Source organism: Egretta garzetta, unplaced genomic scaffold, assembly GCF_000687185.1.
Source record: "Egretta garzetta isolate BGI_Z169 unplaced genomic scaffold, ASM68718v1 scaffold258, whole genome shotgun sequence".
Lineage (NCBI taxonomy): Eukaryota > Metazoa > Chordata > Aves > Pelecaniformes > Ardeidae > Egretta > Egretta garzetta.
This window is the reverse complement of record NW_009260413.1, coordinates 331,627-403,715: the sequence shown is the minus strand read 5'-3', so window position 1 is coordinate 403,715 and position 72,089 is coordinate 331,627. Positions and strand designations below refer to the sequence as shown.

The 72,089-nt window shown below is 38.0% G+C and overlaps 1 protein-coding gene across 12 annotated transcripts; it reads right to left on the bottom strand.

Moving 5' to 3' along the window:
• Positions 1-26,151: 26,151 nt before the first annotated feature.
• IL15 (interleukin 15) lies at positions 26,152-57,959 on the bottom strand. Of its 12 annotated transcripts, none has more exons than XR_004842625.1 (9): positions 56,814-56,875; positions 52,343-52,470; positions 48,709-48,845; positions 37,250-37,359; positions 35,927-36,008; positions 35,395-35,436; positions 34,245-34,388; positions 30,596-33,655; positions 26,152-28,223 (listed from the first exon to the last, which is right to left on the bottom strand). XR_004842625.1 is itself a non-coding variant. In XM_035899153.1 (8 exons), the coding sequence occupies exons 3-8, from the start codon at positions 48,760-48,762 to the stop codon at positions 33,542-33,544; spliced, it is 546 nt and encodes a 181-aa protein (XP_035755046.1). In that variant the 5' UTR covers positions 48,763-48,845; positions 52,343-52,470; positions 57,784-57,959; the 3' UTR covers positions 29,406-33,541. The 12 variants fall into 12 exon arrangements, 10 of the variants coding, with proteins under 10 accessions (XP_035755046.1, XP_035755049.1, XP_035755045.1 ...); XR_004842626.1 differs by having other exon boundaries at positions 32,013-33,655; XM_035899153.1 differs by lacking the exons at positions 26,152-28,223; positions 56,814-56,875 and adding an exon at positions 57,784-57,959 and having other exon boundaries at positions 29,406-33,655.
• Positions 57,960-72,089: the final 14,130 nt, after the last annotated feature.

Below are 72,089 nucleotides of genomic sequence, written 5' to 3'. Positions count from 1 at the left end.
GTAACCATTACACATGATGGAGCCCTGCTTTCCAGGAGATGGCTGAACACCTGCCTGATGATGGAAAGTAGTGAATTAATTCCTTGTTTTGCTTTGTTTGCATGCAGGGCTTTTACTTAACCTGTTAAACTGTCTTAATCTCAACCATGAGTTTTCTCGCTTTTACTCTTCTGATTCTCCCCCCCATCCCAACAGGGGGAAGTGAGTGAGTGGCTGTGTGGTGTTTAGTTGCCCGCTGGGTTTAAACCATGACACACCACCAAATGCCAATACAAAGTACTCAACAACTTTTCCATTCCGTTTAGTTCAATACATTGTATTCTTGAAAGCGCACATCCTAGAAACAGACTGATTTCAGTGTAATGCATAGCAGAATGAAGTTCAGATTCCCCAGTCCAGTGGGACTTTGGCTCTGGTAAGTTCCAAAGGAATACCAGTTATGGTATTCCATAACTGAAGGTCAGATATTTTGGCTTGGAGGGGCACCCAGTGATAATGAATGGATTGATGCTGGCAGGCATGCTTTGTGCAGGTTTGAATCTTGCTTCAGCTTGTATTTGCTCATTGTGACTTTTATTGTTCTGAAGTCATGGACTTGGGAAGGGTTTCTCTAAACAAGAATGTGCTACATGAATTACTTGAATCAGCTTATAAACCTGCAGTGTTAAACTGTGCAAAAGGGTGTGTGGAAACACTTGGTTTGGGTTTTTTGGTTTTGCTTTGTTTTGTTCTTTAATACATTGTAGGTAATCACCTCAATATTTCTTTTCAGTGCAATGATCTGGGAAAACATCAGTTGCCATCCTGGAATGAACACACAAGAAATTTTTAGGTGCAATGGAAGTGCATTGCCTGTATGCACAGCATGCACTTGCTGCTAAAATACGGTGCTCAGTTCTGGTGTTTGTATCGAATGGGAATTAATAGAAAGGAGGGATCAAACAATGGGCTCCATAGATTAGGCAGAAGACAAGCTATGTGAATCTTATAGAATTCAAGCGCTTTATTTCTCAATAGGTATATCCATAAGGCTGGACAGAGTTTTATTATATGTAGGTATCTTTTATTATGGAGATACGAGATATGTTACAGTAGGGCAAGGGAGAAGGATGGGCTTTTTGATCTCAACAGGATCCTGGCAGTTTCCTGGGGCTCCAGAGTGACATAATGATCTTGCTGGCTATTGGAAGCTCTTAGATAAGTTTATTCCTCATCTTGGAAAGAGGATAAAATGGTTCTTCTTGCACTGGTATGTATGGAGAATCTGAGTAGCTATGCTCATTCCCCTCTTCACAGGTCCTGAACATGGATGAAGTTCTTCTGTCTCCACATTGAAATAATGACTGCAATTAATTGTCACGTGTGAGGACTTCAGTCAGGTGCCTGAAGCAATTCTTCTTCCTCTCATGCTTAACATGGTTTCTGGCATATTTGTTTTTCTTTCTCTGAAACATCCAAGATAACTTAGAGTCGTAGAGAGCATATTGAATAGGGCAAGCAAGCTGGGAGATGGTACAAAAGCCCCTCTCAAATGCCTTGACTATATGCTCTACTAATAGGTTCACAGGGATCTTGAAAGCCTACGCTAGGTTTTTTTCCACAGGTCAGACATCCAGGCACCTTTAAAAATGTTTTAATCCACTTTCTTAAGAAAACAATGTCTATGTAGTCATGTCTGGTTTTGGTGTCCAATAAGCTCAGAATTCTTTGGCTAAGTTTAGTGAACTGGCAGGAAAATCAGAGTGTCAGAGACATTAGGCTTCCATGGATTTTGGGCAACTGGGTTAATGCAGTGGCAGAAGTTGTGTTTGCCAGTGAGATCTTTCTCTGTGGCAAACATTGTGGCAGACACCAAGGAATCCATCCAAGACATACAGATCTTTCAAAATCTTTAGAGCCACGATCCATGGAGCTACTTATTTGCTCTTGGCTTTTTATATGGTGTTTTTTCTGGGATTATTTTGGTATATTTCAAGTAAATTCCTAATTTTGCAAGGCTTTCGGGTCTCATCTTTTTACCGTTCTCCGCCAACAGCATGGCCAGTCCTTCTTTTTAAGGTCTAACATTCTAGCTTTATTTAAAAGCTTTAGACAGGTTACAGGTCATTTCTGTGTTATGTAATTCACTGGCATGTGAAGGGGTCAGGTCTGATGGTCTGACATTGTCATCAGGCTTTATTTAATTTGAAGTAAAAGCTCCCCTACGCAGTTCACCCTGGCTCTGCACCATTGGTTATACAATGGAACTTTGTCATGTAGTTAACAAAGCCTGTTCTTAGAGTAATATCCAGTTTGTGATCCTGAAGTACAATAAACATAAAAATCTATTTTCCCAAGAAAAAAAAAAAAAAGAGGTCTGGATTTATCAGGATTATTTTTTTCAAATGGAAATTTCTCTATTATGTCTTAAATGTTGCAGCACTTAAAAGAAGAATGTGTTGTATTCTGGAAAGGTTTGGACCTATCAAGGCAAATTCCCTAATGGTAGCTAAAAACATTACTTAGTGCCATGTCTACAACTGAGGGGACAAAATACCTGTGATAGTCATACAAGGTGCTGCTTTTGATCATAAAATGAAAATTAATCAGCTGAGGAGCTATGATCTTTATGTGCAAAACCAAAGTAAAAAGAAGCAGCTTCATATAAAATCTTTGTCCTATTCACTGACTGTGAGTGTTTCACTAGCATTTAAATACAGTTTTCAAATTTATTCCCCGGCCCTATTTTATTTAAAACACATTAATTTTGCTCATTCATCTTTTTTTCTGCAGCAAACTCTATGATGGCAAATTTGGTTATTTGAATGACTATTTTAAAATAGATATATATAATATCAATTGGTCTGTGAAAGCTATCATTTCTCTTTCTGGATGAAATTAATCCATTTGGTTATTATAGCATACTAGGCTGATAACTTTTTAATCTCATGGCAAAATCATCTGTTTTCAGAAAACATGCTAAGCTGATACAGAACATCTAATTTTCACTGTTTAGAATATATTATTTTCTTTTCAGAAAAGCATATGGGTGAGAAAATGTCAGTAAATGTGTTCCAGAAAGTCATCACCTAACACGTTACATCAAATCTTCTCTGGATCCTAGTAAGACTAGTAAGTCATTCAACCTTGGTTTACTGACAAAACAAATCATTGTCCATTCATTTACACATTATCTTCAAAATCAGTGCAATGAAATGTCATACCAAACCTACCATATATATTCTCAGGAGAAAATTGATATAACACATGGGCTACAAAAGCTACAAATGTAATAGAAAAAGAGCATGTCATCCTAACCCTACAGAAATCTTGGTAACAATTTTTAGTGACAAATATCTGAAAAAAATTCTCCTTACTAATTAATAAGGACTCAAAGTGGAGTAACACTGAGGAAAAAAAAGTGTTTTCATCTTTTCTCTGCTTGCTAGCCCTGGGACTCTATTTTGATATTAACTCTGTGCAACCAAATCTGTGTGTTTCTCCAACACCCACTGATTTTAGAAAGGATTCCATGTAGACAGTGTAAAAATCCATCTTCATTTACCTATGGTAATACATAAAAGATTTTTATTTTATGGGTAGTCTCTTTTCCCTGCACAATTTCACCAAAGATTTTCAAGAGTACGTATGACTGGTCAGTGCACAAAAATTTCTGCTGGTGGCCCCTCAGTAAAATGAGAACTGTCTAAACTGGGTTAATAGATGAGTTTGGCAGTCAATAAAAGAATAACAAAGTAAAAATTTTCCTTTTAGTTTGTAATACATGTTTCAGGGTTTAGTGCGTGTGTTTGGGGTTTTCAGTTTCATGTAACATTTTCATATAGAAACTAGGATGGTAGAGAAGGGGAACATTTCAGTACAAACACCTTGTTAAAGGCACTGACAAATAGCTTGGGATTTTCCCCAAGTCCGATGAATATTCTAAAAAGAAATACACATTCTTGAAAAGCATTAAAGTAAAGAGGGCTGCCCATACCCCACACAAATGTACAGCCCATGCTTCCTCTATATATGGTACTGCCTCTGACACATGAGAAGTTGACAACCAGAAAAGGAGTGTCACCCAAATAACTTCATCAGAAAAGAATAGCCTGCACTAGCATTCCTTTCAAGTTGTGTGCCTGTCAAAAAGTGAAAAGAAAAGGTTCACTGAAGATTCATTTTAGGTTTTTGCAACTGTCAAGAGGTCTGCTCTTCCCTATCATCTTGAGCATACCTGATTCTGAAAAGGGATGGCTGAATGAGGTCTTACCCTATATTCTTTTTCTGTGTAGGTGCTAGCAGGTCATCAAGCAAGGATTTTCAGTTAAGGGAAGAAAAGGTGAATAATAATTCACCACAGAGATTGTTCCCAGATTCTGCATGATGTGTGCACCTCCGCTTCTGCAAAACACTAAGTCCATGTGAAGTGGTAACACCAAGAATTCCTTTACAAGAACTGACATAGGCATCTCAAAGCATTCAGCTGTGCCCTTGTGCTGGCTCTGCAGATTTTCTATGTAGGTCACCATGTAATGTTTTACTGGCTCCATGGACCACTTCATGTCAGAAAGTGACAATTACTGCTCCAGTTAGAATTTTAAATGGAGAGATTACAAGTTGAGACCACCCAAAAGAAAAGAGACTTCCCACAAATGATAGGAAAATGGTAGTAGGCTTTTAACCATGTGTTGGATGTAAAGTTTTTCATAGAACTGTCCGACAGGATGGGACAGGATGTTGTCAGATTGCAAGTTGCAGCTCTATTAGCATCTGCTTAATTTGTTAATAAAGAGAGCAGGAAAAAGCCCACAAAGCCTGGTCTTTTCCAGAAGCCTAACACAGCCAGCTGTAATATAAACTAATTAGCAGGTGATTCTTACTGAGGGTTTTTTGGTAACGAAAAAATAGTCACAGAGCCAATATCCCTTTTATATGATTGGGGCTTCTGATATATGACAGATTGTTTAACTTCCTTATTCTTAGATCCCTCTACAATCTAGGTAGCAAAGCAATCCTGCAGTGCTTCCAGCAGGGTCTTCAGGAGACTTGAATTACAGCTCGTAGCACTGTAATTAAGACTTGGAGTTGGGAGTTTGCCTTTTACTTGATTCTGCATCTAGTTGGCAGATTAAGCTGTTGTTTAATTTCTTTCCTAGGTTTCAGAGCTCAGAAGAGTTTTCTTCAAGTAAAATGAAGGCATCTCTGGTGCAGGCTCAGATTTATCCAGCATCTCACTCTTGGCCACACAACTCCTGAAACTATAAGAAATTTTGAAAAAAAATCTACCAAGTGGGGACAAGAGAGGAACAGATACCAGGTATCTTTTAGAAAGGCTGCTCCTTGCCTTTTGAAATTTCAAGGACTAAATGGAAATACTTTCTTCAGGGAGAACCTGAAGAGGTGTTCCCAGGTCCTCCTCCTGCATGGAATATGGGCAGCCATCTTTTCTTCAATGGTCTTCAGGAATGTGTGTCCCTTTTTAATATCTTCATCAGACCTGGGGCCTACTCCACAAAAGCAACATAAAGCAGATTGTTTGAATATGTTGTTGTGTGGTAACAATTGTATTTTATGTCAGATCAAGGAGGTCAAGATCAACAGACAGGTAAGAGTGGAATAATCCCAAGCTTGGGGACAGGTGGGGAAGCAGGGAGAGTAAGTACTTTTGAAATATTTTCCCTTTGCGTTCCCAGCTGAGTATTTTGTAGGTGGGGGGACTGATGTCATCTGGCTGTGTGAGTCACACTACTGAGACAACATCTAGCAGCTGAGCACAGGGACAAAACACATCTAGCCCAAGTTCTTATTGTTTCCTGTCTAGAATAGTCACTGGTCAGGATAGAAAAGCCATAAAAAAAGAAAGAAAGAAAAAAGCAGGATTCCTGTTAAGAGGTGTAACGTCTGTTCCTTCTAATGAGAGAAAAAAAATCTCAATAGAGATAAAAAAAAATTAATTAACACAATAATTATTCTTTTTGTCATGGCTTCACATAGGATATTTGTGAATTACATGTTAAATTCTAAAAGCAAAACAGCCCTGGATTATGTTTATAATACCTATATGGTTGTTATGTTAGGAAAGGATCTGGCTGGTGTAGGTTAAAACTGAGCTCCTTTAAAGAATGACTTGAAGCAGGGCTTATGCCATTCTGCTTGAGGGCTTCTGGGAGTGAAACTCCCAGAGTTTTTATGTCCTCAGGGTATCATGGTTTTTACTTTTCTGAAAAGTAAAGGAAAAGATAGTTTGGAAAGTATTAGATCAGGTTTCTGAAGGGCAGTTCTGGTACAGTATCTGTCTTGCTGAGACCTTTGTACTTGTTATCCTGGTTCTATTAATTAAGCTCTGCAAATATGCTTATCTATTTGAGGAAAATGCTGTGAAACAGAATTTTGTGGGGAAAAAAAAATGGGTTTTGTGGAAGATAAAACACAGCAGGACTCTGAAACTCACAGGAAGGAGTAATTCTGAGAAGAAGGAATGGAGAGGGAAGTGTAAGAATCTCAAGACCTCAGGATGGTAAAAACTAAGATTATTAAGATTATTCTGGAGCATAACACAATGCCCTTTTAAGCTTCCTTTTTAAAGATCCCCTTCACTTTCATGACAATAGTCTTTCTTCCACATGGCAACTTAAACTTTCATCATTAAATGACTTTTCTATAATATACTGCAGAAATATGGTTCAAAGCCAATAGTGTCAGAGAGCACTACATCTATGTGTAAAACAGAAATGAAGATAAACTGGTGTTATTTAAGAAACACTCCCTGTTTCCCTCAGCCATCATATTTGATGTGTATTAATTTTTAGAAGGCAGCCTCAGGAGAATTATTTTCTTAAAAATAAAATCAGTGCATAAACTTATGACCCTTGTCTTTACTACTGTCTAAAATCCTCTGAGGTTCTCACCAGATGGAACAGATACTTTGCTATTAGCAAGGACTCAGTTGAACAAAGAAGAAAAAAGAAAATCCATGCCCCAAGACCCATCTCTTCATAGGAAAATATATTAGGCAGTGAAATAACAAAGAAAAATATAGCTAATTTAGACTGACAGTGTTTTCCAACTAGGCAGAATGAAGTGAACTTTTTAGAGAAGATGTTGGGCTAGATCCTTAGAGGATGCAAATAAGCATAACCATTTTCTTCTTTATGAGATAAAGGCAATAATTTTATTTTTAAAGGCAGTTAGTAGAGGCAGGGCTTCAGATTCTCAGAAGCATAAAAGATCAATGTAAGCAGGATAGCGTGTCTGAGGCTGGATGGGTCACTCCTACTATCTTTATCTTGGAAAGCTGCAAAGGCTAAAACTGTCCTCCAGATAATTCAGATCACCTTGATCTAAAGCATCTGGTTTCTATGAGGGGTTTTGTCATTCATTCAGGGACTACAAAAGTATGTTATTTCTTCTACTTAAAAGGTAGCACAGAATCAGTACAGTCATCATTAAAAGTGGTATTTACAGAGTTGTTTTATGACCTGTAACAGTCTGTTGTACCTCAAACTTCTCTGTAATGTGATATGCTTTCCAACCTCTAGACAAGGAAGAGCCAAAGGATTCACTGAGTTTGAGAACCTTAACCTAGAACACATCGTGATCTTGAGGACAGAGCATAAAGAACAGCGGTTTCTGGAAGCAAAATTGAGAGAGTCCTCTAGACCCTGTATTTTACTTTCTCCTTACCCAGAGAGATCAGGCATTTCAATGAATATAGTAGGAGTAAGATGTTTGGGTGACTATTAGCCATATGCCTGAAGACTGATTTCCTGCCCTGAGGGTAAGAAAGCAAGAGACTGATTTGCTGGAAACCTTCTTGATCCTCTCTGGTACAGAGTTCATGTAGCTGGCAACAGGCTTCAAAGGATTGCCTTTCTTCATGTGATTTAATGTACTCCATGTAAATTGCTTTCTCTGAATACAGACTTGACTGAACTGACTGTACTTTGTCCATATAGTATATTTATGAAAACATGTCACCATTGAAAACATGGCTAAGGCAGCACACATTTACGGAGAGCAGGAACATAGAGCGGTAATACTGTTCACAGAGTATCACTTGCCAAGATGTCTGAGCTTGTATCAGTACAATATTGTGTGTGTGAACTTCCATCTCTAGCATCAATCTGGCAGTGCTCAGGTGCAAGATGATATGGACCTGAAGTGTAGTTACAGGTTCATCAAAAGAACTTGCAGCATTCACATGCATACTCCACCTGGCCCTTTCACGTGCCCGTGTGAAGGTCCCCTCTGGATAATTTGCAGCTGGCAGATGTTAGAAAGCTGTTTCCTACCACTTATCAGCTACTAGGCAATGCTTCCTGACAGAGATTTGGTGTCTGAAGGTCTTCGTAGTGTAAGAGGATAGTATTATTCATGTTCTTTGATTTTGCCCTAAAAGGGGCTATGTCATCCTTGTCCATTATGTTAGAAGGGTAGTCTAACTGCCCCTCAAGTGAGAGTTTCTGCTTCTCCTCTGAGATTTGATATCTGACTAAAAACAGGACTGGAGTTACCATTCACTAACCTCTCAGATGTGGGTGCAAAACCTACATTTTATCAGGCATCCAGTGAACGAACCTAATCAAGGTCTCAGTCAAGAGGCATGTAGACTCAAAGTCTGTGGTAACTTCAGAGATCAGATAGCCAGTCTGTTTCCAGCAGCATTTGGCAATAGCTCAGAGAAGCAATTACTGTATCATAAAAGAATGCAAGATAAATAAATATGGGTTTTTTACTAATGTATATGTTCTTTGCCATTTCCTTAGGGATAGAAAGCTGCTTCTTGTTTCACTTCAATAAAAATAAGAGGAAGTACACGATTAATGTAGTTTACAGCTCACTTTTTCAGACTACAGATATCCTGATATATACTTGCAGCCAGGTAAGTACCATTATCACAAGTTCAGGGATAATGAGAGCTAATTCAGTGCCCTCCTGCCCAGGAGGGGATGGGACATGGGGGATGGGTTGTGGTTTTTTTTAAACAGGACATCAGTGAAAGTCAGATTTTTTCTAGAAGCAGAAGAATTTGAATAATACTAAACTGTTAGGAAAAAAAAACCTTGAAATTTTTGCTATAAAAAATCTGGGTTGTCTCCATAGTATATAAATGCTATGCAAAAACTTCTATTATGATTTTATAAATATCAATAAGAATCAGTCAATTAATGTGTAATTGTGCCTACAAAGACTCTACTTATAAATTGTATGCTTTATAAGACTCATACAATGTATAAAGAACGCAATTAGGACTTCTATTCAGTCAAGGAATGATTGAAAGTAGGCTATGCTTTGAGTTGTCCATGGCAGAAAATTAACCTTTCTTTCTATTTCAAAAAGAAGAAATTCTATTTTTTATGTTTGAGCAACTGAAACATCTCATAATTCTACAGTATATGAGATCTGGGGGAAGACTCGTTGGAGTAGATTGGAGCAGATCCACTACTTCCCGCAAGTCTTGAAGCAAACTCTGTCACGCTAAAGAATTGAGCAACCAAAAAAATTGTTTTGAATGCAGTTAGATGACAAAACACTAAATACCAATCTTGATTTCATTTAAAAATTCCAGTGATGTATGGTCCTGACATATGTGTGTTTTCAGGTTTTCACTTAAAGTATTTGAAGTTCAGTTGCATAATGTGATTTCATACATTGAAAGACTGTAAATTAGTTGAAAAAACAACCTACAAAATAATTTTTTCTGAAAGATTTTTTTGGTGAAAAATATCAGTGTTAAATGTATTTTTGACAAAATAAGTTGTGTTTGACAATTTGAACCAGATCTAAAGTTTTAAATGTCAGCTTAAAAATTTCTAAACTGGTCTCAGTCTGTGATTTGTTCTTGCTCAGTTTATGAAAAAAATGCTAAAAGAAACCAAGGGATACCAACATGCTTTTACATGTACTTCATGCCTGGTCATGTTTTTAATGTGCTAAATGATGAGTGGTGTCTACAACCTATCTGGTATTTCTGTTACAAATAATTGCAGTAGCTTCTGCTCTGAATCGTATTCTGGGCATTGAAGAAAGAAGGAAACAGCAGCTGTGCTGGAAGCAAAGACTTCGTCTGCTTTCTCCCATCAGCTTGAGATTCTAAGCGTTTGGAGGACAGGCCAAAGCTACCTTTTGGACATATGCCTTCTGCTGTAGCTGGGTTCTTTGGGTTCTCTCCTTAGAGAAGTTGGAAGTGATTTAAATCACTTCCTGCTCACTTCATCTCCGCTTTTGCACTTGCTTACTTGATTGACCAATGACTCAATTTTTAATCATAAGCTTTTTTTGCCATGATAAAATCTAATGGCAAATTCCCAAGAAGGTACTCTGGTGGTCCTTCAACTTTATTCAACAGACTGCTTTTCCCCTTAAAATATTTGGCCTCTTTCCCCAACAGACAGGGCATGGGATAAAAGGGTCTTGACTTACACGCTAAGTAAAAAATATCCATTTACCTCCAATATGAGCTTTCACATTTTCATAATTAGGTCCATGCCACATGAATATCTTTTGCTCCTGTTTTATACCTCCCTTTTAGGGGTAGGACTCCAAGAAAAGCAAAGATAAATTTATAGTCCAGAAGAAGCTGCCAGGCTAAATTCAGAGCTGACTTGACATAGGCTATCTAGTTAGGTGTGGATGGGTTTTTGATAAGGTTAAGGGTGCTATTACGTTTGAGATTAGTGCTGATGCTACTAGCTACTGGTAAAATTGACTGCAGAGAAAGGCTGGAAGAATCAACAGGTTCTGCCTAAACCTGGTGGTGTTATGATACACTTTTCCAAGACTGAAAAGACCCTCTGGACAGACAGGGTTATGATTAAAGTTACACCCAGCAAGGGTCAGTGAGCTAAATTTATGGTAATTAGAAATATTTTTTGTTAGATTACATGGGTTAAAGGTTAGAATAGCTCTTTCACATTGGCTCGGTGACTTAAGGTTTCTAAGAATAATAGCAGACTGCTAACTATTCTTTCTTTGAGCACACCGTTAATATTTGTAATTCTGTTTTTTGGTATTTTTAGATATGTTCTTAGAACTTTGTGAGGTTTTTGGGAACATTCAAAGATATAGGAATCATAATGCATTAAGTAATCTATTTTCTATGTGTTCTTTCTATGCGACCCATATGCAGGCCTTTCTGCATATTTTAGACTTTTGTCTGTGCTTTTAGAAGAACATTCAGGCTTAGTGCCCAATACTTTAAAACATTGCACTGATTAACATGTTTTACTGTCTATCTATTCATGCTATTACATATGCATTATATCTGTAGACTACTACATATTACAGTGTGCATGTTTTTATGCACATTATAATATGTATGTAGTAAAACGCAGACACACACAATCAATGTACACTATAGACAACTCTTTAAAACTGCATTCTTTACAAAGTACTTACAAAAACCCAAACCATGGCATAGGAATTAATTTATCTTAAAACATACATTTGCTTCTTTTTGGATTACAGAAGAGTATTTATTAACTAAGTACAGTCATTCAAAGATACAAGACAGTACACTTTAATTAATTGATTTAAGTTGTTAGTGACAGAAAAAATAACACTTCTGCTTCAACAACAAACACACACCAAAAAACTGCTACACTGTTCAACACTGTTTCATAGGATTTCCAGATAATAACAATTTTTTTTTGCAGGATTGTTCTTTTAGAATTTTTTTCTACAAGCTTTTATCCTGGTTTCAGCTGGAATAGACTTAATTTTCTTCCTAGACACATAACCACGACACATAACACTTTGGCTGTGGTGGAGGGAGAAGTTGTGGGTTTACCCCTCTATTCCAATTTAAAACATTTTGGTTTCGGTTTTTTCATTCAAAATGTGACTGCATTGAAAATCATGATAGCTTCTTGCTTCAGATGAGAACATTCCATATCAGATGAGTATAACATTTTGGGTTGGTAATTTGATTTTTGCTTTTGACTATATAACTTTCTCCCAGTTTGTCTTGCTGAGAAATCTTAGGTTAAACTTAAGTTAAACCATCCCCTAATTTTCTCACACATTGCTTTTTCAAAAAGGGTAAAATAAAGATTTTATGTTGGATTTGACCCAGCCGTGTTTGATGAAATAAATGAGGGCAGAGGCTAAGCCTGTCTGTGAAATTGGGACCTGCTAAAGAATTCAGCTGTGGGCACATGAAAAGCAAGGCCAAGCCTCATTGCTCTTTTGAATTTGATGTCTTTGATACGATGATGATTTGGTATGATCAAAATAGTCAAACATATTTTCAAATAAAGAAGGCAATTGAGGTTGAGAAACAAAACCACAACAAATTTCAGTGTTCATCTTTCACTTGTTTCACAAAATACATAGTGCTACAGACTGAGATAGGGGTATTTGTAGCTGTTACCCTTAAATGGTGACTAAGCTGCGTGTAGGTAAAGGAAGTAGGTAAGTTGGCTTCAGTCAGAGGAAGAGAACCTTATTCCTCGGTAAAGACTTGGAGCATCTGAAATAAAACATCTGTAGAAAATTAAATGATTTCATAGAGAATGATGAAATTGGTAGAAAATTCTATTTTAAAAAGTCTGAAGGTTATTACTTTCTTTAGGTTTCTACAGTAACTACTGAATTGATGTGATCGTTATTCAGTTCAAGAAGTGAGAAGAGGAATAACAGAGTGGGAGGATATCATCACCAACAGAAAACTCCTGAGAGAGTAAGTTTGTGATTGAGTCATTACAGGTGCTGACTTAGGAACTGAGGGAAATCAATGTTTCAGGTCTGTACAGCATTTAAGGAGATACTAGCAGATCCATTGGTAAGGAGTGAAAAGCATCAGAAATCATGTGTGCATTGAATTTGTCCCTGCTGGGCTCACTAACGTCAGTGGTAAAGTCCCATGCTCACACCCACCTGCTCACATTGTTGTTTGCTTTTTGTTCATGAGGAAAACACTGAGATATGAAATGGGCAAAAAAACTTTCATTGGGGCAATTGTGATCTTCAGGAGGTCTAACATTTTAATCTGACTACAGCTGCAGTCCTTTACACGACACATTCATTAAATTCCCTGTACAAAAAAATACCTGACCTTTCTCTATTTGCACTTCAAACAAAACATGGCCTTTATTGTACTAGCAGTGCTATTTATAATACTAGGGGTAACAGAAAAGGGATCGAAAACTTCTTTTTACAGATGTAAGTGGTTTGATGAGACTAGCAATGTTCCTTTTGGCTTGATTTTTGTCTCTCTTCAAGACAGATATGTGTCAAATGGGCTATTAACTTTTTCATTTTGGGCCTCTTCTAGTCTGCTAAACATGTAAAGCATGAAATGTAACTGGTTGTATTAAGTTATTTTAAGCGCAGCTCCCAGGTATTCACCACTGACTAGAAGCTGGAAGATGCTGCTCTGTGTGAGAAGCAGTGGTTTTCCTAATAAGTGTTGACAGGGATTTGAAGTTCGTGCTTTGTTGGATTACCAAAAATTCCTTCCTTCGCATTAGAGATTTGAAGTATTTCTTGATCAATTAAAATAAGTTAGGTGAGATATATAGTTATCCTGTATCACTAAATCCAGAAAGAGAATCATAGTACTCGATGTCAATTACTCTCTAATCTTTGTAAATTACTGAGACTATAATCTCTTCAGGGCAGTCACTGTCTATCTACTATGTTGTGTTTGTACAATGCGTAGCATAACATACCTCTACTTTTGGTTACCTTCTTACTGCTATCTCAATACAAAATAAGTAACGTCATTATGATTCCATTGTATTTCCTTCTTTTTGTGATCAGTTTTGCCACAGTTCACAAAATAACATCACCAAGACTCAGAATCATCACTGCCTTAGCCATAATTTGAGAACAGACAGCAACAAGAAGCACTATTCTTTCTTGTGAAAGTGAGTCCCCTGATTAAAGTAAAATTTAAAACCTTTGAAAGGCCATTTACTATTTATAACTGATGTGGCTCTGTGGCAGGTAGTGCAATCAAAATAGAGGAGAGTAGTGTCTAACATTTATATCACTTAGGTGACTAAAATTAGTTGTGGGCATTAGCAGACTAGGCCATGGCTTTTACTCATACTGAAGTTTAGAAGGTTATTGTGCAAGTCTGGACACAAACATGTTTGAAATACGCCTATTAGCTCAAAATAGACATATCATTACCATAAATTATGAATTCTAAATTTATGAACACGCTTCCATAATTATAGCAGGAAGAGCAGCAATAATAACAATAAATTATATGTAATCATTATTAAATAGAAATACATTTCCCTATTCAAGTAGTCTTGTTGGTACTGTGGTAAAGAAGTTCATAGGAGACTGACGTGAAATCAAGACAGACCAAGATTTGTAGACATACAGAATTTGACTCCCAAGTTTTAAGATTAGTCTGCAAACCACATTCCTATTACTTTTATTACTTGTGACTTTTTTTAATCAACCTCACAGATGCGTAAAGTATATAGCATTTTAAATACTCAAAGTACTGCGGAGGCATTACTGTTAATTGTCTCTCTTACTTCCCCACACAAAGAATAATTTCTTACTCCTCACTGTCTTTTTTTCCCCTTCAGTGAAGTATGCTATTCAGTGCTGATACTGAGAATTTGCAGGGCCTCCCAAGTTAGATGCCTGATTAACTCCTGCTTCAGATTTGATGAGAACTTTCTCTGCCTGTTCTCAAACTGTGCTCAGACAGACTGGAGAATGGCATGTTATGAAGCAGAGCTGTAAATGCTGGAGACAGGAGGTCAGGACCCACAGCTGAACAGATGGGAAACAAGGTCTGAAAGAATTAGGAGCAAAAGCGTTAACCCTACACATCCTTCTGAAACCAACTTCAACTTCTCTGTTAACTGTCTTGGTATGTTGCAGTAATCTTTATCCTAATTAAATAGCGAACCAAAGAAATCTGAAATTGCCCTAACGGAAATCTAATGCTTTCGTCATGTCCCAGGAAGTGCTTTAGCAGCCACTTACAGAGTATTTTCAAAATACTTAGAAAGAAGTTTGATATTGTCAAGTGTTTGGGAGTGAGAGAGGAAAACATCCAAACTTACAGCTTGCCCAAACAAGGATCTATCATCATTTTTCTACAATGTGAGCCTGTAGGGTGCTGCAAACTGTGTGTTTAGTTTGCATCTGAAGTTGCAAAGATGGACGGCTGTAGTCTGAACAACCCATCCTTGCCCCATCTGCTGCTGCTAGATAGGGTCAGCTTATGTGAGGATGAGGAAGAGAATGGAAGTCCATGTAAGTAGCCGCAATCCAAAGCAGACATTGTCCCTACCACCACATCTGCTTCCGGCCTGCCAGGAAAGGATAAGAAAGCTTCATACTTTGGGATCTCCAGATCCTTTGGGTTCTGCTTCTGGTCCTGTCTCATCTTCAGCTCATATTATCAAGAGTCTGCCTTTGCCCTTACTTTGTTAGGGAAGCTGCTGGGAAAGAAAACTAGTTTATTTGAGGTAGGGAATGGGAGGTGGATGTTTAAGAAAATGCCTTTGGAGGTGGGGAGGATGGTGGAGTTCTGTGTCTTGGATGTGTTGGGCGGTATGGGTTGAGGTGGGGAGACAACATGCCAGAAGAGGGGCAGGCTGAAGAAGGGGGAAAGGAAAGATCCCTGTCCCTCTCTGCACCTTTCAAAGTATCCCTCAGGCACAAGATCTAAGCCTCCATTTTTATATATAGTCTTTTCCCGGATCTGACTGCTTGCTCCCAGGCCTACTCAGTTAAATCTGAGTACCCTCTTAATACTCTTTCTTACTTTTCCCAGCCTTTTCTCTCCCCCAGCTCCCTATTCCATCCCTTCCACCCTGGAAAATACAATCCTTTTTCTGCTTCTGGACAGAAACATTCAATATTGCTTTTATAGCTATGTAGCTTTGAGCCTTTCCTATAAGGTAGTCCAGTGGTTTAAGTGGGGAATCATCATGTTCTTAATATGCATGCTACTTAAAACACTCTGCCAACTTCTTTCCTACTATAAGAAACATTCTGATAGCAGAAAAGAAGACATTACAAACCAAATTCAGACTAGAAAATAATTATAATCACTGTGAAAGTAAGCGATTGACTTTCTTTTAATGGTGAAATTCTAAATAGAGATCTTGAAAAAATACTTTAATGCTGCACAGAGCTGCCCATTCCATCAACATTCTTTAAGTCAGAGTTCAGGAAAATAGAGTTCTAGTGAAGGGTAAGGGCTTTTCTTGTTTGCACAGTGAGTTTTTGCTGAACGATAAATATTTTTTTTTTATTGGGCTGTGACCAGAAAGTAATCTTATGATGAAATGTGCTCAAGTATTTTCAAGTACAGCTTGTTCAAAGGAAAGTACTTGAATAAAGGGGGTGGTCTTAAGTGTGATCCCAAAGGAAACTCTTTCCAGTGCCTAGCTAGAGGAACATATGCCAAGGTGAAATATTCCATTATCAGACATAAAGTATCAACTGTTGGTTGGTTACCTTCTAGTAATGAACCGTCTTGAAATTATACATCAATCTGTCTTTGATTTCTATGCTGTGTTTTGATCTACAGTGAGCTATTTTCTCTGTACTATTCAATTTTGCTTAATTGTCCATATTGTTGTTAAGTACCTAAGAGAGTCAAGGGGTTTTGGCTGAATCTGGAAATCGTACACTAAGCTATTAAATGGAGAATTTCTGATCTACCTGTACATTTAAAATGTTGCAGTCTTCTATCAAAATATTAATCCAGGTGTGACCATTAAAATCTGAAATTCTTTATACCAGCTTTTATTGACTATCAAGCAGCTGTGCAACCTAGTTAAAATGCATAGAATATGATATGAAAAAAATTACTTCTCTTTAAAACCATTCCTTAAGATTGAGAACACATATAATACACACACACACAAATATGTCCACAGCCATAGTAACATTGGCATATTGTTCTTAGCGGGTTAAGTTAAAAGACCACAATGAGTCAGAATGCTGTTTCCATGATGCTATAGGAATCTGGACAACTTTTACACAAAGTATAGCTAACTCATTGTTTTCCTGTCCTGCATGAAGAGAATAATTTCTTGGTGATCACCACAGAACAAAACCAGGACACCATCCACTAGCAGCTCTAATTATTTCTTAGCTACAGTTTAAGAAAACTGATTTTCAAAAGCCAGCTGGAGCATGGTTATGACCAACCTCCTCTAGATGACTCTGCTTGAGCAGTGGGGTTGGACCAGATGACCTGAGGAGGTCCGTTCAATCTCAACCATTCTGTGATTCCTAAAACGGAGTTTATAAAGATGAAGCCTTTACCTAAATGGAATTCAAAGGCAAATGTTTTTTATGCTTGAAGGCTAACAGACAAGTTTTTCATGGCATTTTCAAACTCTTTAGTGAAGATGTAAATCTTCCCTGTCCAGTCCCATGATAGTTATTTGCTTCCTTTGCATACTTTATTAGATAGACAATATCTTTATATGCTTCTTTACAGACACACACACACAAAAAATTCTTAACTCTGGAGCTTACTTACCAATGCAGAACTATAAGGCTTGTATGTTGCTAAAGAACTATTACAAATAGATCGCCTGCCCAATACAACTGGGGAAAAAAACCCTGTATTTTTATTAACTTTAATTAAATTTGCTAGAAAAATACAGGTATAAAGTTGTTTATTATCTTAAATGAGTTTTCATTAGAACTTTGATCCAGCAGAAATCCAGTCTGGTAATGAAACTCCTTAAGTATACTTCTCCAACTACGTATAGCACTACATACATCCTCAGGAATTCATTGCTCATCACAGAGTATCTAAAAATGGGATAGTAGGAAAGGAGGAAGTGTGTGAGCACTGAAACACAAGGGTTGTTTTCAGTCTTTGACTTATAGCTGTAAGGTGAAGGAGAATTTTGATCCCTTTGATGGAATCCAAAACAATCTCTAAGACAGTTTACTCATAAGGCACAGATTCTGTTGGAAGATCAAGACAAAGTTCTATTTCAGGAAGTGGCAATTCTTGTTTGGAATAGTTATCCTAGGTCTAGATGTTGATGGAAAAAGTTTAGCCTGATAAACTTTAAGGGACAGAGCAGGTGTTTTTGAGATAATCATATTAAAGAATTATTAATTATTATTAGAGAATTAATATTAAATTAATTTCCGTTACACTGTTGTACCACCTCTGCTTAATAATATGTGTTCTTCCACACTGCCTGCCCTGTAGATTTCCTATCTCTGGGAAGATATAGGCCATAAAGATCCCAATACCACAGCTTTTTCCAAGAAAAACTTAACAGTGCTGAAGAGACAGTGTCCTAACCCACAATTCGAAGTACAAAATCAGTTAGTCTGTGACAAAAGCACCAACATTCCTCAGCCCCCAAAAAAGTGTTTGAAATTTGGTCTTGGCTGTTGTTGGTGTAAATGCCTATCAACGACACACTCATGTGGAACTTGACCCTTTTGCACAGGAGAGAGGACTCCGTAGATCTGCATGTGATGAGTTCCTTTTATAAAATACAATATTCCAAGGAAGTATAAGTCACTTTTTACAACTGCCTGTTATATATGTGGTTAAAATTGATTCCTAATGAATTTTCTTTTAAGACTTTTCAATCCTCAGAAATATTTTTTTCAATAAAAACAGAGATTATTTTGATAATAATTTTGTATTTGGCTTCTGTGGTCATAATTTAGATACTTGATTGTGGGATGCTTCGGGGTCTCAACATGTAGGAATCTTTTTTATTTCCCATTAGTACTTGTCCACTTGCAAGAATCTGTTTTCATACACAAGTACAGCATATGCCCTGATATTCAGAGAATATTTTAAGGATTAAGGATTGTTATTGGAATTATTTTTTTTAAGTTTGTGCTAGCCAAATTTAGATAGCAACTTTTTAAAGTTCAGAAACAAGAAGCTGCAAGACTATCCCATTTGATCTCTACTTATACACAACAGTTCCACAGATATTTTTGCCTGTGCTAGGCCATTTTCCCTCTTCTGACCAACAATACACCTCCCTCCAAATCAGCGTGGCAATTACAAGCTGGCTATTTTGCAAGCTCGCTGGAAACAATACTTTTGAAAGATAAATTTTTATTCCTTGTTTCTTCAGGCCATCCAATTCCTAGATCAGGAACCCAGTCATGATGCCTTATTTATTTATTTATTTATTTATTTATTTATTTTTGTTAGTGTTGCTACTTTTTTTCTTTTTTTTTTTTTTTTTCAAAAAATACAGATACTCTAATACTTGCATTATGGATGCCTCGGGTTTAAAGACAGGTACTGTTGTGATTTAGGATAATAGTTATAATTTATTATCTGCTTCCTGTTCCATGAAACATGTTGCACAACTGCATGTGTTGCAAGAAAGTTTTCCTAATAACCTTGATATCACTTAAACACTTACAGGAAGAGATTATATTAGTTCACTGAGCTAGACTGATTCTATTTACTACTACTGTTAATTTGGCCTATCCCCTTTGATATCGTAGAAACTATTTAGGAAATCCTCCAGCATGCAAAGAATGTGGCATAATATTTCACGGCTGGGTTTTTTTTAAGAGTTCTAGTAATATATTAAACTGTAATGTGTAACTTCTTAAGCCTCAAATGCTGTTGAGAGCTAGAAAAGACTAATCTTTCAAAGTAGATTTTCTTTTGATAGTCAGAGGACATTCACAGTCATAACTCATTTGTGTTTTCTTCTGTGGTAGCATGATGGCTCTGTAGGGAGGAAAAGTCCTTACACATTTGTTCATTAACCCTGGTTCTCTGCCTGTGGTAAGAAACCCTCTTTGGGACTGCATGCACATAGAAATGGAGGCACAGAGGAATCCATATTCAGTTTGTTAACCTAGTGGTAGAGCCTACAAATTACTTCTGGCCGTGTGGTTTGGATTGCTGTTTGAACGCATGCTTTGTCAGCATGCAACTGTGGCATTGCTTAATTGGTATTTTCCCCTCGGTTACTTGGTTGAAAAGTTCAGTTTGTTACAGCCAATCTTTAATCCAGAGAAACTCCCAAATGTACTTAGTGCACTGAATATATTGAGTAGTGCATGTCGAGGATGGAATAATAAATTAAAAGGTCATTTGTGTGCAGTGAGGTATGATTAGGGATCTCTGTATTTGCACACCTCTGAGCTCAGATACCTACTGGCAACAGTTCTATACTGAAAGTGCATAGCACGGGTACAGTGGGTTAACCTCAGCTAAGGGAACTCCCCCCCATCTTCCCACTCACTCCCCCTCCTCAGCAGGGCAGGCACAGAAAATAGGATGGGAAAGCTCATGGGTCACGATAAAGATAGGCAGAATTCTTACCAATTATTGTAGACGGCAAAACAGACTCAAATTGGTGAAAACTGATCTAATTTATTGGCAATTAAAATAGATTTGGGTGTTAGAACCAAATACAAACTTTAAAACACCTTTCCTCCTTCCTTTACCATGCTCAGCTTCATTCCATCTCTCCAGATTAAAGATGCTCAGTGGTTCTTTGGATTTAATTAACCCTCACTCGGGATGTTGTAGGTTTTCTTCCCAGAAATGTGTTTAATTGCTAACAGTGGGGATGCTTACAGTAAAGTTATAGAAACTCTGACCTAAGATTTACAGTAACATTCCCTGCTTGAATATATTCTGAGAAAGTTTTGAGTATTTTTAAATGGGGTAAAAATGGGGTTAAAAACTCCCTCAATTCTAAAATTCACTCGTATGTATTTCAGACAGCTCGACTCTCTGACTTTAAGAAACAAAAGACACTTTCAGGTCTTTTCATCAAGGAGAAATACAAGCAATCATCTCAAGTGTAACATGGGTTTTACCATTATATTTGCAAAACAAGAACAAGTTTATACAATTTGTTGTAGAAGTATTGCCAAAGGTACATATCAGATAGTATTTGAGCAATCTTGAAAAAAACTACACAGAAACACTGCTTTGTATTTAAAAGAGTTTGTAGTTTTGCCCTTACACAAAGAATGTCTTTTGGAAAATTCTTAATTGCTTTAGATATAGCCAAGATTTTTACTGTTGAGCTGATTTTTCTGGATTGACAGAGAGCCATTTTGGACTAATTTTAAGCTGGCATATTTTTTTTTTTTAGATAGTGAAAGTTGAAAATTCCAGTAGTTATTTTTGGAGTACAGAATAAAAGCCTCTGTAAATTTCCCCGAAGTCCTGAGAAAGTTTGAGAATGGAATCTATATACTCTTTATATGTGCTAGTATCCTACACAGTATTATCCTAGGGCATGAGAAAAATGCAAACTACTTCAATACACACTTTTTGACATACATTTTTTTATCCTTCTTTCACAAGGACTTCAATAGTCTTATAATAAAGCTGTAACTGAAGAGGTTGCTTGAAAGATTTTTTTCTGGAGATGTATTAAGTTTCTCTTAGAAAATATTTTCAAGTAAAAAAATAATTTGCAACTCTGCTTATGACGAAAAAACAGCCAATAATAATCTTTAGCACGAACAGATTTCTGAGCTCTCTTGATATGCTTTTGTTGTAGCAACAGCTGTGAGTGAATATTGTTTGAAGTAAACATTTTTTTCTTGCAGAAATGTTGTCCAGCTGCACTGTTCAAGTTACAACATTATGTCCCTGTGTCCTAACTATTGTGCAAAAACTGGTCTGGAATACTTTCTGGCAGCATCTGAGGAGTAAAAACCACTTTTTTGGGTGAGCAATTTTTTGCCTGTTTAGATGAAAAAAAGGTATTTGTAAGGCTTTTTGTTTTGTTCTACTAAGTAATTTTAAGATCTGTTTCCTATAACTGTAGTTATAAGTGATCTATTTGATACACAGTAGGTTCTTAACAGAAAACTGATACAGAGCTAAGGTTGCCTGGAGATGCAATTATGCCCTTCTGGAATGGCTTGTTCAACAAAACTCACTGTGGTAACCAAGAATGCACAGAGAACCTCAAGCACTACAGATTTCATAGCCAAAGGAGATTTGCCCATGCTGAAACTGGATTCACTGTCTTAGGCATAGCTACTGTGAATATTGGAGGGCTTAATTAAAGCAGTTTGGCAGTGAGAGAATGATGCTGTCTGGAAGGACTTCACTGTGATGGAGTTGAGTGAAACTTTTTTCTTGCATGGGGATGCACATGGCTCAAAGAAAGGAGTGTTTATGCATCTCAAGAGATTTAATATGTCTCTTGTTCAGTACAGATTCAGCTGCAGAACCTAGGGTGATCTTGTATTGACAGCAATTAGGTTGGAGATGAGTGTAGCCTGGTTATTTAATGAGAGGAAAACAAAAGCGTAACACCCTTAAGGAGAAGAGGACTGTAAAATGAAGCACATACAACCTTTTTTACCATGAAGCAAGAAAGTGTTTTAGTGTGGGGAAAGGTAAAGGCAGATCTTGTTTTATATTGTGCATGAAGAAAGGTATTCATGGCATGGGTTGCTGTTGAAAGCAGCATTTGAATGCATGTGCTACTTAATTCTTACTCCCTACTTCTCAGAACCTTGATATCTGCTAGTCTCAGCATTCCTGGACATGGTATTCAGCCAAGAAATAACTGTGTGTTATCCTTTTATCTCTCAGTTTCCCAGGGTTTTGCTGATTGTGGTGGTTACAGCAGAGTACCATTAGGTGTCAGAGATCACCATTACCAAGGTGGTTTGCACTTGAAATGCTACTTGTAGCTGGACAGGGAGAAAGGAGGCTCTGGTTTCAACATATGGTACACCTTATTAATGATCATGATTTGCAGGCTTGGAAGATGTAGCTGACAGCTTAGTGAGGGGAGTCACATATCTGTGTGTCTAAATTCCAGATCTTGTCAGCTTTAATATTTAGTGGTTACAATAACTTGAAGGACCAGAGAAAAAAAAACAATTACTTTCTGTGCCTTCACCCCTTCCTTGTGGCTCATTATAGAATATTTGTCAGTGGTGCTATCATTTTTGTCCTGTCCCTTTATGTCACTGCAACTTAAAAATACTCCTTGCTTTTTGGCACTAGACACAGATTCATTAATTCATGTGGTCACGCCCAAATATGCTGTGCTGTGCCAGTTGGATTTGGGGCCAAGGAATAATTCCTCACCCTTTCTTTGGACTTTGGAATTGTTATTTTAAGGCAGCTTCTCTAGAAGAATATTTTCTGCATAAACCCCATGTTCTATGATAGCCATCATCGCCACCCTACTCAGTTGCCAATGGGTCTTCTAGAAGCTCCACCACACAGAGGCAGAAATTACACCTTCTAAAGGACTGTTTCAGGAGCCACTGGCTGTTGGTGATTGTGTCCTTTTCCTGTGCAGTGGGGAGGACAAGGCATCATTTCCATAGCTTGGTCTTACTGTCAGTCACCAGACAATGGAGATCCTGCACAAGCACTTATCTGGAAAAGCTTATGTCCCACCTGCTGACACAATTGATGCCTGTTTTGTGGAAGTTTATCTGCTTGAGATTCCTTCACCAGTGCTGAAACAAAACACAGACTATCCAGAGTTATTGGTGCTTTCAGAAGATCCCAGAAGATCATGATGAGAAAAAAGGGTACCTTAAACTGACAAAACACCTTTTAGGTCTTTAAGCCAGTAGTTAACATCTGCACCTTATATGTCATAGCTAGAGAACAACTTAAGAAATTAAATTAATTCTGTCTAAGTTGTCCCAAGTTTTTCATCATAATTTAATAGTGATATAAAATACTAGAGGATGAGGTCCTAAAAAGCAAGTATGTCAAGTGATAAAAATACAGTACAGCCAAGGGCGTTTGGATAAGTTCCCTTATCCAAATGCCTGATACCTACTGTCTAGGGTAAAATGGAACCTAGTCATTGTCCTGCAGTAGGCAGTGTAAGAGGAAGAAATGTTGTCTGAAGACATCAGTAAAAAAAGTAAAATTTTGAATGGTGAATAAAAGCAGTAGGCTTGTTACAGAAAAAAGTTGCAGTGATTATTAATAATGATCTAATTTTCTTTGAATTGGTTGTAGCAAGCTTGCCAAAGGAACAACCAAAGGAAATATAGATTAATCTCCCATTTGTTATCTTGCGACTAAAAGAAGAAAAAAAAAAAGATTCCTGCAAAATGTGATGTAAAAAGTCACAATTAAGGTTAATAAGGAGAAGAAATTCCCAGCTGTCACAATTGATGATGGTGAGCACCTGCTATTCAGTATTGCTGCCTTAGAGGACTGGGGAGCTCCATGTACTAGTAACCGGATAAATATTAAATTACTTGAATGCTTTGGCCAAAAGCATGATTTGACTTCTCAGTACTCTATTCAAAACCAGTAGACTCTATCAGTTATAAGGAATATACGGATTTTTTTTTTTTGGTGGGAGAGAAAATTTTGACTCATTGGGAAACTGGTGGCTCAAAAGAACACAAGCTGTGATTACCAGTATGTCCTGTGTGACTGCAAGACTAGAATTCGAGCTGACTGAGGGAAGTATATGAGTCTTAGAAGAGCTGGGAAAGGCAAATTTTAAATAGAATGGTTTCTCAGTTTTACCTGTGGCACAGATTGCACACTGCTACAATACAATGTTATCATTGTGCCATATTAGAAACGTTCTAATGACATAAGTATATTTTGAAATTTCTCTTAAATTCTCTTTTGTCACTTTAATGAGATCTGTCATTTGAGGCAGAACAGCCATTGGGGTTGTGTAAGGATTACTGACATGCAATATTTCATTTTGAAAAGCCCAGTATAGCTGCTTCCTGAAAGGCGTTGAATAAACAAAGCTGCAAGCTGATGGCATCTGTTCATCTCACAACAGAAATACTGTATTTGGGTCTAATGCAGGTTCCTTCAGCAATACTGTCACTGTATTTTAAAATTTGATTTCAAGAAAACAACGTGACATATAAAAAGTTAGTTGCAGTTCTTTGTTTTCCTCAACTACAGCTTGTGAAAAAAGTGCATTAGAAAGCATTCTCAGAGTACTTACAGTGTTTTACTGGAGGCAGAACTGTGGGTTTTTTCATGCTTTTTTATTCTGATGACCATTTATCACTTTCTGATGGACAACAAGGTTGTTTTTCTTCATTACTTTTTGCTTAGGTGCATTGTGGACCACAAGCTGAAAATCTCTTGATTAGGGCATATAGTAGTTGACCCTATACACACACATAAAATAAGCAGTAGTGTATGAATAAGCTCAGCTGTTTGATGCAGGAGAGTGGATAAGCTCTAAGCTGTTCCAGCTAGAAGTAGATAAATTCTGATTACTCTGGAGGACTCCAATGAACGTAACAAAAATAATGCCCCTGCCTTAAAGTGCTTGGAATGCAAGATATAAGCAGGTAAATACAGCAAATATACTGGGTAGAAATAGGTGTATTTGAGCCTGTAGATGTCTACTGGTAAATCTGCATGTTCTAGAAGAATAGAACACTCATTGTAAATAATTTGCAGTGGTTTGAAAACCAAACCAAACCATCTCCTAATTTTACTTGCTAAACTTTTCATAGTCCTTGATCCACAAAGCAATACCTGATTTTTTGTGAAATGTAGATATAAACTAAAATGTCTCTCTATTACTAGTGGTAGATGGAACATTTTACCTTGCTTGTATCACAAAAATTGTTAACATCTGGATTTTTTATGTGGCTAGTGCTCATACTACGTACCTGCCAACATAGGTCGAATGTACAGTGCAAACCACAAAAAAAATTACATTTGTTGAATACACAGAGTTAGGAATTTTATTGATAATAAACAGTATGGGAATGAACACATAAACCAATGTGATTATACTATATTAAAGCAACATAATGTTATTATTAGATTATGATTATGTGTCATAAACAATACAGTTATGTATTATTATATTATAATACTATTATTATTAATATTATTGTATTCAAACATAACCACAGTTCTCATCATTTAATATGTTCTGGCATACAGCATATCTCATACTAGAGTTCAACCAGTGTCTATTCAAAAGTCACACTATGAATATATCATACAAAACAGCTGTGCATATTTCTTCATAAATATAACTTAGGTTACATTTTTAAAAATATTTAGTTTTGTTAGAAAAAAAATCAGTTCAGGTTAGATAATGGTAAATTTACCATCTGGATAGAGCAAACAAAACACCAGAAAATAGAGATGAATAGGAAGATTGAATTATCAAAACTTAAAATAAAGCATATATATATCTATGTATGCTTTTTAATAGTTACATAAAACATATTTTTATTTTTATATATATGTGTGTTTCATGTTAACTCCTGAGCATCAGATAATTTTTCATCACATATTACACATGATTATTTAATTTGAAGTGCACAATGACTTACAGAAAGATATAGAAAGTTTTGGCACTGAAAAATTTTGGCTAATTCTCAGCTCTATTTCGTCAGGTTCAAAGAAAGCAGTATTTCATATAAAACTGTAATCACAAAGTAGGGAATCAGAATTACTGAACCTCTTTTTTATGCTGAAGAAGCTAAGGGCACAGGGAGAAGTAATGTAAGGCAGAAGAGTTTCAGTGAGCCGCAAACTTTGTTAAAGCCTCTAACTTTGACAAATACTCTTCTGCTCAACAGAAAGTGTAGATAATACTTTTTATGCTGTAAAAGTGGTTGATGTGAGACGTATGAAAGTGAGGTTGCTGGAGGATTTATTAAGCCGCATAGGAGGTTGGTTTATCTGGGTGACTACAGAGTTTCTGTAATTGTACATGAGGACTGAACTCTGACCTGTACATACTGAAGTGGAAAGCCCCAAGGCATGCCGAGTCTCACTAGGAAAAGAAACAAAGGGGCAAAGTCTGTGTGGTTTAGGACTTCATGGAATTACAGTCTGGAGCTGAAACAATGCTGTTGTTTTTTCTTGCTTAGGGAATTTTAATATGATGAGAGACTAGCTGTATTAGAAGATAAATCTTAAGTAAATATCTGGTTTTAGAAATTTGAAAGAAATGTGGAGACATCCCATTGGAATAGAAACCCATTTATGTTCCCCAGGGAAATCAGATTTTGAAGGAATAGGATGAAAGATTCAATTCTTTTCTTGGCTGACACAGCATTACAGTCACAGTTGATAGGAACTCCATCATGATCCATATCTGTTGAACATATGTTTTTACAAACGGACTTTAATAAACTAGTTGAGGATGAAGGCATTTACATCAAGACATTGCTTTTGTCTGCAAGGACATGTTCTAAAGATTGTGCCTCACACCTTAGATAACTCCTGACATTTCTTCAACTGCATCCCTCCCCATTCACCATCCAGCTGAGACTTTAAAGATTTTACCCAACAGTCACCATCCATCTCTGAAAAATCTGATTCAGACTCAGAAGGAAGAGAACCAGGATAAGACAGTCATTTGTATGCTAAAGTTTATATAAGCTTCTTTAGCTTTAGGTATTGCTCAAGAAATTTCCCAGAAATCCCCCTGATTTCTGTTTATGTTCTAACTTCAATTCTTTTTCCCCCATACATTTTTCACTTTTAGGGGTAGTGATCTGCCTATTCCATGGTACAGATAAGTCAGTCATTTAACCAGATGTTTAATTCTTTATTGTATTTGCCCATCTTCTTCCCAATTTTTACAAATCCAATTGATACCTGATCAGCTTGATTTGACCATGAAAATTCCACTGCTAATAAGCATTCAGAAGTGGATGAGGTTTTGGAGGATTTTTATTTCTTTATATCTTCATTTAAAGGTGTTGATTATTGGCCTAATTAAACCTTTTGATAAGGAGATGAGAATTCTCCAACATTTCCAGGTTTTGGAAGAAAATAGTTGGAAGGAGAAACAGCTTAGAGATGCTGATTTGATCTTATTATTGCAAAATACGTAACCTACTCATTTATGGCTTTCTTTTCCTCCTTAAGTGCATGTCATTAATATTCCATAGAAAGCATAGTACCAAAGTTTAATTGTTTCTTCTCTGCCTCTAGAGAAGGTATAGCTCTTTATGCACTACAGAATAGTCCCCTTTTAAATATGGCTCAGTGTCAAGTTGATCAGTCTCCTGATGCTGCTGGTATGCAATGCTGTTGCTCTTTCTGTTGCTAGTAAGGCATGCTTTCATTTGGATGAGCTGCAAGTGAAGGCCACTTTGGATAAAAAATAATTCTATTTCTATTCTCAAGAACACAAATACTGACTTAAAGATACAGTTAAGTTTGTGTCTCTTGCTTTGGCTTCATCCACTTGTTCTGAGCAGCTAGTTCATTCTCACATTCTTAATCCTCCTGCCAAGATGTCCCACCATGACCTTGGCCCAGGGACTCCAGACGGGAATTTCCAAAATCTTCCAAAAGCCCCCTTTGGTGCCTGTTAGGGGGAAGACATAAATTATTTGACTGCATCTGTGGGAAGTATTCTGAAATTTACTGTTTAGCTTTGAAATAACATGCGTATCCTTATGTCCATCCAGCCCCTTGCCAAATTCTGCTACTCAGAAAGAACTGATGCAGTAGATTCACAATGAGTTGGAATAATTTTGCTTTCACTGTTATCATTTAACGTGGCTCTCACTTCTTTTCCTTCCTCCTGTTTGCTTTTATTCCTGTAGTGGATGTTTCATTTTTTCTGTCTCTCTGATACTACAAGGAAGAGGTTGGCAGCTCCATCACCTTTGAGTATAACTGTGAGAAAAGTGAATCCTGTGATATTGGAGTTATTGATAATTACAGCTAGGCTAATCTTAGATGACTTTATTATAATATTGTTCCTATATATTTGTTTCATATTCTTCCTATGAGAAATGCAACCCAATATTAATAGCTCCATCCTGCTGCGGTGTTGCCCACATTAAACTAGGAAAGGATGGCAGGCAGAGAAAGAGATTCACAAGGATGACAGAGCACTTAGTTTGGGTTTAGCGGACAGCTAAACCAAAATATCTGTGATGCAGCTGTCTCGACTATGAGTTGACTAACAATTGTACGTATAATTTACATACTTGGAATCGGTAGTGATGTGATTACCTAATGCTATGTGTCATAGGAGAGCTAATTTGCAACATGCCTCTGCCCTAGTCAGCTCACCTGGAGGCCATAACCTACTAGGTAGTAATTTTCTGTGTAAATGCAAATGTCCTTTATCTTGCTTTATAAAATAGATTATACTTCTGGGAACATTCACTGATCCTCTGGTGTGATAGGAGGTTAATATTGTTGCTCCAGTGTAGCCACTTGAATCCCTATGATCTGCTGCACTTGCATGTCTAGTATTCCTACTCAGAGGCAGAAGTACTGAAAAATGGAACAGTTCTTTGGTACTAAAAAATATAACTGGCAAAATGTGCAGGCAATGGTAACTCAGCGCCATTTTCTTTTAACGCATTTAACAATATCACTATATTTCAGGTGCTGGACTGGATTAACGAAAAAAACCCTGAATCTCTGTTGAAATCTCTGCTGGGCCTGTTCAGAAAGCTGCAGCAGGGAAAAAAAAAAAAAAAAAAGAAAGAGCAGGCTGTTGCTTTCAGGAGATTAAATCAATGTACACTGTACTGGCTTCTAGATTAGCTACCCTCCTTGGCTTCTATTAAACTTTGGAGCTGGACCCCTGGTTTGAAGTGTTGAAGCAGTTGAAACACAGCTTTAGCTATAGAGAATGTCTGCTAAAATATATATAGCAAATACACTGTTTGCCCTCCTTTGTAAGTGTTACCACTGTACATGGGGCTGACTGACTCAAACGTTCATTGTCTCTCTGGGCTTTTGCCACATGGAGCTGGAATAGATCCTAAGGTATGTTTCTATTATTTTCCTCACATTAGCCATATGAACAAGATGGATAATCTGAAATTGCTGCTGAGCCCCCAGCTACTTCACTGCAGGCAAAGAATCAGAATCTCCTTTTTAAAATTTTCCCCCAAACAGTGAAGCTCACAACAAGAGAGCTAGCTGCAGTTCAGGATTTGCCTTTTTATGCTATCATTAATGATTCCGCCTTTCACAGAATTCTCATTTCCAAATGAACTAGCATCAGTGAACACTTATATCAGTCCCTTAAAAGGGGATTTGAATGGAGAAAAGATGAAATCACTCATACCACCACTCAAGTCAAATGAGGAGTCACCCGTTTCTGTCCGGGCAAAATGGAACATCAGCTATAGATCTGCAGAACTCTATTAGCCTGCCCTTTTCTTGCTCTTAACGTTCCCACAGCTGCTGGCTTCTCACTGAAGGCATCCTGCCCATTGAAATAACATCTCCTCGGTTAAAGAAGGGACAAATGGATCACTGCCTCTGGGCAGTGATTAATTATTACAGAGTTATGCATCCACATAGGTAAATGTACTCAACAGTAATAATGCTATATTACTAGCTTAATTAAATCACTGTATAACTTTAATCAGAAATCGAACTGACTTAAAAAATTGCGGGGAAACTGTCAGATGCTACTTTTAAGGTCCAAATGTCTACTAGGGAAATTAAATTAATAAGACATACCGTGCCCTGTAATTGTAAAAGGCAGTTGGACATTGCAGAAACTGAAATCTATTGATCATGCAGTGTAAATTGACTGCCTAAAAGAAAATCTGGACCGCGCAAATTATTGGTTAAATTCTCATACGTGTTATAAGAGGGAGAGATAGCTAATAGTCCTTGTATAAATATACTGATGCTGACCCAGAACTGACTTTAAACTGTGAGGACTTTCAAATACCTCCTGTGAAATTATCTGCACAGTACCTGATCAATGGGTGCTCAAATATTTGGAGCCACTGGAGGCAAAGTTCTATTGATGAGCAACCAATATTTATCTTCAGGATTTAATAAAACAACAAGAAGGCAGAGGATGTCAGACACCATCTGCACTAGTGCTACTTGCATTATCCTGTTAAAATATAGACAGAAATATGGATACTGAACACCAGGAAAGGAAAGGAAAAAATGTATTTTAAATTATTGCAAAGTCAGGAACACAGACTGATGTAGTCCAAAACTTCTGTGCAAGAGCATTATTCTTCTCATCTGGTGTCAAAAGGTAGAGCTATTTTTCTTTTTGAACACAGAAACACTCTGCTATGAGTCACCTGAGTCCCAAACTGAGTTCGATTAATTGGAGAAAATACAGTACTAATCTCTTTCTTAACATTTACCGGCAGTAGTTGGAAAAGATTAGATAGTAAATACCACACAAATGACTAGACCTTGTGTAGAAGAAATACTTCCTTCAACCTAGGTGCGTTTACTTCAAAAGTGAGCATCCTAAATTAGTTTTTACTGGTCTGGCTGCAGTACTAAGTCAGATCAGATTCATGCATGTCTTAATCATATTGAGTCTTTTATTCCGGGATATGTATAAATTTCCTCAATAAAAAAAAAATATTAACCTGGCATTAATTTAGTCCATCCTTTATACTGATCAGAGCATTTCTTATAACCATAGGACTCATGCCATGGTAAAGCTTTCAATTGGCAGCTTAGCTCTCAGGAAAAGGAATAGCCCAGGAGAAATACTGGAGAACTAGATTAGCAAATGGTCTTTTTTGGCTCTAGAATATGCATCTGGAACAGAAGGAGGTGAAACAAAATAAAAGAGATATGGCCAATGTCTAACAGACAGTGGCTAACAGGGTCGCAAGCTGAGTGGTCACAGGCTTAGCAATATTCTTTCGGAAAGACAAATTCACAGTATTTAACATGCTTGCCACTGTAAGTGTTTTAATGAAAAACAAAATAAAATTAATCAGGTACTGATTTTCACAATGGCCAAGAAAAAGAAAACTATCTGAGCAAATGAACTGTTTGTTTCTCTCATCAAGAATACTGCTGGACTGTGTCTCAAGCTTCTTCAAAGCTAGAAATAACAAAAATCCCTTTCTCTCTTTGATTAAAGACCACAGCTGTTACTTGGTATTAGCTTGCCTATGCATGTGACATCAGGTAAGAGAAGATCATATTCAATGCATACCATTGTTTTAAGGTAAAATTTAAAATGTAGGACCAGTTTACTTCATTCAAACTATATACTGTATAATAAACACTTCTTTCACTGATGTTTTGCAGTGGCAAATAATTTATTTCTTCTCTGATACCTCTGCCATTGTTCAATCCCGATATCAATCTGCTTATGAATTTACTGATCAGTTAGTCTATAAGTCACCTGGAAGATGACATCCGCTGCACGCACGTTTATGTTCTTTCTTTTGTAGTTTACTGGAGATTCAGCTCCTCAGAGTGCTGAAGATTGACTGTTGGGAGTAACCCAAGAATAAGGGAGTACCAGGCAGTGTATTTGTTGCCATAATGAGATTGAGATTTCCTTCCTGGTAAGTGGACAGCTGAGTGACTCAGCCATTTATCAAATGAAAATGGAGAAATGGAGGTACCTTGAGGAAAGAATTACTTATTATGGATAGTAGGTGGGATGACATGGTTATTAATCATGAAGAAAACTTTAGAAAGAGCTGAAAGAAGACCATGCAACATTTCAAAACTACCAGAGGACAGGTGACGTTGCACTGAGTCTTAGAAATACAGTTATCATGATTTCCAATAACTGGTCAAAAGTGATTCCTGCCTTCAAAGTTGTTATCCCAAAAGGAGACCGAAGTTACGAAGTCTACTACATAGAAAAGATTTTTACCACATAGAATTACTTTTTTAAAGTGTGTTAGAGACTTGGTCACCTCCTTTGTTCAGATGATACTACTTTTCATTGGTTGAAATTTACATTTAAATCTTTGGCAATTGCTAAAGGAACTAATTTGCTAAAGTAATGACTAGGGTAGTGTCTGTGTCAGAGGTAACAAAAGAACTAATGAAGCATGTTCTGTCTTTGGACAGTGGAACCAGGCATCAGCGTTACTATCTGTTGAGAAGACTGGAGATAATTTTTAATACCATTATGCTACCCTTGTACAAAAGGGAAAAAAGGCAAGGAAGGATCTTTAAATAAATATTCCAATTTTTTACTTTTAATTCTTAGGTAAAACAAGTAATTGGGTTTACCTGAAAACCATAATAAAAATAAATATATTAAGAGGTAGCCAACAGACATTTAAGACCAATACGCCTCAGCTTATGCTTTGACACTAGTTTGTTGAAGAAATGCTAATGAGAAAAAAAATAGCAAGAAGAACTGTCAGACATGACTAAGAACAGAAGTGACAGATGAACTAGGATCTTTTAGGAGCACAAGATGGTAAATGTTTCACATAAGAAAAATAGCTATAGCCAAAGCTTTAACAGGTATGATAATTTTATATTATTATTAATAATAGAACAGCTTTTTGCTGAAACCCCATTCAGTTAGCCCTGAACTGATGCTCATGAGGAGGTTCCCACTGCAGATATCTTGAGATCTTTTTAAAGAAATTTGTTGAAAAGTTGGTGAGTTAGGCAGGATTTCTTTTCCCATGGACTTACCAAAAAATAAAGACACTGTAAGTCAATAAGAAACTTTAAACCCTGTAAAATTCCTTTCATTTGTATTTCATAAGTAATATCATTTGTATGTATTCAGTTATGAATACATTGTGAATTACAGGGATTGTATTACTCTCTGTTTACATGTTATGCTATGTAAGTAGGAGTTTTAAGTGATGTGCTTTCCAGTTTATTGTTGCCGATAACCTAATTTCTCTGAAGACATTCATGGAAGCATCTTGGTTCCCAGCTTGTGTCTTTTGGTCAGTGTTTACATTCCTTCTGTATAACCTTTACAAAACTCTGAATAAATTCTGCAAAATTTTTTTCTTCATACTCTTCACATTCCTTGCATTTTGCTGATATTGTGGAATTCAACTGAAAAAGAAAATGCAGTAGTAAAGCAGGATAGTGATCTATTTGCTTTGATAGAGAACTAACTCTTTTTTGTCCTGGTTTTGTGAGCAATTCCAATGCAGTCAATATCTAGAGAAAGCCTTGCTGCAGGCTTCCACAGTACTTATGTTCTGTGCAGCTTCTGGCTTGCTTTCTGCGTAGGATCGGCTTTCAAAGATCTCTCAGCACTTCAGTGAGAGGTGCAGGTGGCTGTCCCTTCAAAAATGAGGATTCTTTTCTGTATGTGTCTGAGCATACCTGACTTTAGATACTGAAGTTACAAACTGTTATTTTTATATACACATTAAAACACCGTCCTGATGTATGTATGCATGCACAGTCAAAAGCATTTGCTTTGATGGGAATCCTGAAAGTGTTTTTCTAAAAACCACTAAATTCTGCTTTTTCATCGTTGTGTGTGTAGCTTTGTCATTCTTATATGTACAGGTTACTGTATCCCATTTGCTTTCATCTGTACCATCCCACCTTTTATATACCAAAAGAGGTATTTCTGCTACTGAGGAAACTCTTTTGATTTGCCTTTTTTCCACAGACTGCTGGTGTTACTTACCTTGCTATTTTCTAACCTTGCATTTCCATTTTTCCAGATGTTAAATACATCCTGTGTTTTACTACAATTTTTGATAAGACATTCTTGAAGAATCACTTTTGTCTCTAAGAAAAAGCATCTTATTACAGGTTCTTGGCATTCTTTCTGAAAAAAAAAAAAATTGTAATAGTTTTACAATTAAAAAGGAGTAAGTGAATGTAAGATATAATTTACCGTGAAGTGGCTGATTTTCATTTACTGGATGTCTCTTCTTACTATACAAATACTTTTAAATATCTGCAAAGATTGGCTGTGAGAGCTAGCAACAAAAAGGCCAGCCAGTTTGCTAAGATGAGGTGAAACGTACTGTCTTGATGGAGAACATAGAAAAACAATTAATTAGGATAGGAATTTGGGATATAATTAAACATAGTGGAATTAAATTAGTATTATTCTTAGTAGTTCTAATGCTTTCTTTCAGAGACCTGAGTTCAGAATAGGCAGGGGAGAAGTGAAAGTAGATATTACCTTTATTTCACAAATTAAAGAAAAAGAAGTAGTACTGATTTCTCCATCAAGTCAACAATAAAGACAAGAGTAAGTACCAAGTTGTCTGACTTTCATATCAGACTGTCCCACTTTAAGAAAACCTTCCTGACATTGCCACATATTAAATCATCTATTACAATGGATTAACCTCTCTGGCTCAGTTCAGTTAAGATAATGTGTGTGCAGATGGCAAAAGCAGAGAAATGCACAGGTAGATGCTGACAGTTGCCTTCCAAATTCCACTTCTCTACTATTTTATTCCATTAAATAGTGCATGGTGTTAAATAATCATCTTTGGAAGTATTTTCTTTGTCACTTTTTTCCTCAAATTACAAACAAATACCAACATTATTTTAGCAGGTTTTGCTTTGATAAGATCATTTTGAATCATCCCTTTTAATTGATTAATTTTAATAGCAGGTGACTCAATAAAAATAATTAATACCTGCTTACATAACTTATCATAAGTACTTGAACTATGGAACTGTTCCTTTTGAGGCAAATTAATTGATTTCTGAAACTTTTCTCAAATTAGATCAAGGCTGCCTTAGGAGAAAGTTGCTAGTAAAGAAATGAAGCTACTGCATTAGACCAGTTGTGGTCAAATTTTAAGTTTACTTACATCCTCATCTGTGTTTGCAGTATATAAACTGACGTCAATGTCCTAAAAGAAAACAAGAGTTAGAATTATGAACATTAACTAACAGATTTAGAGATAAGAAAGTTTATTCTGCAAGACATGAATTAGCTCCAAGTTCAAAAGCCTGGCCTATCCAGGTACTGGGAGCCAGCAAGTCAGGGGAACTTAAAGTCACCGAGTAACCTGCAGGATGGGCTTCACTGTGAGGTGGACTCATCAGAATTGAGTCCCATAATATTTTCTCTGAAGGAGCTAACTCCCAAGCCCACTGCCCCTTTTCTTAGAAAAAGTGAGAAAGAAAATAATATTTAATTCTAGAGTCCACAGTATTTTGTCAACTCCAATTCCCTTTAACCTTCTATTCCTTTGCTTCTACTCATGAAACACCATTATACAAACACCATTCCTTTTCCGGCTCCCTGTCACTGACACTTCTTAGCTGAGTACAGTGCTAAATATTAAATTATGTCTGCTCCTATGATTATATGAAATGCTGACTTTTTAATGAACTTACTTTGGATGTCTTGATCTGCTCCAAATCTTTCAGAACTTCCGCCCATTTGCAATGACCTGCTGCTGTCTTTGGTACATAAGCGCTAGAACAGAAGAAAACCAGTGACCGTTAGGCTAAACGGTAGGTATACACAACATTTTTGCTGAAAAAAAGAGTAAGAGTGTATTAAGATAATATAGATCTATTGTTTACATGTATATATACATATGGTAAATGTGTGGGGTGAGTATATTTGATAAATCATAAAATCATATAGATACATTAAAACTGTACCTCATTCACACACTGTATAAACAATCGATGTCTTTTTTAAAAAGGTCAGTTTTATAGAACGTAATGCAAGATAAAGTTTCAACTACTTAATGTAAAATGCCTACCATTCCTTAAAAGTATACAAAAAAATTACAGATTTCAAAGTCTCTTATGCTACAAGTTTCCCCCATAATACTATGGAATTTCTACCTTAAGCTCTGTAGAAATATTATTTTTCATTTTAGATGTAATTATTTGTGTACAGGAAAGCTTCCTCCTGCTATGGATAATATTTTTCTTAAAGTGAACCCCTAAAGGGTGGAAGAAAGGTTTCCTTCTCCTGTGAAGATTTTTGGAATGTGAATTGCAGTTTTAATGTGTCCCCACTTGGATCCTTAATTTGGATGCCTTTCACTACTGCTGTACTATAAATAATATACAACAATGTATTTGTTTTGGGAAGCTGGTTTAAAACAAGCAGTTGTTAAGCATTTAAGCCTCAGCCAAAGGCTCAAAAATTACAAGATTTTTGGAAAAGGAAAAAAGGGGCTTATAACAGGAATCAGAGGACGCTTATGATATTTTTGACGGGGGAAAGAGAGAGAAGAAATATCAGACCTTGGCAAAGAGATTTGACTGAAGGGTCACAAGGAGACAACAAGTGGGGCATGTAGGCACTAGAAGCAGGGTCAGTTTTCTAAGACAGGAAACTGGAGTGAGAATGGAAGGAAGCATCTCATATACATAATTCAGCACACATATTTTAAAATTATCACATATGGTAGGGGTTTTTTTTCATTGCAAAGACATATGGCAATTGGTGGAGTTCTTTAAACGCAACAATTCCAACAATTTGAGGGTTATCACAGAGATTAGGGCCAAGATGCAGTCTTGACCAGACTGAGCCTAGTCAAAGACAGAATGAAGTAATGGACAATAGCCTATGAAGCAATGGGGGACTGCGTATCATGGCAAGAGAGGATCCACTCTCTAAAGCGACTGGAGGCAAGTAACAGCTGGAATAGTAATAATTTGTATTTACTCTCTAATTAACATTGACTTTGTAGTTACCATAGGAAGAAGATGATTAGTCCCATCTCATTCTTTAAAAGGCAAAAGAAATGGCTGTTCAGAAGAAGATACAGCTGATATTGCAGACAAATACTTTTCAGGTGTATTTTCTGAAAGACACAACCAAGATCATAGCTTGTCACAATCTGATTTCACAGAATTTTGCTTTAGTACTGACTTAATTAACCAACTTGACAAGACGTCCAATCAAGACAAGACTACCTGTTGTGTGTAGATTGAAAGACCAACTGATCTCTAGTGTGCAGAAATATATAATCACTTTACAAAACGGTAGAAAATCAGATGCTGAAGACACACTGCAAAAATCTGCACTCATCCTGGGCTCCCGATTTATTTGTCTGCTTATGCTGCAGACTGCAATTTAATGCAGGGACAATATTAAAGTATTTTTATTTTGATTTCCATCCTGGAGATCTTTCCTCTGGCTACCTTTTGTGGCCCAACTTCTATGAATTACCTACAACTATAACATTACCAACAATATTGTGGTTGCCTATACATGAAACTCTGCTACGAATACACCTAGACATGCTAGAGTTACGTGTATAGATCTTAAATATAGTATTTAGATATAGTACATATTTATACTTCTTTATATAGTGTATGTACATATAATAGTGGGAAGCAATGCATTTAAGAATGATATAAGCTGATACAGTTCCTTCACAGAGCTAGGTTAATTATCTGCAAGTGTGCTTTTGATTCAAGGTTTTATTTCTTATCATAGGTGCAACACTCTTACATTAACTGACTCAAACGATGTTCTTTAGCACTAGTTTATTTATGTACTAACTTGCAAGTGAATATTTAAAAATGGACCAGAGAAAATAATACAAGAGCTAGCACTGTGCAATGGTAAAAATATGAAAATGGGAGGTCAATCCATACATTGTCACGTTTGCAGCTAACTTGCTGAAATCCACCTAACTGTTATTAAAGCATCTGCTGGCAAAGCCCTGAGCGTAATACTTACGTGTGTCACAGGGGACTTCTGAAGAGTATTTGTAATAAGGATTTGTTACTCTCTTACACAGAAAATGTTTTAAATACACTGCAATTATTTTGTTTCCAAAACCCAAAGATACAGCTGAAATAGCATAGTAACCTAATCACTACATAAATTCCACACTCAATAATGGGAAGCAGTGCCAAACCCTTTTATCACCCGCGTGTGTCCAAAACCTATTAAATAAGAAGTATGTAAATGAATGATAAATAGATAATCTAAATTAAAGTAAGGCCAGAGCAAGTAATATCTCATCCATCTTCTGAACTATTTCAGTACGGAACAGGCCATGTTATTGCTACCCAAAATGTGTCTAAAACCAAGGCTCAACCTCTTGCTGTTTCCACAATAAATGGAAATAAAAAATATGTGAGTATTAAAACCAAAATATTAAGTATATATAGATACAATAAATATTTTCCAAACTTACAAGAATATAATGGGAAAGAAATATGACTGCTTGGCTATGGTCAAAAGAGCTAAATCATTTTGTTATAGTATGACAGAAAGGCTGTAACCTTTTCACAGTTAATATTGTTTTATCTGAAATTTGTCATGGTGTTGGTTTTGTTTTGTTTTGTTTTTTAAATCTGCATGTTAACTGTTTTGATTTGATTTGCCAGTCCTTAAAAAATATCCTATTTTGCTTTTTGGCTTTTTTTAATTATTTGATTGAAGTACGAAAGTAGCCTTATGGGGAAACTCAAAGTACATTTAAAGAAATTTAAAATCTGGCTTGTTGGATACAGATGAAGAAAACATGTTTTAATCCCATGTTTATTTTTTTTTTAAACATGTTTTAACAGAAGTATTTAAAATGTATTAGAAACATTTTGCAGTAGGTAAACATTTTGATGATTTTACATTTTATCAAATGAGATGAGGTGGCTACAAATGAAAATATGAAAGACTTATGTTGGCTCCATAAGCACTTACTAACTTTGTGTTTCATAATTAGTACTATGGGGCCTTAAAAATCTGATTTGAGAGGGAGTTCCAGTCCAAATGCATTGCCATATTTATGCTGTAGAACAAAGTGTTCAAGGTGAGGAAAATAATACATTGCCTTACCTAATGAATAATGGGCCAGGGTTATCATTAGTTTGTCATTTGTTTCTGTGATAGCAATGGAACATTGTGTTCTTAATGATTAATGAAGTCATCTTGATCTTTGGTTTTCTTAAATATGGTAGGCAACTATTTTACTGTAATGAAATAATCATTGCTAATTAAAAATAATAGCTTAGTTTTTAGAAGTAATAGAGAACTTGTACTGATTGTAAAATATATAAAAACTATACTGCGTGCATACTCTAAAGGGTATTCCATTTGTTTATAGAGAAAGAGGTTCTTAACATCCAATAGATCACCTAACACATTCCTTTCATCAATTCAGGGCCATTTTTTACTTGAATTTCTTAATTATTTCATCCAAACTATTATTGAAAAACAGAAGGAATGTTAGCTCACTTACCTGCTTTGGCAAGTTATCCCCCTGCCTTGAACACACATTGTTCTAATTTCCAAATTTCCTTTGGCTAGTGTCAGTTTTTCATTTCTTATTGTGTATAATCATTAACCAGTTGCTCTCTGTCTTCATTATGTCTCTGATACTTGTTTTATAGCTGCTTGAACTTTGGACAAGGGAGCAGCTCATATTAAAACACACACATATTTTTATCTGTAGCTTGTGTCCTGATAACCTGCAAATCTAAGGTAAGGACTAAAGCCTTTGTAAGTGAATATACATTACTCCAAAAGATAGTTGGGTTATGATATACACAGTCACCTGTTTGGAAAAGCAATGCTTATTTCTTATAATTCTTATTCTATATAATATATAGAATATATATATTTCTTATAACAAAGTTAAAATGAAGCACATCAAGTAATATCTAAGCCACAGTGGTCCTGTTTTCCCTTTAAAGAAGCAAATGTATAAGCAAATGACAAAACTTTTCTTTAACAAGGCAGAAATGGTTGCTGATTCTGCTGGCTTGGCTGTCACAAAAACTGTAAGTCAAAAGAACATATTCACAGCTCTTTACAATATTTAAGTTACATGTGAAGGAAAGTACTGAAAACTAAAATTACATGTCTTTGCCTATATATCATATATCTAAATTTCTTTATTAAGGTTTGCTTGTAGATTTCTCAGTGAATCCTTGAGATGTGATATTTGTAACTAAGAAAGTTTAATTCCTGTGCAAGTTGGTTATATCTGCAAATGTCCACTATTTTTTATTGCTTATTTTGAACCATATTTTTATTCTTAGTTATATGATCTTAGTAATATTATCCCCTGCCAGAACTTTATATCCATTTCTTTCAGAATCCTGGACTGTCTTTAGAATCTTTCACTATTTGCAAAAAACCTCCCCTCCCCCCTCTCCCCCCCCCGCCAAAAAAAAACCCAAACAAAAAAAACCTCAACCAGCCAAACAAAAACCCCAAAGTCTAACCTGCTTAATTTGTGGTTACTCTCAATTTATCCCTAACTTCTTGACCTCTGGCACACAGCTTTTTTCTTGATCAGACCTTTCTCTCTTTGCCTCAGGGCTTTCTGGCTAGTCTCAGCAGTGCTGACAGGCATCACTAGTCCTTCCATTCCTTACTCCTGTAAGCAAATCATCCTCCTCAGACTGTTCTCTCTTGTGACACCCTGAATTCCTTTTCTGTTCATCCTCGGCTTCTTGTTTTCCCTCTCTTTTTTGTGTGTTTGATGTGTTGCTCTTCCCTTATTTGTTGCCATGTAATTTTTTTTCTGCCCATTTCTCATCTTCATTCTCTAGTACAATATACCTCTTCTTGCACATAATTTATCCTATTTTAGTCAGTCTCTACTTCTGCCCTGTTCTAGAGATGTGTGTCCTCAACTCTTTCTCTTTTACTTCTTGTGCAACCGAGCTGTAAATATTCTCTGTTACTGCCACAAATTTCCCTCTAAAATTGTACCATCACCTCCAGCTCTCTCTAGTCCTTGGACATTTTATGGAGCAACATCTCGGGCATAAAGTGGTTTTTTTCAGATCCATATTCAAGTACTGTCTACATCGTGCAGACCTGAGTTCTGTACCCATTCATTTGTATTGTTTCTGCAAGTCTTCTCCTTCCACGTCTCCTTTGCCACAATAATTACAGCCTCCTTCAGACAACTCTGCCTCCTTGCCCAACAAAATCTCATCCTACATCTCTTGTTCTGCTGTTCTCTGTTTGTTGGCTCCACCAATTAATTTTTATGTCTTCCTGTGCTAGGGCAATTCCTTTCAAGAGGACAAAGCGTCAAGTAGCTGTACAACTAGAGTGCTGCATCTATTTAAGGTTGCATATTGTACATAATATTTGAGCTCCTTCTTGCTCAGAAGCATAGAGAGCATTTTTAATGTCAGAATGTATAAAACTGGGAAGAAAATCAGATGTCTTTCCCATCTGTATCTTAGTCTTGTAAAAAATAAGCTTTTTTTTTTTTTTTAAGATTTTTTTTCAAGAGAGAAGCCATGGAGAGTGAAGATTTCATAAACTAATGGAAGTAACTAAAAAAGGAATGGAGCCCATAAAGAAAGCAATACTTCTGAACTAGATAGGTGTTTCAGTATTGAGCCTTTAAATAAGTAATTTTGAAATCAAATTTTCATGGATCATGAGCAAGTTTTAGAGAAAAGACATGTCCTTAGTGCCTTGTTATGGAGTAAATGCTGGAAGACTGCAAGTCAAAGGAGCAGACGCATTGAAAGACCTCCCTGCTCTTTCATTCCTAAGTTCCTCTACACAGTTTAAAGGGAACAACCAAAGGCAAACAAAAAAAAACCATAAACAAAAAACCTGAATATTAATTAATGTCAGAATGTATTTATTCTGATGGGATAGAATTCAGAGATAAAAACAGAGAACCACGTCAATGTACTCTGAGACAATAAGAAACTCTGTAACAGATGCTACCTATAGGTGCAGCCCTCTAAACATACCTTGAGAGTAATTTCATTTGTGTGTTACCAATATAAACAGAAACTAATATTTTTCTATGATGGGATCTAGTACCAGGGACTGAAATCCTTTCCCAATTTCTACAGACTATTCCCATCTATCAAAGAAACATATTTTACAGCTCTGGTAAGTTCTGTTCTGAACACCATTTGATGCAGCAAGGGTTAAAAAGGTGCTTCTTTGCTATCATAGTGCCTGAATCCATTATGATTCCACAGCCATTTTAGTTCCTCTTCTCCTTTCCTACCCACCTTTTCATAGAAGCCTAGGAAAGTAGCCCTGAAGTTCCACTAGGTGTTACCAGCATCTCTCCTCCTCAAGGTTTGAAGGCAGAGCGAGCTTTCCATGTTTCTGTTTAGCTTGTACTCACTGATCCAGAAAGAAAGTTTGTGGAATTACTCAGTGTCAAACTGAATCACATGCCTAAATGCTTGTCTGGATGAGAGCCAAACCATGCCTTAGATTGTTAAGTCTTCAAGCCTTTATTCCACAAAGCTAAATTGCTTTCTCAGAAGTTTTGTATTTAGCCAGAATTAGGCAGGTTAAAGCATTTTTGAAGCTGCCATTTTAAACTTGGGCATTCTTTAAATATTTTTCCTATTTGATTACTTCCCTTTCACCCCCTTCCCCCTAAGAACTACAGCTTTACTTGTTTTTATTGTACAGTGGTGACTCTCCTGTGGAGTATTATTCTACCTAGCTCATTCTGCTGGTTTGTGAGTGGTGTTGACCTTCAAAAGAGTATTCTCAGTAATCAGCATGGCAGGAAACTCTTTCAGTTTAATCACTTATGCATTTACATGTTCTTGGTTTGCTTAAATACTTGTTGATTTGCTTTTGACAGTCATCCAGTAGGACTTCCTTCTCCTATACCGCTCTTGCTAACTGGCATTTATGCCAGAAAGTAAAGTTTGCAACGCCTGTTTGAAAATTTTGCCAAAAGGTCACAGAGTCATTGCTATTCCACTCAATACCTTAAACATCAGAGTTTGAAATGTAAGAAGTTAAATGTTTCCTTTGACCTTTTTTGGCAAAACATGCTTGAGGCCTGGGGCTCATACCATTGCCTTATGAAGATGCATCCTATACTTGGCTATAGGCCCGAGAGGAACTTTGTCCTTGGTGCAAAGAAGGATTTTATACCTTTCCGAAGAACCTTACAATCACAGTAGCAGTGAAACCCAACAGAAGCGCTGCAGTATTTAGGGATAAATATTACTAGTTGAATATTATAGTATGAATATTATAAATTAAGAGCTTTCCTTTCAGTCCATCTGCTTTCACTAATTTGTCGGTCACGGTCTCAGAACAATACATACTCCATGACAACAGGCCTCTGCTTGAAACAGGGGTGCCAGGTCACCATTTACATGATTGGGAGACCAGGACATCAAACATGTTTAATCCATAGGTTAGACTTTCCCCTTGCCTGTCAATTCAGGATGTCTCTCAAGCTTTTTTTGCCAGCTGGCAAAAATCCAGTCAGAAAAAAAAAAAGCTAATACATGCTTCCTTCTTTTTACAGCCTTCCATGTAATTTCAGTGTTTTCAAGGTATCAATCACTTATTAAATTATGAAAGATCAACTTAATGTTGTCCCGATGCAAGCATATATGACATTAATGCTAGGTTTTCTTGACAAACACTGTGATTGATAAACAGAGAAGCCCCAAGTTTTGGTAGTGGCAAAATTAGTGAGTTAAAGATGTAGTCAGTAAAGAAAAGAGGAAGTACACTGCAAAAACCTCATTTGTGGGGCACGGATGGTTAGCTCTGACCATTTATCCCCCAACGACCCCCCTCAGGGTGCAATATGCAATAATTAGTGAAAAGGCCTTTCAGAGTGTACTCTCCAGGATAAGTAAGGAGTTGAATCACAGGAGATTTGAAATTTAAAGGACATTAATAAAACACACACAAAAAAGAGCCAGAACTAGTCAGCGCTGAAGTTTGGTTAGCAAAATGTGTCCCGATCTACATATGCCATTAGGCACTCCCTGTAAATATTATTCGTGATATTTTTATGCCATGGCAACAAATACCCAATGGGGAATATACAATTAGGGACAAAATTTTTGTGCGTTTAGGGGTAGGATGTTAACATCTAAAACAGTGCCAAACATAGAAACTTACACAGTAAGTCTGATGTAAGTACGGATGTGTAAAAGCTGGAAATTCTGACACCATAAAATAGCAACTGCTGGACAAATAATATCACAGTCTTAGCAAAATACTCAGCTCAGAGACTGTGAATAATATCATATGTTAACAGAGATCTGTAACACACTTGTAATAGATAGAAGACTAAAAATAGCAAATGCAGTTCTCAAAATGGTGAAGTAAGGCAGTATTTTGAGAGCTTTTTAAAAAAAATATGTAATCTATGACACAATGCTACAGCGATACTTTTTACTGGAACTTACTGGATCCTGCAGGAAACAGGCAGGATGTAGTGTAGTTTGAAGTACTCTACTTTTTATTGTGCTTTTACTCTTCTTTAAAGAGCAGAATGAAATCCTAATGTGTTTCAGCTTTACTGAAACCAATGAAGTTATTGCCATTTCCAGAGTCGTTGAGAATTTGACCAAAATGTTAACCTGGGAAAAACAGATTTATTGAACAACCAAGGAAAGCAGCACACAAACTTCAAAAAAAAATACTGTAAATAGATCAAAAGCCAGAAAAAATTAGCATCAGGATTCAAAGAAAGAAGAACAAAGTATCTCTACTATAGTTTTGTTTAATATATCTGCATAGGAAAGGCAAATAAATTTGGAAAGGAAATTATTTCTGCTTCATATTACTCTAAATCACTTATAAAAATGCAGTAAGATTTACAGCAACTGAGCTATCACCCTTAGTTTCTTGCCTTAGGAAACCTGATTACTGGAAAAGCTCTAGTGTGTGCTACAGAAGCATCCCTTTCATGTAAATGTTGAATGTATTTTTGTGGAATGTAACACATTATGAGATTGCACACCGAACCGCTTTTTCCATATGTATGCAAGTGGTAAGTGCAATACAGTAGTTGTCATTATTTAAGGTTTCTTCCATTTGTATGGCTGATGGTTTTCCTTCATTTCTTGGCAGCCAAACCCAGAATGTATAGAGGAATGGAAGAGGTTGTGTGTGTGCAAAGTAATGAGACCTGAAGCAATACTAAATTATATTAAGCTGGTTTCTGTATCGTAGCTCTTAAAAAAGAATAAATGGTAGTCATAGTTCTTAACAGTGCAGCACAGCACTCGTCCAGAAAACTTCAGATTTTCTTTCAGAATCAGGGTAAGATGAGTCTACTAGCGAGTACATTCATTTAGACAAGTGTTTAAAAAAAGATTGGAAAAAGTACTTCACAGGGATGTTAAAAGCATTTATATATAAAATAGTCGGCAATACTGCAAAGCACAAATAAATCCCCGGGTGCCTTTATATTATAAGCTGTGTGGAACAATATTGTTGAAAAGGAGTAAACTCTCGGATAAAATTACAGGCCTTCACTCTGGGATTGTTTATTTCATTGATTTAACATACAAGATGTTAAGCCAAAACCACCTCACTTTGTTGACAGTAATTAAGTGATAGTAAATGTTTCTGATATGCTCATGCAAGAGGCAAGATAAACTGTAAGAGATTGTACATTGTAAGTTTGACCCATGACCACATTTGCAAAAAGTCCCTCAATTCTATTACATTAATATATATATACACTTATATTATTTACAGAATTGTGATTGGTCTGCTAAGTAAAAGAAATATTTTGGGAGAAAACGCAGCCTGCCAGAAAAATTAATACTTCTTACAAATTGGAAAGTACTTTTATTCAGGTCAACATCAATCAATCAAAAAAAAAAAAAAAGTCTCATTTTCAAAACGGGGGAACTGGTCCAGTAAATGTTCCACAGCCACCTTGTGGGAAGGCATAAGAGGAGGATAAGCTAAAGATAGTATTTCCCCGTAGTTGTCTTTTCAAGCAATTTTTCATCACTTTCGAATAGTAAAGCTAGAAATTAGTTCTATGTCATTCTAAGCAAGGGCTGGTACAGTATTTGATCTGCCTCACAAACACAGTCTTTCTTCCTTAAAAAAAAAAAAAAATACCAAAGATATCATTAGTAACTGTGTGTCATACTGTTTGCCTGAAAAATACTCGGTTTGCTGAAGTCAATGTAGCCCTGCTGTCTTATATAGGCTTTTATTTGCTCTCCCATCAGGACTGCTTACTGCTTGCTTGCCACCAAAGGAAGGTGTCTCTTTGTCCTGAACCAAAGCACAACACTGAAAACTAATTTGCTTTGTTGTCATTGGAAGAACAGCTAACAAAGTATGGTTTTGGCTGATATTCACCCCAATGCTATGTAAGGTCCACATGGTTGGTAAAGCAAGAATCAAATTTAGAAGTCAACAAAAATATGGCCATTCACATACAGTTTGGCACCTTCTGGTCTTAAAGCCAAAATAGGCATCATGCATACTGCACATTGAGACACATGGCAGAATGCAACTGAAATGAAAGCAGTAAGGAAAATTCACATGAATTATCATAGATGAGTCCCAGCTTGCCACCCGGCTTCTGAAACTTCCCTCACGAAATGTCTGAAGACCTCAAGATTTAGCTTATACTGAAGTCTTATGATTCCATTCTCTGTGACTCATACTATTAATAATAATTGTCTGGACATTTCCATGTGGGACCTCGAGAGGCCAAGGAACCAGCTGACTCTGTCCACATAAGCATTCCTCTTTGGTTTTTTTTGAAAACTTACCTAATGGCATTGGGTGCCTATTTCCACATGGAGGAACAAAATCAGAACAAAATGAGGTGGTGGTTGTGGTTTAACCCAGCAGGCAGCTAAACACCACACAGCTGTTTTCTCACTCACCCCCACTTCAGTGGGATGGGGGAGAGAATTGGGGAAAAAAGTAAAACCCATGGCTTGAGATAAAGACAGTTTAATAAAACAGAAGAGAGAAGAAATAATAATAATAATAGAATATACAAAGCAAGTGATGCACGATGCAGTTGCTCACCACCTGCTCACTGATGCCCAGCCCGGCCCCGAGCAGCGATCGCTGCCCCCCTGGCCAACTCCCCCCAGTTTCTATACTGAGCAGGATGTCCTATGGTCTGGCATAGCCCCGTGGGCAGTTGGGGTCAGCTGTCCCGGCTGTGCCCCCTCCCAGCTTCTTGTGCCCCTGGCAGAGCAGGGGAAGCTGAAAAGTCCTTGACTGGTGTAAGCACTACTTAAAATTAAGATCCATTATATAGATGAAGGGGGTTTTGTTTGCTGCTATTTAAGTCAGGACAAAACAGGTGTCTCAAATTGCTTTGAGATAAATCAGTCTGTCCCAGTTCTTGGATGCTACCATACTTTCAACATGGTATGAGCACGGAGCTGGTAGGAAAGGTACTGGCAAAACCCTTCAGATCCCAGCAAGCACAGAGGATCACTACTAGCCCTCCATCTTGTTGGATCACCTTATTGTTGAAAAGTAACTTTTACTAAGTGTAATACAGAGCTTGGGTTGGCCTTCTTGACATTTATACATCAGTTCACTTTCAACGCTGTATCTTACTCAGAGTGGTAGTCAAATTGCCTGTTAGTTTCTTGTTAAAAATTGTCACATATGCACAGCACATAAATTTGCATTATTGTCAAGTCATTCATCTCTAGCTGGATGAAAACTACTAGAAAACTACTTTGTCCTCGCTACGATCCATGGATCTTGAAGTCACACACAGTTTAAAATGAGACCTGAAATATTCATGTGTCATTTAAATTATGCAAAATAATCTACAGGCATCCATAAAATCTTATGAATCTGAGAGATATTTTCAGTTACATGAGGACAGGAGATGAGTTTTGTCCTTCAAAAAAAAAAAAAAAAAAAAAAAAAGACAGAAAAAAGAAGGAATCATTTCAAAAGTAGAACACGAGAAAAGTTTCCCAAAGATTCCCTGGGGAAAAAGTCTCATAGATACTTGAAGAGTGAATGTATCAGTAGTGTACATGCTCTAAACATTTCTGTTGTATCGTCATACACTAAAAATATGTTCAGCTACTGTTAGATAACCCTAACCAAGATAACAAATTTCAGTAGCATAGGGGTTTTTGAGAACAGCGCACAAGTCACATGTTTTTGAGTATGGAATAATGGAATAGAGAGAATAGGAAAGCCAGTAAAGCTGCCTGGATTATAGGTATCTAACTGCCAAAGATTATTTTCTCAAAGCTCAAGATAAATTTAAATACTAGAAAGGAGAGCTAAACTTCATGTTCTGATCAGCTAGAGAGAATGCCAATTATAGGGTGCTACTGATCTCAACTAACACTGCAAATGTTTCCAAGCCTTAAATTCACTGTATTACCTAGTTTTCTTGTTGGGAAGTAAAATAACATCTAAAGCTTTGCTGATATTTCCTAAAATGTCATATTTAAGTGATGCTTACCTGAGTCTCCAGCCTGCACAATGCTCCAGCAGAGGTTCGTTTTGGCCGTGCCATCCCCAGCGTCCTTCCTGCTGGAACATTACTCAGAACAGAAGCACAGAATCTGGATCAGGAAATTACATTATGGGACCTAGACACTGAAAAAATAAGTATGTATAATGTTGCAATAGAGTGGCTCTCAGCCCATCTATTAAGAGCGTTCAGAGCAGGAAGTTGCTGAAATTTTGCAAGTCACTTTTGCAAGTCCCTTTAAATCTTCTAAATTAATGGAAAACACAAGACAAAGACTTTTTAAAAGGGTTATTTTTACCTAGATGCAAGAGATCCATCTTTGAATGCTACAAAATAAGAGGGGTTTTCCCGGGAAAATGTAGATTGTCATCAAAGGATAATTTTTTGTGACTTTAGATAACAATTAGAAGAGAGGTTGTAGCCCAGGTAGCTAGTATTAAAGTCATTAACATCAGTATAATTCCGGTTTTTATAAAGGGCTAGAAGAGTTCCCCTAATTACTACAACACATGACAATTGCTTTTAATAGTTGCCTTTTATGGAGACACAGTACAGTCCAGCTATGTAATTTTACTTTCATTCTCCTCTGTTTTATAAAATAAATTAGAAGAGAATATATGAGGCAAACCATATGGAACCAAGGTCGGGTCAGCAGCAATCCACTATACCACCTCCAATTAAGCAGTGTTTTCATAGTAGGGATCATGGCAACTGCCTAACAGCTCACTTCCCTTTTTATTATCTTTTTACAGATGACACAATGAAACCTAATTGGAATGTTTCCCTTCTCTTTTGGAAACTTTTTTTTTTCCTAGATTCACTTTCAAATCTTGCAAGTGTTGCGGTTGGAGAAACAGGCAAATTTGTGTTCAAACAAAAAACTGGTTTTGTATTGATAGCAAGCCCTTGAAGAAATACAGCAGAAAATGATGAAGCCGTGTTGACAGAACAGTTTACTTGGACATTAATATTAGTATTTTTTATAAAAGGAGTCCCAACGCAATCTGCCAGAAAATAAGTTTGTGCAGGAGGCTGCCTACAGAAGTTGTAGAAGCTCCATCCTCAGAGGTATTAAAAAATCAACCAAGCCTGGAGCAACCTGCTCTAATTTTGAAGTTAGCCCTGTTTTAGGTGGGAGGCTGGAAGACGTGACCTGCAGATGCTTCTTTCAATGCAAATTATGCAATGAAATTAGGCCTGGAATTAAAAAGTGTGATGGAGGAGGGAGGCAGAAACATGCAACCATGCACAGATGTGTGATTGCATAAGCATTATTTTTGTAGAAAATTAAATTAAACACTGATCATTTCAAAGATATGGCCTGGGAAAAGTCCTATCTCTACATAAAGGGGCTATTGCCTACAATTTTGTTAGGGCCTTCTGCAGCTGGGTCTCAAACAATAAGGCTCAGTTTCAGTTGCTTTTTAGTTTGGTCAAGCTGAAATTGTTAGAGATGAAATTTCCTATTCTGAATTACTTACTCAGGCTAGTGATTTTAAGTCCCATCAAGAGTAGTTCAGTCATTTCAAAAAACAAATTAGCAGAAATATGCATTTCTTTCATATAAAGACAATGTTTATAACGGTTTAATTAAAGCTATGCTTTTTAGTAATTTGTTCAAGTTTGGCAGCCTAGAAAAATTGCATAAACTTGGCCGATTCATAAGTGGTTTAGTTTACATAACTGCAGAAGAGGTTTGTTGGCACTGTGTAGTTGGTCTCCAGCATACCCAATCTCAGAGCTTCAGAGGCAAGCAGAACTCTTTGTATAAAAAAAAAAAAAGGCTTCCTACAGGAAGAACCTGGTGAAGGCTGAGGAACAGAAATTGGTGATGCTGCTGGTGCACAGCAGTGGAATTTGAGTAGTATGGCTGAATGGAGAGCAGAGCAAAGAATTAAGACAGCGTGGAGGTGAAGGGAAGGAGGAAATGTTGAGCATACAAGAAGTGGGAGGATTTATGAACACTAAAGCAGATTCTTCTCAAGAACTTGAAACTCAGTCCCGTGCTCACTGCCTTCCCATGAATTCATTATTTTTAAAAGTTATTAAATCTTTAATCATAGTATGAGGTAAAGATTTCCTTTTTCTCTCGCAGGATTTATGAACAAAATGGATTCTGTTCATTAAAAAGACGAAGCTCCTGAAAAAAAAACCTGTATAAATGTCCTTATTTGAAAAAGAAAGATGTGTAGAAAATGAGGCAGAAGATCACAGAAAGAAAAGCAGGGGTTCAATGATAAAAGTGGCTGAATGCAGCCCTGAAGAACACAGTCCTTTCCCTGCCTTCATCTCACCATCTCCCTGTGACTTGGGCAAGTTCCTTAACCAAGATTTTTCACAAGAGACAATAATTTGCTGAGTTGCCTCCTACAAGCAATCTTGATTTTAAGTTGCTTTGTATATCTGCCCTTAGGATGAGATACTTCATGCTCCCCAAGCATATATTTCTAATTGTTATAGTCAGCTAGCTCAGATGCAGGTTTCTCCAGTGTTGATGCTACAGTTTGAAGAAATGAGTGCCCTCTACAGAGCTTAGTTCAAAAAAGCATTGAGTTCTCACAGCTGCAACTGAGCACACTGGGGCCTATATGTGAACACAGACAATCCTAGAGAATGTTAAACAATCTTTAAAAAAAAAAATAAAAAAATCCATCTCCAGGTATCACATACTGGACCCAAAATCATTAGGTTCTTCCAATCTTTTTCTATTTGTAAAGGAAAATTCCCATTTTCTTATCCTTCAGGGCTTTTGAGAAAAATGAACTAATTCATGTTCAAGAAGCAAGTGGATACTATACTGATAAGTGCCATAAAGGGAGGGCAAAAAAAAGATAAAATTAATTATTCTGGATTTACAACGTGGTGCAAGGAATGTGCAGCAAATCAGACATGGGGGCATACAAAAGAATAATACATGAAATACAGAATATCTGCTTTTCCTGGTTTTCCTGAGGTTTTATATATATATATATATTCTACCCAGTGTAAAATCACATTTCTTGTGCCCATATAATTAATTACTATAAGACCCAGTGTAACTAAGGCTGTAGAGCTTTTTTTATTTAAAAAAAAAAAAAAAAGAGTTAGAATTAAAAAAAATGAGTGAAAGAAAGCTTTTAGCAGCAAGGCAGCATGTAAACCCCAATCTGATGACTTGTGCCGTTGCCAGCATCCCATGTTGGTCATCACAGGGTAGGTTTACCCTTGGCAGCCCTGAGTCCTACTAATCATGTTAACTCTAGTATCAGAACTAGTCTAACCTCAGGAATGTGAAACACTCTTAGATTTATTTACCCTGCTAAGAAGCAGTATAAAGAAAAACTCCACCTATCAACTATAACATTACCAAAGTACGCTAACAGGAAAACAAACCATACTTTTTGTTTTTCCCCACAGGCTACAACAGATAAGCCTGTGAGCGTTACTGTGACTCCTGTTCCCATGTCCTTAAAGTACACTACGTGCACTGGGTTTTAACGGATAAGCAGATGTCTATTACTTTAAAATACTTTGGCACAATAGGACGTTCAAACTGAGGCTACATGACTCAGGAGAGAGCCAGTATGGCTTTTACAAGCAGATATAATTAGTTAGTTATTATTTTGTAAGTTATTGTTGATACCTTTTACTCTTACAAGCAGGTTGGTGGCAGTAACCAGCTGCAGCTTTCAGATGTCAGGCGCCTAGATTTCCATGTTCCTGCAATACCTCTCCTCAGTCCTGGAAGGGCAGGTAAGGTTCCTACTTCTCCTTGCAGGAAAACAGACAGTGACACTTCGTTACTTGCTGGAGATATATGCAGGCACCACTGGTACAAGTGCCAGAATTCTTAATTAGCCAATGCAGTATCAAAACAGGCCACAGAGTTGATGTCTAATTTCCCGTCGTGTTGATTGCAGACTTTGTGTTATGTTAACAATGTATTAACAGTTAATATGGTATTTAAGACATGTGGAGTGAAACCTTGCCAATGTTGTTATTCCTTTACATAAAATGGGTCTTCTACTGCTGCAGGAGTCATTCACAAGATCATTAGCTCATATTTTGTTCTGCACAAACATGTATCTGTGGCAGACAGTGATCTGATATCACCAATGAGCTCAAGTCCTTTCTCCAGCAGAGGCAATAAACTTCCTCACACTGTCTTTATTTATAGCTTAAACTCTAGGGAAGAAAATTCTAAGCACTTGGCATTCCCAGCCTTCTGGCAGTCTGCAGCCAGGAAAAGGTGCAGTGGGAGCCATTTTTGGCCTAGTGGTTTAGAATATGGTGATCCCTCTACTCAAAAATAAATTACAGACAGCAAATTTGCTTAATTTGTATTTTTATTTACAAAAAGGCACCCTAAAACATTTGATAAATTCTAGCCATGGGTGGTCTAGTGCAGCAACTTTGGTGTATTTTTAACTGTCCCAGGGTTAACCCTTCTAGTCCACAGGTATTTTTTATAAAGTAGGCTTTTAAAAACAGTTCCTTGGTGGGCAAAAAAAAATCAGCCATTTTTTGGTAAAGAATTTTTAAGCATTGGCACTAGAGTTAATTGATAAACTATTAAACTGTTAAGTCGTAATTTATAGCAGCTATAATGACAACAACGTCTGAATGATCACCCGATGCTGCCACTAAAGACATATCTCATCTGTTACAGCATGAAATACTGTAAGATGGTTTGTAATGATGCATATATCTTGCTACCTACTGATAATAACCTATTGGCAAGGACAACAGTTTAATTATATAGTACATCTCCTGCTGGCTTCCAAATATTTCTGCTGCTCTTTACTAATTTCTTAGCTTAAAAAGGATCAGTCTCCTTATTTTACACTAGTACATTAATTTATGAATGGAAGACAGAGAGCTTTTATTAGCTGCTGAGGTGCCTGAATTCTTTGTGTTGTCATCATGATATAAAAATCTAGCCCTAGCTGCCCATAAATCCTGATGGATGTGGAGAACAGGCCCCAGATCAGCTAAAGGATGTGGAGGAAATCCCAGACTAGACTTCTCACAGAGATGCACAAAATATTCTCTCAAAGGTAGCACTCAGCCCTGGCCAAGTGGGATCTCTGTGTACACTGTCACAGCACAGGCATCTTGAATGAAACGTCTTTCTCTTATAGTCCTTCCTTCAGGTTAATTCTGAGCACGGGATCATAGCACCCATCTTGGGAACAGCGCTGGCCCAGCAAGAGCAGAGAAGCCTTCAGTACGCAGGAACCTCTGAGGTGAGCACCAGAGGCTAAGGTTCAGTGTTTGGCATAGAAACAGTGAGAAGGTGAGTTGATCTGGGGTTAACGATACAGAATCAGAAGTCCTTTTGTCTGCGAAAGAATAATCTGTGTGTCTGGGTACTGGGGACCTCCAGCATAGTACCTTTGAACTCCTGCTCAAAAAGGAGTTTTGAGCATATATTCCCATAAGGACCTATTAATAGTGCTTTCTACCAGAGTGTGGTCTTTGCAGAGACAAATATATCAGCTTGTTTGCTAATATGTCAGCATTTATTCCTGGAGTGAACTCCTGTCCTATCAAAGCCTGCAAAATGGGAATCAGAAATCTGGGTTGAGCAAGAAGAATGTCTTTAAATTTGGGAACTACTTTAAAAAAAAAAAAGATTATGTTGCTTCATACACATTTCCCTGAGTAACAAGTAGCTGATAATAAATAACTGATAGTAGGGATTTATCCCTTCCATTTCTGAGCAAAGACTTTTGAAATTCAGAAATATTTTAGCATGCATGCACAGCAAATGGACATGTTTGAGATGTTCTTGCTTTTCCTAACACACTATAATTTGGTGTAGAGAATTGGAAATTATAATAATGAGAATTGGCAGTGCATTACAGTCCTGTAGTTAAAATAACCTTTAAAGTCACTATCTTCCATTATGAGTTTTAAAGTGCACAGAAAGACCTCATGAAAAACATGAATGCAAGGATATTTACTCTGCAGGGTTTTAGCTCCTACTGATGGTGCAGTGATGAAATAGAGGATATAGCAACAAGACTGCATCATGTGAAAAACAAGAGGAATAAAATATGTATTTCTGTATAGACTAGCAATTTGTACCAACTGAGGTTGTGCTGCTGTGCTTTATTGATGTGTGCCAGCAATAACACTGTGCTGTCCTGCAGAACAGCCATCTACTTTACACCACAAAACATGTTATTTTGGTAGAACAACATGTCTCACAGAAGAGCTGTTCCAGATTGTCCTTCTCCCTGCTGTCCTGGCTGCAGCAAGCTGAACACCCTGAGCACAGAAGAGGGGAAACATTTGGCTGACAGAACCCTGCACCTGACACTGGAAGGTCTGTGTCAAATTTATTACTGGCCTTGTCCTGGAAAAGACTGCAAGCTGAAGTGAGAAGGAAAAAATGTAGCATTATGTTATCCATATGTCATGGTTTAACCCAGCAGGCAACTAAACACCACGCAGCCGCTCGCTCACTCCCCCCTCCCTCAGTGGGATGGGGGAGAGAATCGGGAAGAAAAAAAAAATTAGAGCCGTGGGCTGAGATAAAGACAGTTTAATAAGAGAAAATAATAATAATAGTAATAATGAGAATGATAACAGAATATAGAGTATACAAAATTGGGTTAGCTGTCCTAGCTGTGCTCCCTCCCAGCTTGTTATGCACCTGGCTGAGCAGGAGAAGCTCAAAAAGTCCTTGAGTAGTCTGAGCACTACTTGGCAACAACTGAAAACATCAGTGTGTTATCAACATTCTTCTGATACTAAATCCAAAAGACAGCACTATGCTAGCTACTATGAAGAAAATTAACTCTATCACAGCTGAAACCAGGACACCATACTACCCAATTACTCCACATCAGCCTGTACCTCTGTCCCCTGTGATCCCACTCCATTTTCAGTGAAGGTCTAGGAAGCCTCAGAATGGATCTGCCCATAATATTCTTTTTACCAGAGAATTCAAACATTCTTAAAGACAGCACGTATAAAGTTACACTCTAAAGAGCTGGCAAAGCTGACTGCTATTGTTTGAGTTCACAGAGCTAAAATGGTTGTGACAGGCTATGAAGCCATACTACATGTCCTTTAGAACAGTCCAGTGGGCTCCCAAAGAATGAATTTGATACCTCTATTGATCTATAAAGATCATTTGTTTATATTAAGTTGATCTGTAATGAAGTATCTCCTTCCAAGATAAAATAACCAAGTGATACCTTTCCATTTATCTAGTACATGTCAAATAAATTGGTAACTGTAAATAGAAATAAACACATTCATAACAGGCAAAGTAAGTGCGGTGCTAGTGACTATTTGGAAAGTGTAGAAAAACATATTGTGATAATTATAATCAGGAATTTATTCTGCAATATCAAACTTTTAAAAAAGTAAGAAATACAAATATACCTGCTGTATACAGAAGGAATCACAAGGCAGTGGTTGTGCACAGCAAGAAGAATTTCCTATTACTGGCTTTTACACAGGTAATTTTGCAGGTTTCAACAATACAATCCTTCACAAGTTTCTGCCCCACATGTCCTTTTCCTCCTTCCTTTTGGTTTCATTAGGTGGAAAGTGGTGTTTTTAACAGCAGACTCATAAATGCATTTGCTTACGCAAGTTTGCTACCAGCTAGTACCTCCCTATTATACTGCTATCAGCTACAGTACCTCTGTATCACTGTTTGCAGTTGCATTCCACTTGACTGCAGGTTTTCAGTTCCCTGCCTGCATTTAATGCTCTTTCAAGTGTATACACTAAGATGGTAAACAATTTTTCTCCCAGCCTTTTCTCTGTGTCCTTATTATGTTAACTAGGCTCACAGCAGTATCTTTGTTTTTTCCACGTTTATGCTGTCTGAATTTGTTAGAAAACAACAAATTTTCACCAGCTAGCACCAATTCTCCGTACTTGCTGCTGCCTCTCACACAGCAGAACCAGAGAAACAGGTGCCAGGAACAAAGTTAAATACAATTCTTAAACTATGTCTTTTATAACAAATCTTACGAGACAATTTTAAAAATCATTAAATAGTTGGAAGCTAAGCAGTATGAGTTCCCTCATCTTTGTAGTACAAGAAAGAAAGAAAGAGAAGCAAGATGTTAAAAGTGTAAAATACTCACAAGTCTTGGAAACGCTGTGCAGCAAGTTGGCACAGGAGAAGTTAGGATAAAGTTTGTGCTAGTGACAGCAGCAAACGCTCCACCCCCCCTCTCCGTTCTGTTTTACTTTCAGTTGTTATATAATAATGTAGGACTATGTACCTAATCCAATGTGGAAATTACTCTCACAACAAATAGCAGATAGTAGGGATTTCCCACTGCCATTTCTGAGCAATTTTCAAACTTGGAAACCCCCCCTCCAAAAAACGTGGGGAAAGACACATGCTTGTGATTTAGACAGCAGGCAAGTGACTGACAAACATGAAAGGCAGCTGCTTGCTGTCCCAAGCAGCAATGTTTGCATTTGCTACCTCTTATCCTTCCATAAAGGGTAGAAAGCACACAGTTTGTGCCCTTGTCTCTGCATAGTCCCTTCCCCCTTTGTAGCTTAGGTGTATCCTCCCAACCAGAGCCCCAGAGTTGCTTACCTTGGAAGCAAACACTGCATAGCTTTATGCTGTAACTCCTCCTCTTCTCTGCAGCCCAAACAGTATTTTACTGGGGCAGCCACCACAGGAGGGAATGCAAAGTTGCCTCTCAGGTCAACAACCAAGAAAGAAGAGCACAGCCATAGAAAAGGATTGGCAGGATAGAAAAGAGTTTCTCCAAAAAGGTACAGCATCTGGCTTGGTGTGGGATGACAGCGTAGAGAGGTGTCATCAGCCCAGGTGACATCAGAAGAGGATCCTTATAAAGGAGCTGAAAAAATACTCTGCAAATTGCACTGAGCTCAAAAGTTGTGGGTCTTAGCTGTTAAGTGTGGGTTTAGTGCCTATGATAATCACAGGGCATGGCAGCTGTAATCCTAAAGCCCTGCTTAGACACCTCAGAATTAAAAACCTTTCCACCTTGAGCTAAACTTTAATGTCCTGCAGATGAGGCTCAGCAGCTCCCTAGAAGTACTCTCAGGTTTCCAGGAATCATCACTTACCTGAGTAAGGGTCATGCACTCCAGAGGCAACAGTGAAAATGATCCTTCCTCTCCATGCAATCTTCTGTTTGTCCTCTTCTGTGCTATTCTGGGTGCTGGTTGTTATTTTGTGCATCTCACACTCTGTGAGGTGGTAAAAATACTCTGCAGCTAAATGAGAGGGTTTTAGAAATGTCTCTGTCTCCTTACGGAAGAGGAGATGAGTTTTTAGAGTTGGGTATTTCCTTCCTGTTTCTCAGTGAAATAACACTTTTTCAGGAACACTATTTATAAAACCTGGTGAACGATACCAGTTAGTTCTCTGTGCTGGGATATTCTATTACAAAATTCAGAAAATCTACTTAAGGACCTAAATAAGACTTCTATATCTTGAACAGCTGTCATACAAGAGAGAGAAACAAGGACAGGAACTGAGTGTTACCAGAGAGTAGTTCTAGATGGCTGCATGATTAATTCATTGTGCAAGGCAGCTTCCTTCCATTTCTCAGCACCCCTGCTCACCATATCCTGTGGTCCAACGCTTGGGTCCAGCACCCATTCTGCAGAGAAGGCATGGAAGTGAAATGCAGCCACACTACTTAGCTCCTGTACACTACCACTGCAAAGAACCTTCCAGCAATTTAGCACAAGACAAAAAAGCGGAACTCACAGTTTCATGGTCTCCAAGGACTCTTGGCTCTCTCACTTGACACTCTGTATGTGTCTCCAGAAAAGCAGCCACTCACGCTCCTTGTACTCTGTCTCAGTATAGAGTGCTAATATCACTTTTTAAGCAGTGTACAGACGTGGGAGGTGAACTCTACCTCAGCTGGCAACTGGCAGGATTTAAAGATGTTGTGGTTTAACCCAGCAGGCAGCTGAACACCTCACAGTCGCTCGCTCACTCCCCCCCTCCCTCAGTGGGATGGGGGAGAGAAGCGGAAAAAAAAGTAAAACCCATGGGTTGAGATAAAGACAGTTTAATAAGAAGAAAAGAATAACAACAACAACAACAATAATAATAATGGAATATACAGAATATGCAAAGCAAGTGATGCACAATACCATTACTCGCCACCCGCTGACCGATGCCCAGCCCGTCCCCGAGCAGTGACCGCTGCCCCTGGCCAACTCCCCCCAGCTTATAGACTAAGCATGACATCCTATGGGCTGGAACAGCCCTTTGGCCAGTTTGGCTGTGCCCCCTCCCAGCTTCCTGTGCACCTGGCAGAGCATGGGAAGCTGAAAAATGTAAGCACTACTTAGCAACAATTAAAACATCAGTGTATCAGTGTGTTATCACCATGATTCTCATACTAAATCCAAAACACAGTGCTATGCCAGCTAGGAAGAAAACTAACTATCCCAACTAAAAATAGGGCAGAAAGAGAAAATAAAAGTACAGACTTGGCTGGGATTCTTGCCGTTGTCAGAGTACAATAATGTGTGTGAAAAGGAGGTACCAGCATTGCAGGAAAAAACACCACCCTAGATAAATACTTCAACCAAACAAAAATACTCTTTTATTAACTGTCTTGTAGTAAGGGCATTTCTAAGACAAAAGTGGTCGTAAACACCTCTGTTTCTTCGGTTTCCTCCAGCTCAAAGAATGAGGGTAAATTATTTCAAGTAGACACATGAGTGTACGTATTTGGACTTGGGACCCCAAGTCGCTCGCTGCTTAAAACTGAAAGAAAACAGATTGTTTTCCATTTGTCTTTGCTTTCTGATGTGATACCTTTGGTATACTATAGTTTATCAGAATTTTCTCCACTAGGAAAAATTTATAAGCAAACAGCCAAAAACAAACACATGAAGCTTTAGGTATTCATTAATTACATTCTGTGGGAAAAGGGGAAGAATCACTCTTTAAATTTTTTTTTTAAAATCACTTCCCAGTTTCCTTTGAACACTTCAGAATGAAACCACTGTATATAGGATGGATTGATTTTATTTTTTTCTTCCCCAAACTACCTCTCTGGGTTTGCACTTCTTTCAAGAACTATGCTTTGCTGGCATTTCTGAAGTTAAAATACATCAATTTCTAGCTTAATATAAAAACTGTTCCTAAACATTACAGTAGTTGTATGTAAAAATAAAGCAAGTGTCAGTATGTATTATGTTACAACCTGCACTCCCTCAAAATGTAATTCTCGTTCATTTTCTTAATTACAGAAAAATGTGCTTCCTAATTACACAAGGGAGGTTTTATAGTCAGCTAAACACTACTAGCAACATCAAGGTGTTTATTTATAGCATAAATTATTCACATACTCTCCTACAAGCAACATACCCCTTTCTAATTTATGCAAGTTTCATTTCTAGTGGACACAGGCTACTTGGCAAGATATTGGCAATTACTCTCACTAATGAGCTACTAAATTGTAATTTAGTATTATAAGTGCAGTGACAAAGAATGTGAATAACTTCTATCACGCAAACAGTAAAGTGAAAACAGATGCATGGATTTTGAAAATAAAACAGGATAACTGAAACTTCAAACATGACCATCCTGACTTGATGCAACATTGCCCAAATATTTTTTGTGGCTGCACGACAGCCAACAAGAAGTTTGGGGTTGTACTCTTAAAAGTCTGCCCGTATTCTCATGAAATTAGTTTCTTTGGAATTGGTGTTAGTTCTGTTGCGGAACACCAGGAGAGGAAGTATTGCTACAGGAGCAAGAGTGAAGAAGTGGGAGGGAAGAAGGCTTTTTCAGAGCACGGTGATGTGGATGGTTATACAAAAAAGCTGTGTTGTCTGAAGGTAGTCTGGAAAAAAACGGCAGTTCTTGCAGAACCAGATCCCTTCAGGATGGCCCCCAACCAACCCAGCTCAGAGCCAACTTTCATTGCTAAATTTATGAATGCTTAAAGATGGGGCTGCCCTGTGCTCTTCTCACCTACTGTCTCGGTTATCAGTTCTTTTTAAAAAAAACATCATTAAATGGAGGCCTTCTCTTACAAGACGTGAGCTCTGATAAGGCATTATGCTCTGACAAGCATAATGATATTTTTTTTTAAATTAATTCCAAAATTTTTAGAGAACCTGAGCCCAAATGTACAGGCAGATGCAGAGGACAGTAATTGCAATTTGAATAGCGTCTCTTCCTCAGTATTCTTTTACTGTAGTGTTCCCTCTGTATTTGAATTTTTGCTGCAGGGCTGAACTACTACACCTTCAATTAGCAACCTCACGAATTTTCACATAGGAAAATGAAAGAACTGTTGTTTTCTTCCTCTAGGTGACAGAATGGAGATGAACAGCTGATAAGCGGTTAGAACTTTGGCTCCCCCCAGTCCCAGTGTGGCAGCCAGAGGAGCTAATTCAGGGGACACAGCCTTCTGCCGCTGAGGAGTCACATCCCAGCCATCCCACCAGCATTCACCATTACCGCATGTTATTTCAGCTAAGGTGAGCCTTGACTCTGGTGACAGTGGCCAAGCCGCACACCGCCTTACTCCTGAGCAGGGAAGGACAGAGGGGAACTTGTATGATGAGGGACTTCTATAAATCTGTCTTTGATATATGCTAGGAAGATGCATTCCTGGAAATAATCATCTTCAGCAAATCATACACATAACTGATTTTGGGAACTGTCCTGCACCAGTGTTGTAACAAAGCATAAACCAATATTCACATCTGAAATAATTCTATGGCAAAGCTATTGCTGTAATAGAACAAACACGTTACTAGGTGGGAATGTGTGCCTTCTGAAAATCTAGGCAACTTCTGTTTCTTGGATGGTACAGGACTATAGATAATCTGTCTCTTTTTTTCATACTAAATTATAATGTGTCCTAAATTATAGACTCTTCAGATTGGTTATTAAAAACTTCTGGCATCTCAGAAATGCTATTTAATTTCTAGACACATCTGGAGAGGCATTAATATTCTGCCTTTCAGAAGCATGCACAATATTTCTGGCACGTTATAATTTATCAACTATTGCCACTAAGCATGAGCTATTCCTATTTAAAGAGATAGTGTTTCCAAGCAAAACCATATCAATTGCTAAGTTAGCAAAAACAAAACAAAGGGAAAGGCTTTTAATGCTTAAAGTGAGTAGGAATGTGTTTCTGAATCTGTGAAAAAAGCTAATGTAGAGAAATGTGCAGCTCTTAGTTGGAGTCATGTGAGGAACATATAATCTTAAGTGGTTTGTTTAGTGCCTTGTGCACAAGCACTATCCTATTTAGACAAAATATTTGCAGTACTGCAGCCTAAAAGTTTGCCTAAAAGAATCGCTCCATAAATTGAATGATAGATACAGAAAATCCTACACAAAATAAAATAAATATGTCAATAAAAAAGCTGGCTAACATCCCCAGAAGCATGTCTTCACTGTAGCGGTTCTCTCAAGTTACACGTGTGTCATTTCTTTCTGTGTTAATCCACCCCGTGTGGAGTGGCCAGAACATAAAACTCTTGCAGTCCACACTGTCTCTATGGTCTCTGATGTAGACAGTTGCATGCCAAATCCACAAACCGTTAGTGAATCTAATCCTTATTTAAATTCCCATAAATGCTTTTTTGAGGTTAGGTGCTGTGCCACTTGACTTCAGATGACTGGGCGCTTTCTGACCTGGGTAGCTGGAGCCCAGTGCAGTGCCTTGGGAGTCAGGCACATTTCACTGTTAGGTTTCATGTGCTGAACAGAACACTGTCTAAATTAGCCAATTAGCAGGGCTGGGAAAAGCCTTTGGAGTGTTTAAGTGCCCTTGGCTGTACTGGCCATGCCTCCAAGCACGATCCATAGCACAGGATCCTCCCCTGAAGGCAGTGCCATTCTTCAGTTTAAAGAACAGCATCCAAGACATGTGTCAGTGTGCTGCATTGACCCTGGCTGGATGCCAGGTGCCCACCAAAGCTGCTCTTATCACTCACCCTCCTCAAGCTGGACAGGGGAGAGAAAATATAACAAAAGGCTCATGGGTCAAGATAAGGACAGAGAAAAAGCACTCAGCAATTACTGTCATGGGCAAAACTGGCTTGACTTGGGGAAATGGGTATAATTTATTACCAATCAAATCAGAGTAAGGTAATGAGAAAATAGAAACTAGACCTTAAAACACCTTCTCCCACACCCCTCCCTTCTTTCCGGGCTTAACTTCACTCCCAATTTCTCTACCTCCTTACCCCTACAGCACTGAGGGGTCCAGCGTGGGTCCCTCCCATGGGGTGCAGTCCCTCAGGAGCAGACTGCTCCAGTGTGGGTCCCCTTGCAGGGTCACCAGCCCTGCCAGCAAACCTGCTCCAGCCTGGGCTCCTCTCTCCATGGGTCCACAGGTCCTGCCAGGAGCCTGCTCCAGCACGGGCTTCTCACGAGGTCACAGCCTCCTTCAGGCACCCCCTGCTCCAGTGTAGGGTCCTTCCCAGGCTGCAGGTGGAGATCTGCTCCCCCGTGGGCCTCCCTGGGCTGCAGGGGCACAGCCTGCCCCACCATGGGCTGCTCCAGGGGCTGCGGGGGAATCTCTGCTCCTGGAGCACCTCCTGCCCTCCTGCTGCACTGACCTGGGTGTCTGCAGGGCTGTTTTCTCTCACATCTCACTCCTCTCTCTGCTGCTGTTTCCACAGAATTTTTTTCCCCTTCTTAAATACGTTATCCTAGAGGCTCTACCACTGTTGCTGATGGCCTTGGCCTTGGCCAGTGGTGGGTCCGCCCAAAAAGCTGGCTGGCATTGGCTCTGTCAGACATAGAGGGAGGGTAGCCCCCACGCTACCAAAACCTTGCCACGCAAACCCAGTATAGTCAGTCAATTATAACTTTTTTTACTAGACAAGCATTTTGTAAGTGTTTCTCACCAGAAATTCCAGGGCAGTGAGTTGAAGAATCAGAATGTTACATTAAAATAATGAAACTGAATCACTTGCCTGGGGAGGGGTGGAGGAGAGAGGATTCTTTTCCTCATAGCTAACTGTCAAAACAATTTGTCGATATCTCTCAGTCTTAGTCCATGTAGACAGCCTGTCTAGGTTAACAGCCTGCTGTGCAGCTCACTTTGCCATTTGTAGTAGGAGCTTTGAGGGATGCAGGAGAATTAGATCATAACCCATATGACAATGCAAATAAGTCAGTCCTACTAAAAAGAAATAGCATGCAAAAGAGAGCTGAAAGAGGAAAGAATGCAGCTGAGTAATGAGGTGCATTCCATCAAGATTATTTCCCTTTTTTTCTCTTTAATACCAAAATACAATAACTATGGCATGTATCATTTCTCATTTGATAATACTGTTTTATAGTTTCATTATACTGTAATACAGCTGATCTCTTTAATGCTCAGAGCTTTTGTGGTAAAGATAGAAATCACTCAGTAGAAAGTAATTTCTATATAAATAGGGAAAACAAGATATTTAGCTACCACGTGGACAGAATGTATTCTAAATACTTGAAATTTAAGAGACTCCACACAACATTCTGTATTTAGCCAAAAGGAAAGAAAGTGCTTTCTCCGAGTATTTTAACTTAAAATTAGGAGTGATACCAAAATCAAGGTTGTCTTCAGTTTTGTCACATCACTTTCAAGTTACTAGGGTACATGAAGAGCCTTTTCAAATATTGTGACACACTCATGCAATATTAAACTCCCACATCACCCCACAGTATTTTGTTCACTCCTTTACATGAAAAAATCAATGTGCTTTCTGTAGGGAATCTTAATATGTGACATACTATGTACAGAAAGGATGAATGCACTGGGAGTTATCAAAACTTTGACTAGCTGATGAAAAGATAGTGTTTTCAAGTTGACTATCAATAATTGGTCATTTGTCATTTCAGTCCTGGGTTTTTTTGACAGCTTATTGTCCTCAGACCAGCAATTTTTCCCATCTGTGATTTCTTACTTTTCCCGAGCATCTGAGTTATGCAGAAGCAGCAGCTTCCTCTGAGTGGTACGCCGTTGCTTTCACTTGCACTGTGTGGGACACGGAAATGTTCAATATGCATAAGAACAGAGATTCCCCATTTTTAACCTCCCCTGCTCACTCTGAATTCTTCTGTCCTCTGCCTCGTGACTGTCTAGCCTGAGTCACTGAAATCCGTTGTAGGAAATCATACAATGGCATGTAGCAACAGAAATGTACAGGGCATTTCCAGTCCTCTCCATTTCCCTGATTATTTATCTGTGTGTACCCTGAAAACAGCAAAAAATCAGATGTTTATGGAAATGATTTCCGGTATCAGGCCACTGAACTCTATTTGTCTAGTGAGCAGTTCAGATGAATTGTCTATATCAAGACCCAAAATGGGGTTGGCTTGCAGATGTAAACAGTGGCCCAGAGGAGCAGTGACTGCTGAGGGTGACTGCAGCTGCTCAGACCCATGGCCAGGCCAGGCCCATCCATGGGGAAATGAGAAAGTCTCTGCTTCCCAGAGATACAAGGCACATGAGGTCACTTTTAGCAGTGTGAAAATGTCAGTGTTTCCTAATATCAGCATATTTAGCTACTCCTGATCTTTGACTTGCAGTTCTTGTTACTATTGCAGGGGATTTGCAATCTGCTGAAGATAGAGAAAGACCAAAGACTGACTTCTGGGCCCTGTCCCAGCACGGAGTGTAAAGCAGCAGCAACCCTTTAAATTGCCACTGCAATAAACTGTGTTTAATCTGGGGAAACTGACAATAAGCCAAAAACTTTTGTCAGTGTGGTTGGTCAAAGTTTCTGTGCATTAAAATAACATGGATTATGATATTCTCTGACAAGTTGAAAATGTGGGAGTTAAAAAAAGTAGCTTTTTGTAAAAAAATATTATTGAAGAGATGAGACTCAAACCACGCATTGTTGCTCACTTTGCCTATTTTTATGCATCTCCAGGAAGCTACTTGTACAGTACTTTGTCAAAGATAGCCAAAGAGTAGCATCCAGAAATATCTGAAATATAAATAAAGATCATATATACTGAATTTTCATCAATATAGGTAAAGATGTTTTTTCACTGGAACAAAGCTGAGACTTTACCACTATGAGTTAAAGAGACTGTAGAGGGCATCATGATTAAGAATGCAAGTACTGATATGTGGCCATTAGGCTTCATGTATGTATTTAATAAACAACTCAAGCTTAGACTCAGGGAAATATATTGCTTCAAAAAGATTTCAATTTGTGAGAGTGCAACTGCACATAGTGATGCTAGTCCATAAACCCTATGTAATGAAAATACTAAGTAGTGATCTTGCAAGACATGGACAAGTAGTCAGTGCAGGCATAATCCAGAATAGTGGACTTGATGTCACCTGAGAAAGTATAATAAAATCTCTCCAAAATCTTAGAATACGGAAAACTGACATTTTTTCTCACTTCCCAGCTACCTAAATTACTGGCAGCTTCTTGTCATTTGCTTTTTTTAACCACAGGATTCCTTCTGAAGTGACTCCCACTGAATTTACCAAAGAGCATCTATTCTTGCGCAGCTCCCAATGTAACTGGTTTCCTGTCCTTAAAATGAGTGTTGTGTGGCTTAGGGGAGGATAGAATTGAGTTCCTGCTGGTATTACACTTCCTTGCAAATCCGTCCATGTATTTATACCAGTGGAGGCTATGTGATTTCCTAGATTTACATTACATGCAGCTGGTACATAAAATTGCATGCTTTACTTGCTTCATTCCTGGGCGACTGTATGAAATAAATTTTAATCTACTCTGATACACATATCAATAGAAACTTAGACCTAAGCATCTGATAAACACAGTTGTCTTCTGGCATGCCAGAGATCCATTTAATCTTTGGCAAGGAGGAAGGGCTAAGTCTTTGCACTGAATGTATGAAAAAGTGATTCAAAATTTTGGTGATGGTGCAAGTTCATAATACACTAAACCACAAGGTCTCAGAGGCCTTTTTCATTGTCAGTACCCCAATTAGCAATAGCTATATTCAGGAACTTTGAATAAAATCCTGTATGCTCTACTTTGGCTGAAATAGGAGTTTTAGCTTAAAATGGTGGGTTTTCCTAATTTCTACATTTCTCAGAAGCAGAGTGAACATATGAAACTGATGACCTCCTCAGGGCTGCCTAGGGAGTGTTAATGGCCACTGTGTGATTGCTGAGGGAAAGGGAGTGTAACTTGAGGGTTTAAAAGTACTAGAAATATTAACATATTTCATCTGATAATTTAGAAATAACTGCCTCCTCACCTGAGAGGGTAAAGAGCTGGTTTCTGTTGGTCATTCACATTGTGATTTCTGTTTGCTTGGGCATTTCTCTTTCCACCTGCTGCTCCCCCCCCATGGTTGCTGAAGATCTGCTCACATTAAATAGGAAGCTCTGCTCTTATAGCACTAGTCGTCACCTATCCTTTTTCCCTTCCAAATCAAAATTTAGATTTCATGGTCATGTTGACCCATACTACCCGCTTTGAAGATGAGCACTGCTACCATAAGGGGGCAATTTTAGTCTCCATAAACATCGATCAGGAGCAGAAACCCTCCTGTGCCAAGCAAATAGTACTTCAAGAAGTAATGCTGGATATTCAGGTACTGTCTGTCTAAAAGTGTTTGTTAGGATCTGAGCTTTTATCAAGGACTCCATTATTTACTTTCTCTCCTTCCCATCTCATCTCCAAATAAGGATATTGGCCCTTCAGATTAAATGAGCCTTTCACCTGTGACTGCACCCTCTTTTAATATTTTGCTTATCACTGATCTTTCTGATGTATATGGAATGTTGTTCAGTTGTGTATATAATACAGTTTTAGAGTTATCTGTTTTAAAACAGATAAAAAAATTGAGTTGTAAATGTTTTGTGACATTGTTTAGTCCATCCTTCTGACCCAAGGTGTGAGCATGTGTGCCTAAACCACACCTACTGGATATTTTAAGTGCTCTTGAGAAACTCCAGTGTGCTGAAGAACTTCACAGGGATGTGGCAGACTGTGGCATGCAAGAGACTTGCACAGGAAAGGTAGTATCCTGTAGCAAATGCAGGGAAACTGAGGGAATGAGAAAACACAAAGCAGAGAGCCAGGTCTTAGAGATGGGCAAAAAGAACTTCTAAAGGACCAGAGGAAAGTGAGCACTATGTGCACTAGCTCAGGACCAGGAGCGATGTTCCTGCATGAGTAGGCAGGGAAGGAGATATATTTAAAATATCAGTTCTGTCTGACCTAGTGACTGAGTTAATTGGAAAATGTGGGTATTTTTATGCCTTGGGTATTTTTATGAGCTGTTCAGAATCTCTCGGTGCTGTTTGTGATTTCTCGACTGTCTCCAGCCTCTGGCTGAGCAGCAGATTTTCTTCCTGTCTTGTGTCTAGGCTTCTCTTCGTCCCCTTTTTTCTTTTCCTTGGCATGCCTCTGCCAGCACGTGGCTGATTGCGACTGGCTGCCTTCTCTAGAAGGTGTGCCATGGCTGGTTACCCCCATGCCATTTTTGAGCAGCTGACTATTCACCCTTTGCTCTCAGTATTGATGTGTTGCAGTTTGGGCCACCTCTCCAGTTTTTCAAGATTATTTTGCAGTCTCCTTTTCCCTTCCAAAACATTTCATTCCTTCTGTTTATTACTGTCTGAGATTTTGTCAGCAGAGCTTTCATTTGATAGCTGCACCACAAGTGAAGGTGCTTGAATACTGGATGACCTATCCGTATCCCTTTCTTTCAATTACACTAGTTCCTCTGTAAGCAGCACTCCTGAGTCAACCTTTCCAACAGGTTGTGCCCCTCATGCTGGCAGATTCCTTGCTTGCTTATATTAGTTTCACATGACAGCATGTCAGAAGTCTTCCTGAAGTCAAGATGACATGACAGCCACTGCTTCTCCTCTAACATTTAGACTTGTTATCCTGTCACAAATGGAAGAATAATTTGTCATAATTTGTCCATAACAAAATGTGTGGGCTTCTGCCTCCTCCAATTCCCATTTCCTCCAAGCATTTATTCTGGTAGGTTTTCAAGAATAAGAGACTGCCTGTCTGGACTGTAGTGCCCTCACTCTTTATTCCCCCATCTTGAGGACAGTCGCTCCGCGCCTGTTTTCTGCCAGCTTGGACCCTAGCACTTCAGTCAAAGTTTCTGGAAGGGAAGGAGATAGAAAGCCCACATTCAGTCAAACCAGAGGTCTATTAGCCCAGAATGCCACCTGCCTGCTGTCCGCTGGCCAGAAGCACATGGGGAATGTGAGAGCAGAGGGAGGGCACAGGGCCCCTTCCCCAGGGTTGCCCTCACGTCCTCCAGAGATCTCTCGCACAGCTTGTCTCCTTCAGGCAGCTCTGCAAGCTGTCACAGTCGTTCACATCAGGTCTTAAACAGGGGTCCCGTTTTGTCCATGGTTGGTCCTATTTGTTTGCTATTTGTTCTCTACGCTTTTCCTGCTAATGAGAGTTTACTTTTTCTTTTTGGTGACATGACCTGTCCTCTGTCATAAGCAAAGTTAAGCTTTTAAATTTTATTACTGAAGCTCCAAGTGATTTTCAGCTGTGGTGTCTTGATAAGTGAAATGCTGTATATTATTTTTAAAATGTTCATGCATCTAAAAATTATGGTAAAGCCTCCTTTTGCATCTGGTGGTAAATGCAGTATGTCCCTTGTACAATAATTCCAGAGGCACGGAAAGTACAACTATTTCACTATACGACTGCCCAGTTTGGCCCTAAGTAAGTGTATATTTGGTTTGTGAATGCTGACCTACGTGTATCTGTGCTGTATTTTCAGAAGCAATTAAAGCTTTCTATGTAAATATTTGGACATTTGGGGCCTGGGATTTTTAATAAGGTGTAGGACATTGCATGACAGACCGGCTAGTCTAATCCTATAAACCGTTGCAAGTAAATGCCTATGTTTCATTTACCCTCATGTCTTCAATCGCTTGTTCCACTTCAGGTCTTGACATGGTCTATTGCTCCTAGTTTGTAGATTATACATCTAGAAAAGCTTTAAACAGAGGCAAAGTAAAATCTATTGTCTGACACTGAAATGTCTTCACTAATGTAAACCTATCCCAGACAGAGGGTCAGAAAAAATAGTAGGCAATAGTAATTTAAAGTAGAATAAAATCACTTAGGTTGGAAAAGACCTTTCAGATCATTGAGTCCAACTGTTAATCCAACACTGCCAAGTCCCACTAAACCATGTCCCTAAGTGCCACAAATACATGTGTTTTAAACACTTCCAGGGATGGGGACTCAACTGCTTCCCTTGACAACCCTTTCACGGAAGAAGTTTTTCCTAATATCCAATCTAAACCTCCCCTGGTGCAACTTGAGGCCATTTCTTCTCTTCCTATCGCTTGCTACCTGCGGAAAGAGACCGACCCTCACCTCCCTGCAACCTCCTTTCAGGTAGTCGTAGAAGGCTATAAGGTCTCTCCTCAGCCTCCTTTTCTCCAGACTAAACAGTTTAGCAAATGAACAGCCTAGCAAGAAGCTTCACATCATCTCAGAGGGATGTGTGGAAAAAGTATCCTGAATGACTGTCTGTGCCTTGTCCCTATTTACCACATCAACTGGGATGTGTACGTTGCCAAAGGAAGGGGGTAATTTTAAGACATGGTTTTTCTCCTGCATTCCCTAGCAAAGGCTCATGAGGAATACCTTGGAGTCTGCAGCCGTTTCTCAGTGTCCTTGTAGGTGCTGTGGGTATCTTGCAAAGTTGAGTGCCTTCAAGAGGCAGGTGGGATTGCAGAAGTCTTTCCTGGGATCAGGAGACATGAATGTGCTTTTAGGCACATTGAAATGAAGAGTAGCTGTGAAAGTTGAAGGCAGATATGAGCTAGGATGAGATTTAAATAATAAAAACAATAATAATAATCCTCAGTGCAGCTCAAAAGCAAATAAAAAGGACATCTCAGGATTACAAATGACAGGAAGGAAGAAAGGTGGATTGGGGATTGGTAAAAAAGCGTGCAGGGAAGAAACTCCTGCAATATGATGTCAGTTTGATATATACGTATCTGTTAAGTTTGTCTGAATTCAATAGCAAGAAATAGAATAGTTTGAACCACACTACTTTTACAAACAAGTTTTATTGCTCAAAACTTCAAAACCAAAATGTGGATGGATCACTTGTGTGTCTGGTGACACTAACCCTGTCCTGTGTATATTGTAAAATGTTTTTTTGTCCAGCTTTAGGAATCCTCTGGCATTTGTTACCCAGCTTTCAGAATAACTTTTCAGATAGATTTTTTTCTTTTATTACCAAAAATAAATGAGAATGTGCATGAAGCATAGCTGACACTGAACAGAGTTACAGAAGTTGTCACAGTTGGCAGCAAAAAAAATGAACATTATCTAGTTGGGGTTCAATCCACAGAACACTGGAGTGTAAATCAGCTGCAGTCAGGGGAGGCAAGCAGACAGAAGACTGGACAGCAAATGTATCGTGTGGGAAATCCTTCCTGGACAATATGTCTTTGTGAAATTTATTGTAGTGCCCCTTCCCTTCCTGTTCCTTAATGTGGACTGTGCCCAGAAGCATTATTTAATAGATCATTTAACTGGGTATTTAAAGTGTAATTTGGCGGTGACATAGATTGTATGCTCTCTTTCAGACAGACTCATTAAGGGAATTGACGCTCTGAAAAACAGGTATTTCAAGGTGTTAAGTACCCTAAAATCCAATTAATGATGTGATAGCCAAGGACAGAGAGGACCATGCAACGCAGCATCTATTTTGCTCCCTTGATGATACAGTGCACTGTAGAGACATTCTAACTAACTAGGCATCTAAAAGTAGGATTCTCTGCATCTCTGCCTCTCTCACGGAGAACTTCCTCGGTTACCAAGAGGAATACTGCAGATGTGGAAATGGCTTAAATCTAGGATTTAGAAATGAACATTACTAAATACAGGGCTACATCAGCCCTTCCCATAAGCACAGCTTGTATGTGGCCCTCACCTATCCTCTCTTCTGAATGAATACTGACATGGAGAAATGCCACTGACCATGAACATGTTTGCTGTGTAAGAGTCCTCTGTTGCTACTACAAAGGCAGCTCTTCCAACACAAGCTAGAGAAGTGTTTCCTGCTCCTTTTGGCTTCTTCTAAGTATAAATAGCAGAATAAATGGCCAGAAAAGTTCCTATCCAAAATCTTTCTTAGCAGGGATTTTACCAGATGCTGCAAGACCTTTCCAACTTGCAGCTGAATGGATCAAACAAATTAAGAAATTGTGTGAAAGCATTTAGTCACCTTGTGACTAACGCATCATTTCTTCTACACTCTTCTTATGTTGGGACCACATAGCAACGTTGTCCTCAAAGTTCTGGTGCTAGCTGGGGGGAATGAATGTACCTAAATTCCTATGGGCATTCTGTGCAGATGTCCAATATTACTTAACTTTCAACTAATAACTTCTCTTTGATTCTTTTTAAAGTATGTCAGTCTGTATACATTT

Bases quoted from the DNA above. Each gene is read 5' to 3' on its own strand.
- IL15 (XM_035899153.1), bottom strand. From the start codon at position 48,762: ATGGCACGGCCAAAACGAACCTCTGCTGGAGCATTGTGCAGGCTGGAG. The intron at 35,437-35,926 runs GTAAGTTCATTA...GTTTTCTTTTAG, and splicing joins AGCAGATCAAGACATCCAAA to GACATTGACGTCAGTTTATA. The intron at 34,389-35,394 runs GTAAGTAAACTT...TTTTTTTTTCAG, and splicing joins CTGCAAACACAGATGAGGAT to AAAGAATGCCAAGAACCTGT.